The sequence below is a fragment of the Dreissena polymorpha genome, chromosome 8 (assembly GCF_020536995.1).
Source record: "Dreissena polymorpha isolate Duluth1 chromosome 8, UMN_Dpol_1.0, whole genome shotgun sequence".
Taxonomy (NCBI): domain Eukaryota; kingdom Metazoa; phylum Mollusca; class Bivalvia; order Myida; family Dreissenidae; genus Dreissena; species Dreissena polymorpha.
The window spans coordinates 88,049,122-88,121,210 of NC_068362.1; the positions used below are offsets into that span (position 1 = coordinate 88,049,122).

At 34.1% G+C, this 72,089-nt stretch overlaps 4 protein-coding genes across 9 annotated transcripts; all 4 read right to left on the bottom strand.

Annotated features, from left to right (window-relative positions):
* Positions 1-10,858: 10,858 nt before the first annotated feature.
* Positions 10,859-19,929, bottom strand: LOC127843276 (uncharacterized). 4 transcript variants are annotated; one of them, XM_052373185.1, is made up of 3 exons: positions 11,920-19,929; positions 11,096-11,162; positions 10,859-10,899 (listed from the first exon to the last, which is right to left on the bottom strand). In XM_052373185.1, exon 1 carries the CDS (start codon positions 17,982-17,984, stop codon positions 12,255-12,257), a length of 5,730 nt encoding a protein of 1,909 aa, XP_052229145.1. In that variant the 5' UTR covers positions 17,985-19,929; the 3' UTR covers positions 10,859-10,899; positions 11,096-11,162; positions 11,920-12,254. The 4 variants fall into 4 exon arrangements, with proteins under 4 accessions (XP_052229145.1, XP_052229144.1, XP_052229143.1 ...); XM_052373184.1 differs by having other exon boundaries at positions 11,363-19,929; XM_052373183.1 differs by having other exon boundaries at positions 10,859-11,162; positions 11,363-19,929.
* Positions 19,930-26,561: 6,632 nt separating this feature from the next.
* LOC127843279 (mucin-like protein) lies at positions 26,562-32,001 on the bottom strand. Of its 3 annotated transcripts, XM_052373207.1 has the most exons (9): positions 31,840-31,991; positions 31,445-31,486; positions 30,529-30,608; positions 30,153-30,326; positions 29,717-29,839; positions 28,954-29,124; positions 28,594-28,764; positions 28,290-28,457; positions 26,562-28,049 (listed from the first exon to the last, which is right to left on the bottom strand). In XM_052373207.1, the coding sequence occupies exons 5-9, from the start codon at positions 29,796-29,798 to the stop codon at positions 27,613-27,615; spliced, it is 1,029 nt and encodes a 342-aa protein (XP_052229167.1). In that variant the 5' UTR covers positions 29,799-29,839; positions 30,153-30,326; positions 30,529-30,608; positions 31,445-31,486; positions 31,840-31,991; the 3' UTR covers positions 26,562-27,612. The 3 variants fall into 3 exon arrangements, with proteins under 3 accessions (XP_052229167.1, XP_052229168.1, XP_052229166.1); XM_052373208.1 differs by lacking the exon at positions 31,445-31,486 and having other exon boundaries at positions 30,168-30,326; positions 31,840-32,001; XM_052373206.1 differs by lacking the exon at positions 31,445-31,486 and having other exon boundaries at positions 31,840-32,001.
* Positions 32,002-39,298: 7,297 nt separating this feature from the next.
* LOC127843280 (polycystic kidney disease protein 1-like 2) lies at positions 39,299-52,058 on the bottom strand. The gene is made up of 15 exons (XM_052373210.1): positions 51,825-52,058; positions 50,557-51,007; positions 49,975-50,066; positions 49,308-49,541; positions 48,489-48,652; positions 47,747-47,906; positions 47,467-47,578; positions 47,079-47,288; positions 46,273-46,403; positions 45,225-45,338; positions 44,530-44,692; positions 44,139-44,253; positions 43,228-43,393; positions 41,610-42,660; positions 39,299-41,007 (listed from the first exon to the last, which is right to left on the bottom strand). Exons 8-14 carry the CDS (start codon positions 47,259-47,261, stop codon positions 42,561-42,563), a joined length of 972 nt encoding a protein of 323 aa, XP_052229170.1. The 5' UTR covers positions 47,262-47,288; positions 47,467-47,578; positions 47,747-47,906; positions 48,489-48,652; positions 49,308-49,541; positions 49,975-50,066; positions 50,557-51,007; positions 51,825-52,058; the 3' UTR covers positions 39,299-41,007; positions 41,610-42,560.
* Positions 52,059-58,486: 6,428 nt separating this feature from the next.
* LOC127840712 (uncharacterized) lies at positions 58,487-62,302 on the bottom strand. Its single transcript, XM_052369127.1, has 5 exons — positions 62,101-62,302; positions 61,650-61,784; positions 60,989-61,107; positions 59,710-59,886; positions 58,487-59,375 (listed from the first exon to the last, which is right to left on the bottom strand). The coding sequence occupies exons 1-5, from the start codon at positions 62,300-62,302 to the stop codon at positions 59,103-59,105; spliced, it is 906 nt and encodes a 301-aa protein (XP_052225087.1). The 3' UTR covers positions 58,487-59,102.
* Between the last annotated feature and the right edge of the window lie 9,787 nt (positions 62,303-72,089).

Genomic DNA, 72,089 nt, shown 5'->3' on the forward strand with positions numbered 1-72,089 from the left:
ACAACTGGGTCATGCGAGTTGTGTATCGTGTTATTTCTTAAAAGTTGACCCAGCATTTGTAAAAAATATTGCAAGATATATACATTTCCAGAAAGGAAATTCATTTCTGCGTTGAATAAGACCGAGATCGTAAAAATCGCTGCACAATTGATGAAGATATGGCTGTTCAAAGCGATACACCCCGTTTTGGGGTGATTTTGAGTTGCATACCTTGTTATATATATATTTGATAGTGAATTTTTTTAGAAAAGTTAATTTTTTGTTATAGTATGATTATTTATCATTCAAAATGATGTTTTTACTAATTAATATCATAGCAACACGCTAACCACCTGTGCAAGTATGTAATAGCACTAAGTACCTGTTGTGATCATTTTTAGTGAGATAGTGTAATTCTAAACAGTAGTGTAATTCTAAACAGTAGCAAATAGCTTGTTAAGTAAATGCATAATGCATTTAATGTGATTTCTATTCTATTGTGTAATTAATAAATTGGTTGTTACTTGTTAATCCATGATAAATGTTTTATGGCTAGTACAAAACCAGCATTGTTAATTTTGTAAAAGGTAATAAAATAACATCACTTTGTAATTTCATATACGTAAATATTCTTGTACTGTAGGTTGATGACAGTGTTTTAGTATTTCTTATTTTGTTACTATTATTTTATGTGCAAATAAATGATGTGAAGTGTTTTGTATCTCCACACAATACCACATACCTTTTTATATATGTACTGTGTTATGTGTTATTTGAATGTTTAAATAAAAAAATATGGATGATATAACATAATGCATTTTAATATTTGCATTCAAATTGTAACTATAGAACTAAGTGTATGCAGTTTAGACTGTGATTTAAGAATTGCTATAAATTGGCTATCCTTTTAGTGGCGACAAAATTTAAACTATTCAACAATAGTTTGCGAAAGAAAATGAGAAACCTACAAGATACCTGTATTTATTAAATATTTTAATTGCAAAACAAGTATGCTGTTATGCTATTACAATCCTGTCAAATTTGTCAATCAAAATTGATTTGACACATCACATGATTTTGATTATGTTAAATCATTGTACTGTATGCTAAATGAAACTGCTTAAGCAAGCTGTTAAGTTGAACTGAGACATTTGATGAAACAAACTGTTTCCTGGGTAGGACCAGTACTTAGTGTCTATATGACATACCATGACGTCGAAAGTCTACAAGACCTACTAGGTAGAACGAGTAATGTACTTCGACGTACAATTTTCACCGACCCTTGAAGGTTAGCCAATCAGAAGACACCTTACATCTGTTGCTTTTAGAGATATTTGACATTGAACATTATTATTATTTATATCAAATTATGCGACTATCGACCGCTAACTCATAGATATTGTGCGTATTTATTGACCTGGCGTGGCGGAATTATTAACCCCTGACTTATGCAATTTATGGTTATCACAAAATATGACCAACGGGGAGGTTATTTTACATTATTTATCCCGTTAATTTATGGTAACTATTTGGTTACCTTTGGGAATTTCCTACACAGTAATGCGCTGGATGGTCGTGATACTCCGCCCCGCATGATCAATAAATACTCACAATATGCTGAATAATTTTAATTTAAAAAAAGGTAACAATTAAATTTCCTTCAAATTTGTATATAATCTATTTCAATGCATTAAATACTTGAAACTTCTATGTTTTTATTTGCCATTCTGATATTTTTATTCATTTTGTCCTCAATTAAAAAAGGGATTTTAAACATTTATTATGAATAAATCTGAAGGAAAAGCGGCACAAAAGACAAGTTTTTTGATTGGCTGTTCAGAAAATGTGTACTTCGAAGTACAAACATGTATGTCGAAGTACAAATTGTACTTTGACGTACAAATATATACTTCGAAGTGTATTTTATATGTGTATGTCGACGTACAATTATTGAACTTCGACGTACATTTCTCGTTTTACCTTGTAGGTCTTCTTGACTTTCAACCCAAATGGTACGCCATAGTATATCTTTAGGGTTATCTTAAGAATATACCCACTTAAGGGATCAATACAGAGACCTCCCAGTGACTAAGCCAGATAGCAGACACCCCATCCACTATACCACAGCCACCGAACCAGCTTTAAATTCCTGTGGCTAGAATTTTTTTATGTAAGATGCTCGATCTGTAAGCTAGGAACATGTAACTCGTTTTTAGATTGAGTTTTTTGGATGCATTACTTAATTATTGCAACAGTTATAATATTTTGAACACAATCATGTCCATATATTTATAAAAAATACACGGTTATCAAAAAAACTTAAAAAGCTTTTGCCCGTAAATTAGGTAGCACCTATAATCATATTATTGTTATTTGTTATGAATCAATTTCATTAATAACATAGATACAAAACACATAATTATACACAAATATCAATACATACACTTTGTTTTGATTTTGCCAAAATAAATATTGAATGGTATGTTTGCATAGTTAGTTGAAATAGCTTTCCGAAAACATCACAGAATGAAGCTGGGTCCGTCTCTGTCACTGTGGTTTTGATAATTAACTTGCCGCATAACACCTTCCGTGTGGTTTTTTTGGTGTTCATCTAATTGTAACACAGCTTCGCGCCTTAAAGCGTTTCTAATCCTTCGACTAATCCTTGTCAAGTCTGAAAAACAACAGAAGTATAACCCATTTTAAAGCAAGTGCTTTTACTTTCTTTGTCATTCATTTATAAAAAAGGACCGAATTTAATAATCAGGCAGAAATATCAATCATGATATTTATTCAAAGACAATTAGTCAAAGAAAAGAGAAAATATTATAGTTCAACATAACGTGTTTGTTAAAAAAGACCATTGGTTGGATAACAATTACGCAGTGTATTTTATTTAAAATTTATGTTCAATTAAACATAAATTGTTTAAACATTACACAAGTACTTAAGTATTCCATCATGTAACATTTGGTTAATTTGATATGTTTGCAGTACAGACTGAAGTACATGTTTTAGATTCTTACAAAAATGTGTTCAGATTAAATGCAGAACTGACGGGAAAATTCTTGCATACCACACATAGCATTTCAAAAATGTGTCTGACCCATAGCATTATTGCATTTTTATACACAGACTCCGAATCACATGTATATGCGCAAACATACAATCTATGTAGCTTCTCTATGAAGAATTACAATGTCCGCCCTATTTTTTAAACCTTCAACAATATTATAATGAACGTTTTTGTTGATTGAATAACAAATATACCACACATAGTATTTCACTTTGTGTGTTTTCAAACACGCGGTTGCACTTTTTGGAAAAAATACTTAATTTATTTTGCGCAAACTTAACACAGTTGTGTATTTTGATAATGACCGGGCTCTCGTTTTTTTTAATGGTTTTGAATTAATGAAGAAATTATCAGAAACGTACCTGAAGCGATAGTTTGTTGAATCCGATTGTCCCACACATAGCCGAAAAAGTCACGTGGTACAGGCACCTTGTCTACACAGGTTGTTGTTTTGAAAAGTATGGTATCTGCGCGCGCAACCGAACCTGATATCCGGAATATCCGAAACCGGAACTGGAAATTTTCGGAGTAAATAACCAGCGTCTCCTGATTGATCATACTGATAAATTAGAAAAAATGATAAAATTTACGGCTTTTAAATATTTTAAAACTCTTCTCTCTATTTATTGTAACTATATTTCGAATAAAGCATCAGCATTCTTCGAGTAAAACATTTGTCTTCATTCAGGGACTTCCCCGTTCGATGACGTCATCACAAAATTTATCCAAGTAACGAATGCCGTCACCGTTTTGTGTGTACATAGCAAGTGTCAACACCGACCGCTACTCGCTTTTCTATTAAAAATGATGACAAAACAAGAAAGTGCTATTATTTATTGGACGATTGCCATTGAGGAACAAACACACGATTGGTTCGGCATGTACTCAGGTACCAAACTTTTTCAAACAACAACCTGCACGGTCAAATACTCGATTTCATAATCATTTCATATAGTGTTTTTCTTTCACTGTCTAAGTCATGCATAACATTTAAATTTAAAGGTGGTAAATCACATTTGAGTATCATTTCAACATGACCAAACTTTGTTATCTCATATTCTAGATATCTATTTTATTCTATTGAAAACAATACAAGAATTTAGCTTAATTTGTATGCCTCACAAAATGGCATGATTCAAACAAATATTGCTACCTTTGACAATATCTCATAGTGAGGGAGAAAGTGCTCTTATTTACATCTGAGCTCACCTTTCTGGTAATGAACATTCTAAATTAATTAATTGATAATTACTACAAATAGTACAATGTTTATAGATACTATAAAATGTGATTGATTCAAGCAATCAAAAGATGTGATCAAATGTGATTAACCATATTTAAAACATAAATTCAAATAAGATATAAATAACTTTGAGGTGGGTGACGTGACAGTCGCTACCTTTAGTACGGTGGCTGACTTGACATTCTCTACATTGAGTACGGTGGGTGACGTGGTAGTCGCTACCTTGAGTACAGTGGGTGACGTGACAGTCGCTAACCAAAATGACTTTTAAACAGTAGTTAGAAATATACAAATTTATTTAATCCTAGTATTTTGGTGCTTAAAAAATATATACTTTCAAGTGTAAAATTATCAAAGTGTTATATCAATAGTATTAAATAACATGTTTTGGTGGCTGACATAATTATCGCTGACCTACCTTGCATTTATTCCTCAATGATGGTAATTTGAAATTACTTTGACATTAAAGGCTCAAAAAGGAAAATAAAACAAATATGCTGCCTGGCTCTGTGAAATCTAAGTACAGTATGCAACATTGAGAAATCATTGCTGATGCCAGTGAGAATTATAATTGAGAAGGTAGCAACAGTTGGCTGTTCTAAATTTTAAAATTGTAGGTTCTAGTTCATTGTTTAGTGTTTTAAGGAGGTAATGCCAAGGACATACATAGTAGATAATATATTTATCCTTGGTATATACAGATCTTTGTTTGCTGCACAATTTGTTTATAGTTTCATGTGTTACGCAACTTTCACCTTCGATATATCTTCTCTTCAGGTATACATAATTATCGAAGTACAGGTCACTTTATGGTTTAGATTATTACTTATTAAAATATTAGGGTTATTTAGTTACAAGGACTGTTCTGTTGCTCTTATCCGCAGTTGGTATTCGAACCATATATATTTTACCAGATTTGTTCAAAATAAGGTGATTTTATCTCAACTATACACAGTCGGCAAATTAATTAGCGCCATTTTTACAAACAGAAGCCTGTGTGGGCTTTTCAAACATTAAAGGGGCTTGTTCACACTTAAATTGCATTTTTTTGAAGTTTTTCATTTAATGCTTTAAATTCATAAATTTAAACATCGCAAGTAACGTGCTCCAGTATAAAACAAAAATAAAGTTAAAATAAGAAAGAAAAAAGTAAGCCGCACCAAGGCTCGAACCACTGACCCTTGGATCGGTTTTTCCCCGACTAAATATATATTTTAAATATATATTTAAATATAAACACGCAGTGTGACAACAACAACAAATATGGCGGAATCTGTATTGTCAAACACGGAAGAAGAAGGTAAAAATATGTTTTTTTATTGTTAAACTCAATAGTGCGTATGATTTTTTTTTTATAAAAGTAGATTAAAATAGTATAACTGATCAAATCATTCGTTTTCGTTACATAAGTATATGCATATACATCACAGAACGCGTAAATACTGATTCTCTCGTTTACACTTAAGTTACAGACAGAGACTAAAATTAAAAGCCAAGTTGAAAACAGAATTAACTTTAGTATTCGCGCATATAAATAATATTTATCATTAGCCTTGGAGTACTGAGATCATTTAAACATTACAGTATCTTTTTCTTTCCTCAGAACTGACATTGACAACATTATTTGTTGGCAGGCAATTCAAGATGCTGATTGCTGTGCATTCATTGACATATTCATTATTGTGTGTTATATGACAATGACATTTATTATTAACTAAAATGCATTTGAATGGTACTGGTAGTTTATTAATTTAAACCCAAAACTCATAGTTAACCCTTTAAGCGCTGGAACCGAATTTTGAAGGCCTTTGCAAACAGTTTGGTTCCAGATGAGACGCCACAGAACGTGGCGTCTCATCAGGATCCAAACTGTTTGCTATTCTGATAGTATTCTGTGAAAAAAATCGAAGAAATGGCTAATTTTAGAAATTCAGCGGATGACATTTAGCAGATTACAAATTTCCCAGCATGCAAAGGGTTAAAGCGGGTATATACGATTTTTTATATGTGTTTAATTGTAATATATTGATAAAATATGTTACAAAAACACAAAATAGGCCAGAAAAATTATACATTAAAGCCGAATTTCATAAAATGCAGCAAAGACAAATTAGCGCCCGAGCCGATAGTGACGTACATATTTTCCTACAATAACCGAAGCATTCGTCTTTGTATTAGGATCGGAGATAGTGTTCGTGTGTCGTATGAATAGATATCGTTGCAGAATTTCAAATAAACCGTTAAACTAAGTTTAGATGCACATCGTACATGTATGGTATACATGCTGGCGAATTCGGCTGTACAGCCGTTTTCAATTTCAGAATTAAATATCTGGCTTATTTCGCATTTTTCGACACATGTTCTTCTTAACTTTTATTTTAATTTATATTGAAATATATATATAATAAGTTTTTTTTACACAGTTTATATAAATTCATAAATATTTAACTAAATCGTATATACTCGCTTTAATGTATTTATATCAGTTTCTTCTGCACAGCTATTTTATAAATAAACTGAATAACGAAAATATTTTTGAAAATAGTAACACAGTTTAGTAATTCATGGCATCAAATGCATGTAGCTGGCGCCAGACAACTCGCCCCAATACCAACTTGCCCCAAAACAAACTCGCATCAAACATATGGTCACTCACTCTAACCAAGAGACAACTCGCCCCAATTTATTTTCGTGCATCTTATTGTTTCTGTATTTAAAGTATTTTGTCTTTATATTCTTTGTTAATTTAGCAAAGTATGTATATATTTTGATAAATGTGTATTTCAACAGTACATTGTATTTTGAATAAATCAAATACAGGTCATCTGAAATGCATGTATCATTATATTTGTAAAAGCCAAGAATATTCTGGATATTCCTCTTTTTTCAAGTGTTTTGAATATCCTCAAGATTTGATTTCCTGAATGTCGAAGAAAACTTATTAGATAATAAACCACATATTTACAACTCACTTTTTTAATAGAGACCATAAATAGTTTTAAAAAGTGGTTTAAATTGTGTATTTACTTTTTCAATAGGATACAACCATAATTAAACCAAGAAGTCTATGAAGAAGGGATCACTGGATTTTGTCACTTTGGTACAAGAAACAGAAAAGGTATACTTATTTAGCTGCATTTTTTTTTCTGTTGATTTCATTTGAGAATATTGAAATAATTTGTAGATAATGTTTTCAGATATTCAGGCAAGTTGAGATTTCATTGATTTTTTTTTTAAATGTCATTTCACAATATTCTTGAATGGAAATAGATAAAAAACACAGTTCAACGCACTAATTGTTGATAAATAAAACAAAGTCTTTGTATGTAAAACTGTGTTGCTACATGAGCAAAGAATTTAAAAAATAATCCTACACTACACTAGGTGAATATTGAAATTTTACAAAACAAACTGACAGGAATGTTTAAAAATGGTGTCATGAAAAATAAAAAATTCTATATGTACATGTAGCTACATCTTGTGTCAAAATTTTTAGCTTTATGTTCAAAACATTTATTGTTAAATGCAGAAATTACTTTTCAAGGATATCATAGACCACCTTACTTATACGGAAGCATAGGAGCTGTTGAAGGAAATTGCTTCCAGACAGTCAGCAGTTATCACTGACAGCCTGTCCTGGCCCAGCTTGCACCATCCTCAAGCTAACCATGATGGTGTGTTTGCAAGAATTGTCCATTTGGTAGACCATGATGAAGACCAACTTTGTTGTGGCATGGCCTGACAATACTGTACAAGCCAGAGACCAGTATGTTTACTGTTGTTGAATATGACCCATTTTTCATGTTTATTTTTCTGTGGGCCTGTTTAACAGAATTAATAATGCACTTTATCTATTTCAAATATGTTATTTTTCTGTGGACTGTTTAACGGAATTATCAATGCATTTTATCTATATCAAATATTTTATTTGTCTGTGGGCCTGTTTAACGGAATTAGTAATGCATTTTATCTTTATCAAATATTGTTGCTTGTAATATGAATATAGAACACGTAAAACTACTCATGTAATTGTCTCAGCTTAAAATCAAAAGTGTAGAAAATTTAACTCATTTACTGTCGAAACAGTGGCCATTATGTTCCTGCATCTTAAAAGTTGGACAATAACAAAAGTCGGTCCGTCCACCAGGTGAATGTCAGACGATAACTCAAGAACGCTTGGGCCTAGGATCATGAAACTTCATAGGGACATTGATAATGACTCGCAGATGACCCCTATTGATTTTGAGGTCACTAGGTCAAAGGTCAAGGTCACGGTGACCAGAAATAGTAAAATGATTTTTGAATGATAACTCAAGAACGCATACGCCTAGGATCATGAAACTTCATGGGTAGATTGATCATGACTTGCAGATGACCCCTATTGATTTTGAGGTCACTAGGTCAAAGGTCAAGGTCACGGTGACCCGAAATAGTAAAATGGTTTCCGGATGATAACTCAAGAACGCATACGCCTAGGATCATGAAACTTCATGGGTAGATTGATCATGACTCGCAGATGACCCCTATTGATTTTGAGGTCACAAGTTCAAAGGTCAAGGTCAGGGTGACCCGAAATAGTAAAATGATTTTCGGATGATAACTCATGAATGCTTTTGCCTAGGATCATGACACTTCAAAGGTACATTGATCGTGACCCGCAGATGACCCCTATTGATTTTCAGGTCACTAGGTCAAAGGTCAAGGTCACAGTGACAAAAATCGTATTCACACAATGGCTGCCACTACTACGGACAGCCCATATGGGGGGCATGCATGTTTTACAAACAGCCCTTGTTTATTTATGGATAAACAGCACTTTAACATCTTTATGACAGTTTATGTAAGGCTATTACAATAAATGGTTGTTTATAGACTGATCAACAATGGAAAACAATACATAATCTATACATAGCATTGTGCTTTGATGTCATTGTTAATGGAACATAAACAAATGTGGTGTGCAGCACGCACTCAACATTGACTATGGTAGCTTATACCTAAAAGAGTCAATAATTCCTTTTCATAGTCTTTACTTGTGACAAAAAAATCTGGAACTTTGCCCATTGTTTATGTAGTTATTTGCCAGACAAGGTTTTTACTTATTCTTCTTTTTTCAGAGTGATCTATGATTGAATACTTTGGATCCTATATTTTTATAACAAAACAATTAACAAAATTCACAATACCTTACACACTTAAAACTCAAATACATATTCTCATGGCATTTTAGGGCACTTGTATGCTATGTTCATCAGTATTTTATCAATGATATTTCTGCCCTATGTTTATAAGCAGTTCACTTATTAAAATCACATGTTATCACCATGATGATGACAGGACAGTCGACCATAATGTCACAAATTTGGTCACGCCTTCATATTACACAAATAAATTCAAGCATCATTTCAAATACTTAAGTCATCTACTGACTGAAAAAACAGCCAGGGTCACACATGCACTTTCATACTCAATGGTATACATCCAATAAAACCATGCTGCCAAATTCACACAACATGTTCCTACCCATAGTCAGTTATTGATTTCAGCTTTGTCCATTTTTTAATTCATAATAATGGTATGTTGAAGTTAGTTAAAACAACATAGTTACATACACCATGTACCAATTTGTATGAGTAAATCTTCATATTGTTTCCAGGTTGCTTGCCCTTGACCTATTGGATTTTGCAGCTCCTCATTAGCCGCAGGTGGATATATAAGGGGCAATTGTAGAGGCATTCAGCTTTGGGGCAATTGTAGAGGCAATCAGCATTTGATAAGCTGAATCAAAAAGGAACTTTGATCGAAGGGTTTTTTCCTTGATGAAATCTGTGTACTCAGTGCATGTACGTGTATCCCTTCTTTTCATTGATTGGCACCACCGTCCAATTGTTGGCTGCCTTCAATTTACTCTGAAATAACATATAAGCATATTTGTAATTTTGAAATGTACACTAAAACTTATCATAAAAACTATGTATGAAATTTGTTTGCTATTTTAAACATTATTTTATTCATATCATGCCAATCAGGTAACATACCAATACTTTTCTGGGCTACTTGATTCACCAGTATTAACTTATGAACCTACCAATACTTTTCTTGACTTCTTGATTCACCAGTATGAGCTTATTATATGATGAAGTTATCATACTTGAGTCACTAACTGACAATTACTGTACATCTAGAGATTGGAGGAGAATGGCATTGAAATAATTTCATGACCAAGCACCATGCAAGTTATCTGAACGGTTCAGAAAACAAACCAGCTATCGGATATCCTCTGGTTTTCATAACATAAAAAGTTTTTGGGAAAAAAAATGATAAAGCAATTATATTACCAAGGAACTTTAGGAAGCACATAGAATCTTATTGAATATAAATATATTATTTTATCAATTAAAATATGCTAAGACAGGGTTGTTTGCATACTCTTAGTAAGATGTTATCTCTCCAATTCCTGACACATGACCAGGTGTGGTACTGTAATATATAACATATGTATATGTATATGTAACATAATATAAACGGGCAGTACCCGGCTCAAAATAACCACCCGAATATATGTTGTATTCGTCTTTATTATTATACGAATTCCATGTCACTGAAACATATATAAACATGGTATCAGACACTATATTATTATATGCAAAGTAACAAATATATAAAACATATCATGTGTGGCCTTTAACAAGTTACAATGAAATATATATAAAAGATCTGGTAACATGATAAATGGTACATATACAGCATAAACATACAATTACATGAGATCTCAACTCTTTCTCGTTCTCGCTTACCATTTGTGGAATGTGTACGGAACTCTCTCTCAATCTTATACAATTCTCTGCGGGTGCTGTGCTACTGCTGCAAATAAGATTATACATGTGAAGAGTATGGGAAACTGTGAATTATAGGAATCGTTAGCACGTTTAGGATGGCAATGCTGCTTTTCTGAATTTAACCTAATTACTTATCAAATATGAGTTATATCAACTCACAACATAAATACAACTCAATGCAAATACAAGAAAGAGTAAATGCAAACAGGTAGAAATAGAACTAACCTTATATTGAAGTAATGGCAACTCTGTACTATAAATGTACATCTTAAAAGTAGATGTGTACAGCTCTGTGTTCAAGTTAGAAGTGACCAGAAGACAAAGGAAAGGGCGGGAAAATAACTGGTCAAGCCTGACTGAACAATTATATAAACTGGACATGTGTAACTCACATGCTTGACTGACTTTAACTCTAAGACTGGCCACAGGAGCACAGCTTAATAAGTAACCCAGGTAAACACAATGCGTTATATGGAAATAATAACATTTAAAACAGAACACATGAACAGAATCCGTGAAATGAATATTTCAACCCTGTTACAGACTTCCCTGGCCCGAAAAATGATGTCCTCATCATAACAAACCAAGAAGAAAACAAAATTGTCATGTCACAGTAAAAACAGAATCGTCCGTCAACAAATAACCTTTCTATACAAAATAGATACAATACCTATCTATCTCACTATACTGTTTATAATAACAGCATTGTACAAGCAAGAACAACATACTTTATCGAAACTACATCCACTAGTTATACTACTGAATAACTGATACATACTTACCTTACATAAATGTATAAATATGATTCTGACTCTTTTCCTCCTGCTCTTCAGAACTGTGTCCTCACATTAAAATAATACATTAAAAAAATCAATTGATACTATATGCAATATCAGCAATTCACATTGTTAATAAGAAAGTTACAAAAATAACATCACGTCACTCGCATGAAAACTCACTGAAATTTATTTCAGAGATAACTCTTTCTGATAATTATTAATCAGAATAATACTGCCCGAACCTTGCAAAAAAAAAAAAAACATCTGATATAAAATACACACAAAATACATACACAATATTGTTTAAAATATGTTAAAACAAATTTTTAATGAAAATTTCATTGAAAAATACTAGAAACCATACGTCCAGCTGTCTTACTGTCTAATTGATTTAAAACACCTGAGGCAATCAATTTATTTAATGCCTCAAACCTGGCATCTTGTGGTCTTGGTACCACACAAGCATTCATCTGGTAATCCTTATACCGATCTGGAGGTCGTCTCTCTCTGACAGATTGTCTTGGTTTTGGTGTTGGAGCTCTAGTATCCGATGTAGACGTCTCTGTCCTTATCGGTTGTGCTTCATCCATTTCTATAGGGACTTCAATTTCTTCATCTTGATCTTGTATAGGGTATTCAGTAATGTCTGGTTCTTCAGTGATGTCAGCTTCTTGCGACAAATCTACTTGATGAGGTACGTTTTCAGGCATCTCTTCTTCGTTGTTCTCTTCTTCATTCCCTGCTGTAGATTCAGGAACATCTTCAACAACGTCATCTACTCTATCCTCTGCTTGTATTAATTCTTCCCTATCTTCGTTTCGTTGTTCTCCGGGAACTTCACTAGAAATATCATCTCTGTCTTCTATCCTCGATTCTTCTGTAGACATATCTATGTTTTCCGTCCTTGATTCTTCTCTAGACATATCTATGTCGTCAGCTAGGATATGGGCGTCCCCACCTCTTGAAAAATATACAAGATCTCCTGCATCAGACTCATCCTCATCATCGTCTTCCATCTTTTCTACTTCTTTGGATGCATCCTTGGTCTTCTTGTCTGATAATTCTTCTACTTCTTCTTCTGCTACGTCTACAGGTATGCTGTTACCTGAAGTAGTCTCCTGATTATCCCGGAACTCTTCTGCTTCATCCTGATTAACCAACAGGCGCAGATGATTCCTGTGCAGAGTTTTCTCCTTACCTGATTCTGACCTGACACGATAGACTGGTATATGGTCATTTACTTGTTCTAGGACAGTAAAAACTTCCTCTTCAAACTTATCTACCAGTTTGTGTTTTCCTTCAGTATGGGATAGGATTTTTACAAGAACCTTATCCCCTACTTGAACTCTTGCTGCTCGAGCTTTCATGTCATAATACTTCTTTTGCTTACCTTTGGCATTTTCTACATACTGTTCAACTATTTCTCTTGTCCTCTTCATTCTCATCTTTAAATGTTCAATGTAATCTTTGGTTTCTTTGGTCTTGAATTCTGATGTTACTTGTTCAAACTTGGTGTCCATGGGTAATTTTGCTTTACGTCCGAACATTAATTCGAAAGGTGATACTCTTGTCGATTCGTGTGGAGTACAATTGTAGCAAAATACCAGATGCTTAATGTAATCAGTCCAATGTTTCTTCTGATCATTCTCTAATGTTCCAAGCATGCCTAGTAATGTTCTATTAAATCTTTCTGGAGTTCCGTTTCCTTGAGGATGGTAAATAGAAGTATGAGTTTTCTTTGTATTGGTTAATTTGCAGAGCTCTTTGATTATCTGTGATTCGAAATTGGCTACTTGGTCAGAGTGTAAAGTTGTTGGAATACCATACTGAACAACAAAATTGTTATAAAAGGCTTCGGCGGTTGTTTTCGCTGTCTGGTTCTTTGTCGGAATGGCCATGGCAAATTTGGTATAATGATCCGTTATCACTAGGATGTTACTATGTCCTTTAGATGGTTCAACTGACAGAAAGTCAAAGCACACTAATTCTAATGGATAAGTTGTATTCACATTAATCATTGGTGCCCTTGTATTCACTGTTGTCTTTCTCCTTAAACATCGATTACATCCTGTGACATGTTTCTCCACATCTGTTGTAATTCCTGGCCAAAAATAGCGTTCTCTCAGTAATCTTAGTGTCCTATCTCTTCCAGGGTGACCACAGTCGTCATGAAATCCTTCTAGTATTTCTCTCTTATAGCAGTTTGGTATAACGAGTTGTTCAATAATCTCTTCATTCTCATGTAAATTCCTGTACAGAATGCCTCTCTTTATGATAAAGTTTTCAAAGTTCTTTTTCATTATGATATCTCCAGGTAGAGTATTAAATTGGGGTAGGGTCTTGTCTATAGTTGCTATTCTCCACTTTTCAATTAATTGATCTTGTCTCTGTGCTTTCCTAATTTCTCTTAATTCAAGCTGTGCTATAGGTTGCATTGGTGTTTCTGTAGCTTCTATGATGTTGAGTGACAATGCTGGTAGTGTGTCAATGAGTGCTGGTGTTATGTACTTGCAAATTGTTTTCACTGTGCTGTTGTCTATTTTGATGTTTTCATGTTGTTGTTGGTCTATGATTTTGTGGTGAGGATATCTGCTGAGTGCATCTGCATCTGTGTTGTTTCTGCCTGCCCTGTATATGATGTCAAAGTTGTAATTGCCCAAATCTGATGCCCATCTTTGCCCTGTTGCGTCTAATTTCGCTGTAGTGAGAATGTAAGTGAGTGGATTGTTATCTGTGAGTAATGTAAAGTGAGTGTTGGTTAAGTAATCTGAAAACTTTTCGGTGACTGCCCATTTTAATGCCAAAAATTCTAATTTGAAAGCTGCGTAGTTTGATTCTGATTTACTGAGTGACCTGCTTGCATATGCTATGACGTGTTTGGTGTTGTCGTGATGTTGTTGATATAGCACAGCTCCTAAACCCTTACCTGATGCATCCGTGTGTACTTCAAACGGTAAGTTGAAATCTGGATATGCCAGAACTGGAGGTGTAGACAGAATTTCTTTCAGATTAGTAAATATATCTTCTTCAGTGTCTGTCCATTTCCATTCCTTCAGTGGTTTCTTCTGTCCCTTCTTTGCTTTGGTTGGTGGTAACAGATCATTCAACGGTCTCGTAATTTTGCTAAAGTCTTGAATAAATCTTCTGTAATATCCAGCAAATGACAAAAAACTTCTCAATTCTTCTGGTGTGCTTGGTGATGGCCAGTTTCTGATCTTGTCTATCTTACTTGGGTCAGTTTCAATTCCTTTACTACTCACAATGTGTCCTAGGAAAGCTATCTTTTCTCTGAAGAATTCACATTTTTCAGGAGCTAGTTTCAAACCAAATTCCCTTAATCTGTCAAAAATGGTGTTTATGTTATGTAGGTGTTCCTCAAAAGTTTTACTAAAGATGATAAGGTCGTCCAAATAAATAACGCAGATCTTCATATTCAAATCTCCTAGCATTTCCTCTGAATTTCTTTGAAATGTTGCTGGAGCATTTGTCAATCCGAATGGCATTTTTCGGAAGTGGTAAAACCCTAGTGCTCCTACTGTAAAGGCTGTTCTTTCCTTATGCTCCTCCTCAATTTCAATTTGATGATAACCTGATTTCATATCCAACGTAGAAAAATACATCGCCCCCTGTAAACAATCAAAAACGTCTTCTATTCTGGGAAGGGCATAGGAGTCTTTAATAGTCTTGGCATTAAGATTTCTAAAGTCTATACACATTCTGAGTGTTCCATTCTTCTTCCTAACAAGAACTACTGGTGATGCCCATGGAGATTTGGATGGTGTTATTATACCGCATGAAAGTAACTGTTCCAGATGTGCTCTAACCTCTTCAACCATGTTAGGTGGTATCCTGCGATGTCTCATTTTAAATGGCGTTTCGTCATGTAGATTTATTCTATGTTTGGTTTTCGTACACGTTCCTATATCTGTGTCAGAAGTTGAAAATAAATCCTTGTGTTTTTGAAGAAGTGTTTTTAATTGTTCTCTTTGTTCAGGTGTTAAAATGTTGTCTTTGTCGATGTCCAAGCTTTCTATCAATGCCTCTTGTCTTCTCTTCAAATCTTCCTCTTCCTTCAGGTGTCTCCTTGTTGTATCATCTTCAATGTCAACTGGCTGTAGCTCTGCAATGATGGCTCTGGGTGCTATTGTAACTGTATTATAGGTGACGTTAGATAACTCCACTACATACTCATTCTTCTTAAAGTCATAATTCACGAGAGCTGGTCCGATGTCAATGAAGTCAGGAAGTGATGAATCTCCTGTCTCTGATATCAATGCATTACATTCACTGTATGGTAGTTTTCTATAAGCTGTCACTGGTATAGGTTTGGTTTGATTTGGTCCTATGGTAATCTTCTGTTCAGTAGCACATCTCAGTATAGCCAGACAATTCTTGTTTCTTCTAAGTGCTTTCTCTCTTATTACTAAACATCTAAAGCTTAAAAACCATGGAGTATGTAAATTAGCCTTCTGTAAAAATTGTTCACCAAAATTATCTTTGCAGTCTTGTAGTAATGTTTTCAATATGTTTGTTCCTAGAATTATTGGAGTTCTTGCAGAGTATTTCGTATCTGGTGATATCAAAAAGAGACATTGCTTTGATGTTGCTTTCTCCAATCCATTTTCAATACTAATGGTAGCTTCTATACATCCTAAGTATGGGAGTTGTTGACCATCAGCGCATTCTATGTTGATCATTTCTGTCAGTGGCTCTAATTCAGTATCAGCTAAGTGTTCTTTATAGAATGTTTCAGATATAATACTTACGCATGATCCAGTGTCCAAAAGAGCTGTGGTTGTATTGTTATTAATATTCAGGTTGACTTCATTCACATCTCCAACTAGTTGAGGGTCTTTCTTAGTCTCTGGTGTGCTCCTCTCCGACCCGGCGACTGGAGCACAAACTAGTTTTGGGCACTCCCTAGCAATGTGTCCACGTTGATTGCAGTGGTAACAGGTGGGCATAAACGTGGTTGATGACAGTGGCCTTGATGGTTCCCTTCTTGTTGTTCCTCTGAAACCCCTCTGATCTGGCCGGAAATGTCTATCATAACCGTGTTGTCCACGCCGAGCACCTCTGCTGATAAATGGTGTGTACTGGTTCTCTGACTGACCTGTTACTTTCTCTCTTTCTAATCTATCGATTCTTTCATTCAACCTTTTGAGTTGTGACAGGACCTCAGTCAATTCTGGTGCTGTTGTATTTACCGCAGGGTTGGCTGGCTTTGTTGTCTCTCTTTTCTCCTCTCTATCTTCAGACTCCATCTTTCTTAGATAGATTTTAAAGGCGTCATAATCATGTTCTGTTTCAAACTTGTAAGCTGCCTGCTGCCTGAGTTCCTTCTTCAATCCTTGGTATAAGACCCCTTTAATTATATTGTCATCCTTCTTAATACCCCCCAAAGAAACTGCCTTGTCGTACAAGTCTTCAAGCTTAGAAGAAAATGATGCAATGGACTCTGCAGGTTGCTGGGAACAATTGTAAAACTTTCTTAGAATAGTTTCCTTCGTTTCAACATTTCCATATGTACTCTCCAGCTTCCACATAACTTCACTCACTGTAACCTTTGTTCCTAGTCGTCTTAATATGTCAGCCACATCTTCTTTGGCAGCCTTTCTTATTCCAAATAATATTTGCTCTTCTCTGAATATCCTATCAGCCATCAAAGACTGAACTTCAAACTTGAAACTCTCCCAACTGGCTTCTCCTTTTCCACTAACCCCTCCAAAGGTTGATATCCTGGGGTAGCTACTACTATTGAAGGTTCTGTCATCCCCATATCTTCTTTCCTCAAAGGTTCTTCTGTCCTCAAAGTGTCTTCTGTCTTCAAAGTGTCTTCTGTCCTCAACATATCTTAAAGTATCAGCTGACCTATACCTATCTTCAGCCTTTTCCCGACATCTATATGTGGACATAAATTTGATTAAGTCTTCTGTATTTTCAATTTCAGGCTTAACATCAAGCTTCTTAAATGCTTCAAGCAATTTCCTATCTTCCTCTGTAATATCCTGACCTCCTTCTTCTTGAACAGTCTCCATAATCTTCCCTTCACTTGATGCCATGTTCATTTAACTTCAAATTCAACTTTCAATTATCAGTGATTTAATGCAACCTATCAATTAATCAATTAATTAATTCTGTCAAATAATCAATTCATGTCAACTTCAAAGTCAATAGTTTCCGAAGAAATAATGATAACCCTTCCAAGTATATTGTGTTTCAAAGAAACACTAATCTCTTCCAACATACATAGTATAATATAGCTTAGACCAAATAAAGTTCAAAGTCAGTTAAATGCTACCCAAAATTCAAAGTTGCTGCCAATAAAACAACAAACAAACACCTCACTGATGTCAGTATTGCATCAACTCAACCTTAAGTTCAACCAAATAAATCCTCAAAGACTAATTAAGTTGCAATTCAAAGTGAACTTCTATAAAATCAATTCAAAGTATAAGTACAAACAAATGAATCCACTTTAAATCAAATTCAATAAGTGAAAACACCAGTTAAATCACTTTTGCACTGTCTGAAAGTCAATCAATAATCACCAAGTATAATGAATAATAAATAAATCACTTGTGCGCAAACGGATCCTGGACTAAGAATATTATCACAAAGTATAAAAAAATAAAGTTAAGATACAAGTAAATTAATTGACCCACAATGAACCAATCAATCAAGTATCACAACTAAAACAAAACATCAAATTCAAACTTCAAAGTATGAACAGTGATGCACTTTCACACAATTTCAGCAACGTTCAAACTAATTCGGTCACAAAAGCACAAACCCAAAATTGAATGAACTGAAAAATAGACTCCAAAGTACAAGAACAAGCTAACACACTATTGCGTCAACTTAAGTCACAACTAAACATGCACAACTTCAATCACCTATATCAAACAGAACTTCAACACACTATGTGTAAATGGAATGCAATGTAAATGAAAATAATTAATTATCCAAAATGTCCAAGAATAATTCCAAATAAGATATGAAATGAAATTAACTAAGTATTTCCATCCGTAAACTGCAAGGAAGAACCTAAAAATCAAAGTCCAACTTAGAATAATACAATATAAATAAAACCAAATATTTCAAATCAAACCTAAGTATCAATAATAAATGAAAATATTTCACAAAAAAATAAAGAAGTTTAAATAAGTGTTCAAAATAATTTCAAATTAAATTCAAATGAATAAATTGCACCAAGTATTTTAATTCAAATCACTCAACCTACACTGTGTTATAAGTATTAACTTCAGAAATATTAAACGCCAAAATAAAAATGCAATGCCCTGAGACAAATCAAATTAACTAAAATAACAACCAAAGAAGCCGACCACAAATGTGTAAACAGATTTACCTGATATCAGCTCACACGGGAGACATCTGTCCAAAACAGACCTTACCTACATGTACATGTACTACTACACTGTGTTGAGAATTACTACTCTACTACAACTTCCATATAAGGTAAAATAGTAGTCACATGGTCTGTCAGTGAAAAAAATTCAGTCATGTGTCAACCAATGAAAACCAAGGAAGCGATGATATCCAAACTCAGTATGCAAATTAGGGAATTCTATATCCAATCAAAACCAAATCATGTATAATCAAGGTGAACAAGTGTAACCTGATGTACTGTTAGCAATGCATAAACTCAGGAATGCAGCAAATCAAAACAAACACTCACACAGTAATAAAATGGAATACAATGGACTAAATAGAATTAAGGCCAAAATGTAAAAGGGCTGGATAAAGGTATGGACACTGGGAAAGGGATTATATGAGAATTTATAGAATAAAGAGGTTAAAGGGATAGCAATGAGTTGGTTACAAAATTAATGAATTTATAATCACTTTATGAATAAATTCAAAATAGCAGCATTTCAATGTTTTTAGTAACTGTTGATAAAGGATGAAGAATAGATCTTATAAAGATGTAACCGTCACCAAGTAATTAGAGCAATCAATTATATTAGGTAAACAAATAATATATTCTCTCTCTCACTCACATACATATACTCACGGTTACGAAGAAAGGTGAAGAATACACATATGCTGAATATAGGCCACAAATGATTAAAAGTCTGAATATGATACACGATAACTATTTAAAGATGTCCACTTCACAATTGTCCACACGGTAGGTACACGATATTGCACTATAAATCCTCGGAAATGTTCTAAATACACGGTTAAACGACTCCCACTTCCGCTACGTCCTCAACGACCCGTCCAATAAGACTCTTCCTACGTACGCTCAGTCCTCAACGACCCTTCCACGACTTCTCCGCTTTCCACGGGCCGCCATCTTCCTCTCGGGTCCGCAAAACACGTTGGGCGCCAAATATAAACGGGCAGTACCCGGCTCAAAATAACCACCCGAATATATGTTGTATTCGTCTTTATTATTATACGAATTCCATGTCACTGAAACATATATAAACATGGTATCAGACACTATATTATTATATGCAAAGTAACAAATATATAAAACATATCATGTGTGGCCTTTAACAAGTTACAATGAAATATATATAAAAGATCTGGTAACATGATAAATGGTACATATACAGCATAAACATACAATTACATGAGATCTCAACTCTTTCTCGTTCTCGCTTACCATTTGTGGAATGTGTACGGAACTCTCTCTCAATCTTATACAATTCTCTGCGGGTGCTGTGCTACTGCTGCAAATAAGATTATACATGTGAAGAGTATGGGAAACTGTGAATTATAGGAATCGTTAGCACGTTTAGGATGGCAATGCTGCTTTTCTGAATTTAACCTAATTACTTATCAAATATGAGTTATATCAACTCACAACATAAATACAACTCAATGCAAATACAAGAAAGAGTAAATGCAAACAGGTAGAAATAGAACTAACCTTATATTGAAGTAATGGCAACTCTGTACTATAAATGTACATCTTAAAAGTAGATGTGTACAGCTCTGTGTTCAAGTTAGAAGTGACCAGAAGACAAAGGAAAGGGCGGGAAAATAACTGGTCAAGCCTGACTGAACAATTATATAAACTGGACATGTGTAACTCACATGCTTGACTGACTTTAACTCTAAGACTGGCCACAGGAGCACAGCTTAATAAGTAACCCAGGTAAACACAATGCGTTATATGGAAATAATAACATTTAAAACAGAACACATGAACAGAATCCGTGAAATGAATATTTCAACCCTGTTACAGTACTTCCTTGTGACACAAATGACAGGCCAGGACCTGGCGGGGGCTGATGACCGTCACGGCGTGCATAGGTGAAGAGTTTGTTGTTCTAACATTATGCTGAACGGTCAAACTTGCAATAGTTTGGCCGGCACGTCTTCCTAAATACCTTAAATTGAAGGTTTGTTTTAGACTATAAAATTGATCGAATATCAATTAAAAGAAACAACAAAAGTGATGTTAAAATCAGGGAATAAACTGTATAATCATATTATCATATCATGATAATTGATTACATAATATAACATATACATTTGCATACCAGTATATTTTATAATATAATATATACCGAATAAATTAATCATTCATAATTCATCATTTATCATTAATTTGATGCTTCATTTAACTCGTGTTGGAGTGTTCCTTATTAGTTATAACGAATTTATTAAATTGATACGAACATCTTGGCATAGGGGCATAAAGGCTTATTTTAAAAAGCGCAATGAACAAATTATGTTATCAGTGCGTATCTGGTTTCGTTGCAGAGTAAAATATCCATACAATAAAACTAAATACCTATCCAAAATTTTGCTAAAATTCCTTTGTTAAAAGGCAACACTTGCCAAAAACTAAACGTAGCTTCTAAAATATGACTTACAATTCGTGTGTTTAAGCCATTACCCTGTCTTCGTCTTTTCCAACGATACTCCTATGGTTCTGCAAACACTCAGTCTTGTTGCCAAGATTGAATAAATTCGAGAGATGTCGCTGGCTCCGGCTTTTGTTTCTCTTTTTTTTGTATTTTCGATCACAGAAATGAGATGCATTGTTTGTAAACCAAAAGCGGATAAGCGCAGCGCGCATGCGCAGGCTGCATTCTGGTATACTAGTTGGGATCCCATTCACAATTTCTGACTAAAAATAACTCATTTCGCGTCTGAGACGCTTTATAATTTTCAGGTTTTCAAATCGTCAAAAATATCATTTAATGGAAATTTTAGAGCATGGAAACAATTTGGTATTTTTTAAAGCAAATATCATAACTACAATGAAACTTTGCAAATCCGAAACAATTTTTTTCAATTTTGTCAATTTATAAAAGTGTGAACAAGTCCCTTTAATTCATGTGAGCTTTTGAACTGACACTATACTGTTCTAAATCATAACAGAATATCAATTAAATGTAATTTGTAAAATTTTCCTAAGCAAGGTAATCATGCTATTATACAGAATTGCAGTTTACCTATATATTTTTCAAAAGGTCACATAGCTTAATTGGAAGAGCAACCCAGGACAATATCATATGATCAATATCATCAGATGGCTCATGGGTGGATTCGGGTTCGAATTCCGATCTGACCGTCGTAGGTAAACCTATGGTTGCAAGGTTGGCAACTAATAGTGTGACAATCTGTTTTGGGCGGGGTTTTGGGCTAAAAGTTCTGTTCATCAGGTCGCATGAAACCCTTTAATATGGTCCGTTTGCTGTTTAATTGCTGATTAACATAATAATTAAAAGTTTATTTCCTTATTTTAATACCAGTGCCTATATTATTACCAGTCTTTACGAACCCAATGTTCTTCTGTTAGGAAGTGCCTATATAAATATAATAATTTTATTTAAAATGATATTATGGGCATCTAACAGTATAAAGGTGTCTATCGCAACCGTTGTTTATTTTTGCTGTTTTCACTTCATATACATAGAGAATACTAGGTTAGGGTTGAATACAGAGAAGTTAATTTTGCGAGGCTTAGAAAGCCGGGAACGCGAGCCTTGGCGAGCGCTTTCGGTGTTCGAGCCGAGCAACATAAACTTCTCTGTATTCAACGCTAATCCTAGTATTCTATTTATCTCATTTGATTTTTTTTCATTGCGTGACATTTAACATAAAAAGATCTAATAACCTTAACAATAATTTTAATTTAGTCCTAAAAGCGCTTAAAATCTATGAAATGTAACCATGCGTAGTGATATAAATGTATTTGTTCTGGTTCGCAAAATAGTCTTTAAAAAATTCACACACAAACTGTAAAACAAGTAAAAATATCACCATATGCCTCGATTCAATTTTACGCAGTATGCGAATTGTAACGCATTACGACCGCGAAAAGAAGATTTTACTTTGCTATAATTCATTTTATTTTCGAAAGAAAATGATCAAAATTCAATATGGCGGCGATTGCTCCTGACAAAATGATGTCGATGTCAACATACATGTACACCATCGACGACCTTGACAATTTCGACGAGTAAACAGACAATTGCAGCGACTGACACTTTATTTGACTTAATATACAGGACAATACGTTTTCCGACTTCGGACGACGAATTTAAGGACGCGTAGAACTGTCACGTAATCGTTCATAGTTCATGGACGACACATAGTTATAACAATGTTCAGAACCCTTAAATTACTGATGTGTAGCCTATCATTCAATATCTCGTCATGCGCGTATTGCCAAGATGACAAGATTTGCATTAACTACCATTTTCTCGTGTCGCGCATGGGACAAGTCCGTCCCTCTCTATTATTGTTAGTTTCTCTGCATAATGTAGGATAAAATATTCAACAACACATATATCAGTTTCTAGTCCAATTTAATGTCTAACATGACTAATATTTTCAGCTATACAAATACAGTCTGATGGCTACATGACTGTATCTTTCTCGATTCGTTCACCACCAGTTCTAAATGCTAACTGACTCTTTCCCTCTAACATTTGCCCCGTGAAACTCAGTTATGAATCCCATTGGTCAGTGTTCTGTGCGTGCTTATTGCTGATTGGCTAGATCACTAAAGATACTGAATCAATGAAGCCCTGGGAACGGGATAAACAAACCACCCAGATATTTACAAGCTTTATCAAACCTTTTGATGAGAGATTTAACTGTATAAACACTTTTGCCTGACTAATACAAACATACCCGGCCTTGTGTCAACTATACTATTCTTTAGTCTCTCCCTCATCGATAAGCTTATTTGAACATGTATGCACTTTGTGACTGTCATGTTTACTGGTCCTTTTGATAAAATTTTCAATATTTCTTACATGAGGTAAACCCACATATTCCACCTACAATTTTTAACCATAATGTGACAGAACGTGTTTTTTTATATCCCTATCCCTACCGTAACCCAAATTCGACGACAACTAAATTCGACGATGTTCTATTTTTATCGATTAAATGGATGATTATTGTCTTGGAATCATTTCAAAGTAATACAGCCGAGTTTAAAATTATTATTTTGTGCTATTAAAAATTTCATTATTTCTTTAATTATTTGCTAAATATTGCTTCATGTAACCGTTACATCGTCGAATTTGGGTCACACCGGGATAATGTGATGGGTATGCCTTGTGTGATACGATGCATCAATGACAATGGCGCCCATGTTAAAATCATTTCCCCGAGAACAGGGAACGACAAAAGTACAAATAAAAACCAAATCACGTTCGAACTAGTATCTTACCTTTTATTATCTTTTAAAATCCATCTAATAATCCATTTAACTCAATAATTGACGCTTTTGCATCTAGGGTCTTTAATAATTATTTTAGCATAGTTAAATAAACACTCTTATGCCATCCTATCACTATATTCAAATGAGTTTACGAACTCAATAAACTTTCTTCTTCGTCACACGCTACGTTAAAAGTATATGCATGAATGATAAACAATTCACATAAGTCTCTATACGAAATAAGGAAAATGTGATATATTTACAATTCAAATATGTCGACAATCCCCAGTACATGTATATGTGAAATAAGTCGCGTTTATAAAAAATCGTCCAAATTTTTTTTTGGAAAATGACGCAATAAGTGTGTCATTTTATGACGCCATCAATCAGCTGATTCATTAGAGCTATAGGGATAGCGAAAAATTATGTCATATGACTAGATTTAAAGGTTGAAGGTCGTATAATTTTGAAGCTTAAGTTTTCTCGACTTTATTTCTTATGAAAAATCATTCAGTGGTAAAGTAAAAAGTAGTCAGTGCACGCGACAGGTATATCCCACAAGGTTGAATAAAGGCTAGTATATTCCACAAGGTATTATACCGTCAATGTCGCGTTGTAAATGGGATAAACTTATATTTGTTAATGCAGCATCAACATAATAAAACAATATCCCGGAAAGAGAAAAATAATCCATTTGAATATCAACCGTACTTTCGTTTTACCAACTGACGACAGAAATGATTCGATGTACGATGTGAGTCTATATGTAGTTTTCTTGCAGTTTCGTTCATACGACACAAAAACACAATGGTGTTTGACGGATCATTTCGGCTAAGAGGATTGGGTGAGTCATGTTAAATATCGGAACAATATATACATTTTTTATAAACAACTGGTAGCAAGATGAGTTGTAGCTAATTGGTCAGTTATCACATTTTGACTTATTCTTTTGACCTGTTAATTCATTTCAGCTCAAGTCAACAATGAAAAATGCCCATAATATCAATCTAAATATCATGTTTATTAAATTTTTTTGTTATTTTTTCTATTAAACAATATTAAACATCAGAGATATTGGTCCTTCTATATCTATATGACCGGTTTCTGTGTGTAAAATGCGATAGAGGAACCTAATAGTATATGGACCGGTCACTATTTTTGTGTATGAACCGTTCGGGGTTACACAAGACTAAATGTGCATTGTTTTCCTTTTTTTTAACGAAATGACGTCATTATTCACGCGAAATTGTTCAGTTTATCACTTTTAAACCATAAACAATCGTACAACACTGTACAATGGTAAAAGGGAAACTCTTCGGTGTAATATAAGAAATAGTAAACTCCACTTCGCTCCCCATGGCATTATAGTGGCCAGCCAGGCAGCCACAAACTATATATGGACCTCTGCCTACGGCTTCGGTCCATACATAAGGACCTCAGTGGAGTTTACTATTTCTTAATTAATCGAGCTCGCTTTGAGGCATTGCCTTATTTCATATTAAAATATGGTATGATATAACAACGAGAGTCAGATCTTTTTTACCACATGCTTATAAATGCGCAGATTAAATAAATATTTACGCAAACATAATGATAAATCCCGAATGTTGTTTACATTTCGTGCCGTCATTAGGCGTTGCAACGTCATTTCAGCAAAATAACAAAATGCGATTGGTCAATTAACGAAAACTAAGCCAATGAAAAGGCTTAAAAAGTACTTTACACATGTGTAATATAAAAAAATATGTAAGGTTTATATTACATGGGAAACAGGGTATGGAATATGATTAAATCAGATATATTTAATTAACTTAGTTAAACTAATTTAATTCATGTACAAATGTATTTAGTTGTGCTCAGTTGAAAATAAGTTAACATACGACAACAATGTCTCATCATAAACAAAATATGTTTTGTAACACCGCTGTTGCGCAAAACCTCTTTGTTTTAAATTTGAAACATTTTGAGAAAACAGATACAATTTAGTTTTATTATTTATTACAAGTATTGGTATGGGTAAGTAAGCAAACACAAATCAGTAGCAAGGCTTAAGTTACAAATGGTCGTGTTTCCTTTGTGGGCATTCCAAACTAAACAACCTAAAACGCACACCTGTTATTCGAAACTAGAACATACATTTTTGTTGACGTAAAAATACAATAAAGTTTACGCATTACATTTTGTCTAAAAATGCAATCAAGTTTTTCTTTAGCAGTCTTATTTTTTCGCCAAGTTACGGATATCTGCTAACATTTTCCATTGTCAGTCGCTGGAATCAGATAAGTTGTGCAAGTGTTTAAATCCGGTGTGTGCGTCAATTAACTTAACTTATTACATACAAATCTGATGTGTGCGTCAATAAACTTGTTGAATAGTTCTTTGTTCATTAAAAAAAAACGAGGTTAAAGCTCTCGCCCAATCAAAAAAAAATGTGATCTCATTGGTTTGATTATTTCTGCTTATGTGAACGCGTCACAAAGACTCTAAACACGCACAAACATATTTGTATGTAGATGTTTTTAAATAGATATAGATATATTATATGTTTGGATGCTATGATTACTACTAGTTTTGAAAGATTTGGCATTTTAATATTGGTCTTTGTTTTCCTTAGCTTTTATAGTTATTTGATTTGAAGGCTGTGTGTGTTTTAGCAAAATTTTCATTTAGATATTAACATTTATAAGAACAAGCGATTCAATAAATAAAATGTTTGTATGCTTTAGACAAGGTCTGTGAAAACATCATTTGGAAATAGTTAAAATAAAAGTCGTTATTAAGCTTCGCTTTAATATGAAAACATAGTTTTATGGAATCTGTCATTCTATATAGATTCTTTATATACGCTGAAAATACCATTACATGGACGCTATAGTTGACATGTTGTATAAACAATAATATTGTTGAAAGGCTTTTATAACATAATATTGTTTAAATTCTGTTACATCATTTTTTTTTATTATTTTTTTTTTTTTTGGGGGGGGGGGGGCGAATGTTACGTTAAAACTAAAGAACGTATTCCTTATTCAAAGTTAAGGCATTAATATTCCAGAAAATGTTGAGCCAATCTCTAGTTCCGGATTTCGTACTTCAGTATTGTGTCCTGCACGATGCGGTGGACAAATACATTCTCTGAAATGGACTATATCGTGAGCATCTAATTGTACGCGCACACCGGAAGACGCATGCGTATGATATGTATTATTGAGAAAAACTGTTATTATGTTGTTGTTATTTTTGTTAAGATCGCATGTCATTATGTAACAAGATCCTGTCAAGTCAAAGTTCCACTGAAACCAATAATTGCCATATTTGTTGGATGTAAATGTTCCCGTTTGAAGTTGAAATTGACTATTTGGTTGTGAAATAAATGCACCAAAATTAAGCTGACAACTTTTATTATAATCTGTGTAATTTATGATGCAGGTTTCCATCATCGGCATTCCCACAATAAACAGTGTTTCGGAACCTGTAAAACAATATAATAGACAATCGTATTAAAAATGTAGCATTTATACAGATAATCGTAAAAGTTGGTGTCATTTAGTATGTACAACACTCTTGTTCGTACGGATTTAACAAGGATGATATAAAAACCTGTACATTAAACCTCAAATCCAAAACCGAACCCGAACGAAAGGCATTTAAAAATTCAAGCACAATCTCATTTAATGTTCGAAGTAAATATGGTAGGATTTAAATTACGCACCTATGCATAGTTTGTAACTACACGTGACGATGTCGACGTTTTTACCGTCACAATATCTACCAAGTAGAGACGGTATAGGATTGCTACACTCTCGGTTTCTTTCTTGAATTCCAGTGCCACACGTGGCGGAGCACTGACTCCAATTATGCCAGGAAGACCAGCTCCCATCTGGAATGTAGTATGCTCTTTGTAAGAGTTATGAAACACTGCCAGTGACCTCGCACAAATTATTAGTTCATAAATTATCAACATTACAGATTGCTTTTCGGGCATGTTGTAACACAAAAATGCATATCAATAATACCAGCACAACCGGGTTCATAGCATATTTGGTCATCCCGAGAGTCTCCAAAGCAATGGTCTCCCCCAAGACGTGGGTATGGGTTGGAACACGACCTGTCACGCCTCTTCATACCAACATCGCACGTGACTGAGCACGATCCCCATGGTGACCATTGGGTCCACCCACCGTGGACTGAAGATGTTATACATATTCGACAGGCTTTAAACACAGCGGTAAGATGAATTGTATAGTAAGGTTTGCAGGACTTCCACATTTGCTAATTATTAAGACTTAACAAGTATCCTTTCCACACATGCTTTTGATACATCACTTTTAACTAAGTTAAGTCATCACATTAAACATAAACATACGTTCACATACTTGGACAAGCGTCTAGAGTACATGTTTTACTCTGAGTCCCATCCCCAAGACATTGAAGACCGCCATTTTGAGGGGCAGGATCGGTGCACGTTCGATGCCGTGTTTGCGTTCCATTTGCGCACGTTACGTCACATCCGCTCCAAGATAACCACCAGTTCCAATTGCCGTCAACTAAGACAGAACATTGATTTTATTTAGTTGCGACGTTTAAAGAAGTTGCCTTATTGCAAAATGTTCTTTGACATAATTAACTAAAACAACAACATACACATAGTTTCAAAAGTAGACTTACTAGCAAGATGCGTGTACAAATTAATAATAGATTAAGAATTAACGGGATCGAATAATTCTATTTCAGACATGCTATTGAATGAAGTTGGTAGAACATTCTAGCTATGATATACTTCAAATTTTAGTTTCAAATGCGTTATCATTCTTTTTAGTAAGTTTGTCATGTCTAATTTTTACAAAATAAAACTAATATTTATACATTCACACACGGGCACGTATGCACGCACGAAAATCTTTATGGACCACTTCAAATTGGCTTTAATGCAAATTATATATATACTTGACCTTTTTTCCGTAATTTTGTCCATTAACCACAACGTGAAAAAGTCCCTTTAATGATGATGTAGTTTCGCGTTACGACTGTTAACAAATCTTTTTATCGCATATAGTAAAATAAAGGTAAAAGTTATCTGTTATTTTTAAGAAATCAATATACATGTATCCAATTTTAAAGATAAAACTATTTACTGACCGAGATTGCAGAGTTTGCAAAATTTTTGGCAAACCAACTTGGCCTTGTGGATATCTCCACAAACGTTGAATATGGAATTCATCTTAGCGCAATCAACGGATGGATCATCGACGCACGTGGTTGCTGCAAAACAAACAATGAAAAAATGATTCACTATCAAACTTAAAATTATCACAACTATATATACACACACTTTTTATATATTCATGTGTTTGATAAGGATTACGTAATATGTGAATAATTTTCACTTAATATTCTATTTGGTTTGTAAAGATACAACACAATTAAAATTCGTAGTACTTTATGTGTCTCAAAATAATATTTGAAGAAACACGAGCGCTTGTTTAACAACAAATATATTTTCTATGAAATAAAGTATGAAATGTAATTTGATTTTGAAGACAATTATGAAATCCTTTTAAGGAAAGATACGAACATATTGGGTGATTACACAGTGCCTTGTTGCACAGTGACGTGGAACAGCATTCGTGCGATAAATTATAGCTGCTTTTTTATTGCATTCCAAAAATGTATTTACGTCGTTATCTTTGCATGCTAATGTGTACTTGCGCTCAGTATTTGCCTGGAAAACTGCCTGCATGTAGCATGACTGAAATGTATGGTTAAGACTAAATTTAACGTCAGTAAACAAAACAACAAAACATTAGAATAAAATGATGTAATATGATATGTTGTCTAGCAATATCATGTTCTAAATTAGTCATGTTCAGATTACTTTCAATTATGTGAGATAAAAGGAAATACATGTATATAACCAATTAAGTGCATTTAAAAAAATAAATAAACTGTACCTCAGTGGTTGAGCAAATACGTGTTTGGTTGCAGATGGCGACATCGGTTACATTTCGACAGTCGTAGCATTCGAGGGTCGCTGAATGAAACGAACATGGATTGATAATAGTTTATTACCAATTGTAACAATTCACAACACTAATATTTAATCAAAGACACACACACAAATTGAAATTTCTTCTAACGTATTCTCATTAGGTGTATAGTTAATTATTTTGTACATCGCAGTCATTTTTGATTGGCACATTATAATTATAAGGACAAACACACTTACCATATTTCAAATGATTTTTGATGAACTTTTTGGTCAATATAAGTAATTTTAATATAAATCATAACAATTTAAAAATGAATATGTAATAATACAGTAACAATAATAATAAAAAACATATTTATCCATGTACTTTTTTTACGGTTATTTTGAAGTTATCGTATGAATTGCACAAAGTATATTACACTCTCATCTTCGCAAGCATTTTATCTGTACATGTGACATTCGAACTATTCCTAGTGACTGAAATGTTGCGCTCGGACCGATAAAAATCTTGAAAAATTCCATTTATGTTGAAAGAAAATAGTTGCCGGGCAAAAGCCTTTTCATTTATTTATTAACGTTTTCATATGGACAGTTTTTCTTCCCAAACAACAACCGCCACGAAGTAAGAGACGAACCTTTAATACGCTCTGGATTTTAAACGGACGAATACGATAGGATTATATGAGTATTGTAAATGTATGAACGAGTTTGCATACAAATCACGATCGTACTTCGCAAAAATAATACGTTCATACATTAGCTATCACATTCGTATGTCTATGACTCTATAATTTAGTTATTGGCAATTTGTGTAATGAATAATGTTACGCAATAAATTACATTTTAATGTCTCGATCAATACATCATAATAAACCTACCTGCCGATTTGCAAATCCCAAAAAGTACCAACAACCAAATGTCTGAAAAAAATCAAACATTTGCCATGCATATGAAAGATGTCATTAAACTGAATATTACATACACATTTCAGCATATAAATATTACAATGTAGTATAAGCTAGCCCCCGTAAGAAATGTTATAGCGTGCCATGCCTGTCTAAATAGACTAGTAGAAGGGTAGAATAACAGGCGAAACTTTGTAGAATACGAAGAAAACAAAACGCCATGTATTCGTTAAAACACAGTGACTTTCTCAGGAAAACACAAACATATGAACACATCACATAAGAGATCGTATTGTTTAAAAGCATGTCATTTATTCAAAATAAATAAGTAATAAAATTTGCACAATCGTTGCAATGATAAAACTTACATTTCGTCATGAGGGAAACGATGTTTTCCGAGCTCTCACGCTTATTTTGCACAACTTTATTGAAACCTTGCACAACATGTACCTGTTAAAGTGTGACAATTCAGTATATCTCAATGAGATTCATCTTGACCTCGAGCACGTTTTTAATGGCTGAGTATTATCAGAAAAGACGTTATAACTATCACGATCTTCCCAATCTATGAAGAATGGCCTTATCTTTGTTCCACTGTCCTGATTTTGATTAGTAAATGCATTGGTATGGAGACAATCAATTCTTCTATTTTTTACCTAAGAATTTATGAAATTGTTAAAATCTCCCTTAAAAAGGATAAGAAAAAAAACACTAATTGATTCGCTGAAAAGCATCACTTGTATGGAGATAAATGGATAGCTCAAAATTTACAGTTATCAAAGTCATCTAGATAAGAACAATATAAAGCAAAGGGAATTAACCTATTTTATGATTTCTCTTTGGGTCAGTTCGATTCTTGACAGTACATTGCACGTTGTCACAGTCTACGCTCCTGTTTAATTTTAATATGCAAAACGTGTAGAGCAACAAAAGCATTGTCTTATGGAAAACTTGGTACACACATGTTGTCTGTTGCAACATGGCAACAACAAACTCAGTGTTCTTTAGCAGTTTGTCTTCAGCGAGTAACTGTTGGATGTATAATTTGTAAAAACACAAGTAAAATTGTTTTTAATACGATGAAGCGAAGGATATTCAAATGACATTGTTTGCATTTTCGTATAACGATAGTTTTGAGGGTTGTTTAAGGTAAATTCTCTTATCTAGAACAATAAGCAAGCAGTTAAATATAATATATTTGTTAACCAATACGTTACATGTCAGCGGACAGCTCAACAATACAAATATCCCAGCGTATATTCGAACCCACAACTATCCGGTCAAATTGAGGACTCCTCGAAAAGACGATAATAGACGCCGTCTGACCGTTCACTCTCGCCTTTACAGCAACGCAGTCATAAACACTATTTCGACGCTCTCACACGGGTGACTGTCAGCAGCGTGATTTATCGGCGTTAAAATCAAGCCGCCATCTTTCGAATGCGTACTGCTGTACCGCGATCATTATCACGTTTCCAAGTCCAGACTACATTTATACGTAGGCAGTAATTAAACATTTTAGGCTTAACATCTCAACTACTTATACATTTACGAATAGTTATTAGTGTTTTAATGTTTGAAAGCTAGGATGCGCTACAAACGGCATTCATTTAAAAAGATGCAATTGACTGGTTCGTTTTGGTTTTGTAGTTATGACATCGTAATTTCTCATGCTATGATTATTAAGCGATACACACGGGGTTTCCATAACGACCATAACTGCCTCCAGATTAATTTCAAACGACTTGTTCAAACGTTTACAAATATAATCAGCGTGATGTTTTGTCTAACATTTAATGTTTGTAAATTAAACAAGCAACATTAAGTTTTGTAGTTTATTATAAAATATTGGTACAATTAAGTCACCAATAACCAATGAAATGCAAAACGAAAGTTACAAAGGGTAATGCTTCCTTTGCCGACCTTCCAGACAAAACACCCTATAACTGACACATGTTATTCGAAACCAGAAGAAACAATAATGTTGACGTGAAAATACCACATGGTTAACGCATGCCATTTTGTCAGAAATATGCATTCGAGCTGTTCTTTAACAGTCTGATTAACTCGCCCAGTCACGAACGTCAGCTGGCATTTTTCTGTAGCAGTCGCTGGGTAGACTTTGCAAGTGTTTAATCCGATTTTTGCGTCAATTAAATTAGCCCTTCAAAGAACCGTATTGACTTATTACATTATTCCTTGTTAATTAAACCAATGTACAAGCTCTCGCGAAATCGATCAAAATAAATCTTACGTCATCGATCCATGAAAAATTACTGCTAATTGCAATCGCGTCATAACGACACTTAAGCAAGCATGCACATATTTTTTTCGTAAACAAAGGTTGCTTGTTAGATATTGCATCATTGAAACTGTGGTGGCTATGATAAGAACATGTTTGGTAACTAAGCCCTGGTATTTTAATGATGACCTACGGTTTCTTTGTTCTTTAATACGTTCTCAAATCATTTGAAGATTTTAATAAATTAACGTGCAAAACATAAAAGACGATGCCAAGACGAAGCTTTCTAAAAGTAATTGATGCAAAGCCTCAAATGGGTGCCATCTAGACTCAGTTTCCATTGATTATATACACGATAATAAACCTATCAATCGGTAGTCACATACTATTTCAAATCAGATATTTTGTTGTATGAAGCCAATTAAAAATATATTATTTCGATTTCATACACAATGAAAAAAAAACAATACACTTTAACTAGTGGGTCTAGAATAGCAAAAAGGTGTTAACTGATATTCTTATTTGTTAAGTTATTGTCATTGAAAACAAACATACTGGAAAACACGTGGAACGACATGTTGGAAACAACAAAATTAATAAAGCAAATTAATTATATCTCTTAAAAAAGCAGTACACGTATGTTGACATAAAACTCATTATTTATCAGCTGTAATTCTTTCTATTTAAATATTGTTTGATTTTTTTCATTATAAAGCATCAGGATGTACACTAATGGTTATCAACCGAAATCCTATACAGGCTATACTAATTTTGCACTTCAAGTTAAACCTTATATTGATTCTTTAATGAGCAGATTCGTCTGATATGTTTAAGTCAGCCATTTCATACTTAACTGCATATTGTTTGAAACTACCATCTTTTTCGAAAACATAATGTCAAGGCAACTAATTTCAACATTGGTTCTTGAATCTTTGACAGGGGCGTTCCTGAGGCTATTTCAGCAATACGCACGAACGATTAGCGTAGGGTAGGTGCGGGAGGGGGGGGGGGGGTGGGCTCCTGCTGCGGGGGGGGGGGGAATTGTGGGGACAACACAGTCGTAAAACGAGTCAAGTCTACACATTGAGTACCACCCCTCATCAGTGAAAAAAAGACTTTACTTCGTATGTTTGGAGTTGAGACTGTGTTGTGTTTTGTACCCACTGTTATTTTCTAAAAGTGGACGTCTTGTTTGCTTCTTTTAATAATAATAACACCCCCCCCCCCCCTTAGCCCTCACTTTTTATTGCATTTTTCGCATTTTAAGAGTTTTCATTTTTTTTTAAGTTCGAAACTGAATTATACGCACGAGCGTACTACCGTATGCCTAGGTACGCCCCTGTTTGTTTCCTAAGAATGCTAAACAAACTAAAGACCACAGGAACACAACAGGTTTGTTTTATTTGTCACTGAGTTTCTTCAAGACATGATCCAGACCGAATGAAACGTCTAAACGTCACATCCTGCAAGGTATTGCCTCCATTTCATGTCAAACACATCTGAAACGCCTTTCATGCAAATGTACACGGGTATTTTTGCAAGTGTCTTTAGTAGCTTGTTCAGTTATGTAAGGAAGTTATGACCACAAGTTCAAAGTAATGTCAGACTTTTTTGAGTACCCTCTCTAGGTTGGCAGTCTTCATATAAAAAAGATGATGTAAAAAGACATAGTATAAGCTAATGGTGATTTTAATGCGAGGGTGGGACTAGTAATCACACCGTCTACTATAGGTTTTGGTTGGTCACAACTTGGCTGACCGGAAAGGCTGTTTACAAAAAACACACTGATGCGTAATTCAACGAAGCAAGTCTGATCATGTTTTAATTTATATTTTATTCTGCTATTAAACAAGTCAACACATAATTCTTATTCATAATATTCATTTATTATTTTATGCTTTCCGGTGGTTTATAGAGAAATATCAGTGAGTCAAAACTGATAATTTCACTGTTTCAAACAGTGAAAATTATCAGTGAAAATTAGCGATTAGCTTTAATGTGAAATGACGTCATTGTTTTGTCGAAATGACGGCATTATCCCTGCGAAATTCTTTAGTTAAACTCTTTAACAATGTATATAAACTGTGAAAAAAAGCATAAAATAAAAAGAACATTTGGTGGATTCGGTGGATTATCGATTTTAATTCACTCGTGATCATAGAAAATCTATATTTTCACTCGTGACTGCGCCACTCGTGAAAATAGTATTTTCTATGATCACTCCAACAAATACCCTCTATGTTATTATTAAGTTCGTAAAATATTCAAGTCCAATAATCAAATATACGGGCGGGCGGGCGCCCTGACCCTGACAGACCATTGTGCTTGCGATTCACAAGTAAATGAATTCGATGTATACCGCTCTGAATGCAGCCAAACTTCAGTTTATTTAACATATTCGTATTTTATACTAAAATTTGCCAAAATTATATGGGTTTTTTCTCTTAAAAAACAGACTATTTCGACAAATATTAGTATAAAAGACGGCTATGTTTATTAAACTGAAGTTTGGCTACATTCAAAGAGCGGTAGACATCGGATTCATTTACTTGTGAATCGCGGGCACGGTCTGTCAGGGTCAGATCGCCCGCCCGTATATCTGATTATTGGACTTGATTATTTTACAATCTTGAAAATTAAAAAATGCATTTTATTCATAAGAATAGTGCGTGGACTTGTATAATAGCAGAATAAAATATCAATGAAAACTGTATCGGACATCTGTAGGCGTCTTTGTTTCATCGAATTACGCATCAGCGTGTTTTTTGTAAACTGCCTTTCCGGTCAGCCAAGTTGCCACCAACCAAAACCTCTAGTCGACGGTGTGATTACTAGTCCTACCCTTGCATTAAAATCACCATTAGCTAATCTTTGCCTTTGTTTTGAATAATACATATAACGTTTTCTAATCGGACAAACAAAATGCATATTTTTTAACCATATCGTGAAAAGGTGAATATGGGTAAATAGAAAATAAATCTTCTTCATTCTGGAAAACGTCGGATCAAATTTAATTCATAGTACATAATCAAGGAGAACTTTTAACGAGCATAGCGCCCTTAACAATATTGTTTTTGATTTAAACTAAAATTTTCTCCACTGTTACGTTTATTTTGATATTTTCTGTATGATTGAAAGTAATGTATAACCCTGTATTTCTATTGGACTGTTGTATCAGTCCAAGTTTTCATTTAGGAATATAATGTCAAGCTGGTTGAAATAATTACTACTAAAGTCTATATTGGCCCTTTACTGCTGTGTAAGCCCTTTGATGTCCCAATGCAATGCATCGTATGCCACTCTCGCTTACATCGGAACTCGAAAGAAATGTTTAGTTTACGATAAAGACAATTAGAAGCAATAAATGAACAACGGGATGTTTTCGGGATTTCCTAAATTTGAAGAATAAAACATACTCTTAGACCTACAAATGCTTAATAATAAAACACAACAAAAAATATTCAGAATACATGCTAAATATGCTCAAAAGAAAGCACAAGAGAGCAAAAAATAAGAATGAAATAAAACAAGTAAGTGGATGGACTTAAGGAGGTTGGATGGGAAGAAAAATAAAAAATAAGAATTAAAATATAACGAGCATACACTAGAAACACGACCCTCAATAAAGAAAGTTACTCCGGAAAAGATCCTGATTTTAAATCATGCAACGCAATTGAAGAGAATGTTACACTTAACTATGCAATGAAGCACGTATAAAACAAAAAAATATGTATCTGTAGTATAAAATACGGTTTGTTTTACATTCGCGTGTTTCCGTAAATCGGCTATGTATTTATGATGTTATTAATGCACACCCGATTGGAGTTAAACATGTCTGTCACCAACAAAATGGCATACGGTGTATATAGATATTCACACTTGTTGCTTCTTGAATGAAGTTATAAAGATGGATTAACACAGTCCCAAATATTGCTATAACTATGTGAATCGTGTTCAAAAGTAATTTACCCGTTTCAAACAAGTTTTCCGTTATGTACTTCAATACACTCAATCGAATTGCTATTTTGTTTTGTCACCTTCATGTAGTTATCGAGTGAGTGTGCACGTGGTTGTTCATCGATTAAGCCATCTTTGAATTAATTGTATGTTCATTCTATTCATACGTAATAGTATTATGTGTTTTGTTCTGTTTGTAAAGAAATAGTATTGTCTTTACAAAGGATTATTCGTCAACTGACTATATTTGTCAGCATCTACCAGTAAATGGATAGATTTTTACTTTTCATGGACTTTTTTGCCACACCTCTTCAAAATATATTCAGATATTTATTTTCTTGTTTTATACTTATGGATAAAGTGACCTTTTCAATGACTTTTGCATGTTTTAAAGTATATCATTAAATGCGTTCAACTGAAAAATGTAAACACCGGAACTATATTAAAGAAATATCACATGTATTCCACACCTGGGATAGAACCGCTGACTTTTGGCATAAAAGTCTATTTCTTAAACCACTCGGCCATCCATGCTGACATAGTACTGCATGTTTTTTATACCTTATATAAAGCAACCCGCGTAATGTCACAAAATCACAATAACCCTAACAACTCAACTTTCCAAATTATACAATCGTATACACTCTAATCAGGGACGACACTTTCCGCCTAAATTGGATTAAGGCTAAAAAGATACTTTATTTAAACGAAAAATGACATAAAAGCGGAAAGTGTCGTCCCTGATTAGCCTGTGCGCATTGCACAGGCTAATCTGGGACGACACTTTACGCACATGCATTATGCCCAGTTTTCTCAGAACACGACTCATATATACATGTTTCAGAAAACTAATGCATACATTGCGTAAATAATTTCCGTATGTTCAGCCTCTGTGTACCATAGAGTTGTCCGTTTTGCGAGGTAGTTGTTGTTTGGTATGTTCAATGTTCATTGATTATTATTCTTGGTCCTATAGTGTATGTCTGTGCGTTTGGATTTCAATTGGTTTTGGTGTTTCAGTTTCCCGTGCAGAGAGTGTAAAAGATATACTCATTCTTTGTTCCGGGATAATCCTGATTGTTGTTGTTGTGTTTTTATAGGCGGAAGGGGGGGGGGGGGTCAACATTAGTGAATATATTTTGGTCAGTTGGATGGTTGTATGGGAATGACAATTGGTTTTTATAGATTTCGGTGAAACTATTGTAATAACTTCTATTGTATTCAAAGCTGTCACGGCCTTAACATATTGATGCATATATCCTGGCATTCGCTGTTTACGTAAGCGATGATCTTATTTCAGTAACAAAGTGTTTAAATGGAAACAACTTACCTTTGAATATTACAAATAACTTATACTGAGGTATACGTGCGTATTAGCCTAATTTCGAATGTTATTTAAAATGTTTTGTGAAATACGTGGTAAGCTTGTTTTATGTTATCTGATTGAATACACTTAGTAATTTAAACACTTTGATGTTGAAAGAAAGACAAGTCATCACATTTGAGAATATATTTATTACATTGGTGTTTAAAAATCTATTTTACTGTGGAATTCCAAAAAAGAATAACAAAACATATTACTTATATCTTATGAACATGGTATCATATTCTTTTCTCATGGTTACACACATGTTTAATGGATTTTCTAGTCGCTTACACAGATAATGCATTTTGGTCAAGTCCTATACGCTAAGTAAAATGATTAATTTTATTTGTTGAATACTTCTTTACATAAAACGTTGTTGTTGCCATAAAATCACGGAGGTATAAAACAATAAGAGTAAATGAATCTTACAATTTTGACAGAATATTTCAAGAAATTGCGTTTTTTATTTTGTATAAAAATACAAAGATGCCGTATATGGCTTAATTAATTTAATCGTTCTTAAATTGTTATAATTTTTTAGAAACAGGTCATTTCAGTTGAAAAACATCAATATTACCCCCCGTATCAAAAGTATAACTCCAAGGGAACTTACAGTACTAGTGTTTTACGTCCAGAAAATTCAAAGTTCATCTATTTGAAAAACTTTACATCGGCTTAGTTTAGAATAGGTTCAGTACAATATTGTCGATCTCTAGGATTTTACAACATCAAAAGAAAACACATTACACACGAGTACTATATAATAATAGCATATAAGGTTAAGGTTAATAATCATGGGATAATAACTCAAAGCTGATCTGCAAACGTCAACAGAAGAAACATACTATAGACTGATTGAGAAATATTTTTCAAACCAACTGCATTTATCATTCTAAACAAAAACATTAGTGCCATCAAATTAATTTAAAACGAAATAAATCGTCAATTTACCATTGACTTGCATCGTGCATAATAAATGTTAAACATTGTTATATAGTTTAACCCTACCACTCTTGTTTGTCCATTAAAACAGTTAATACTATAAGGAATGACTAAAATCGTGCAGAACTAATGTAAACATATACAAAAACATTTTAGACATATAGAAGGATCATAATTTGACCTTAACCAAGTCAGCGGCAAGCAAAAAATATTGTTCGAGACAAAACGCTGTTGTTTTTTAAATATAAGAATGAAATTAATACACAGATTTCAAGTAGTATACACAATATTTTGTACGCTGCAAAAATATCGTGTTACCCTGAATCTGTACATATAATAATGAAGATTAAAATCATTCACAAACAAGATGTGTTTGTGAAACACTATGTCCCCCCCCCCATATATTTGACCTTTGACCTTAAAGGATGACCTTGACCTTGACCTTTCACCACTCAAAATGTGCAGCTCCATGAGACACACATGAATGCCTAATATCAAGTTGCTATCTTCAATATTGCAAAAGTTAAGGCCAGTGTTAAAGTTTGACGCAGACAACCCAACAAACCAACAAACAAACCAACAAACAGACATGGCAAAAACAATATGATCCTCTGCATCACCACAATGTCACGTGTAATATGCTCCCGGGAGAACATGTTTACATACAAATGTTATTCTTGGCAGTGTTGGATGATGAGACATATGCCACGGACCTAATCATCCGATAAGTTGGTTTCATCAAAACGTCAATAATATCGAAGGAATATTTAACATCGATGCAGAGTTTTTTATATTTTTTTCAGTTGAGCAGTATCCAAACAATTGTATCAATAATTCGTTGCATATTTATGTATAACATAACACGTTTGATATCAGATCAAAGCTCAAACATTTACACCGAATGGTGTCGTCGGCGTTTTCTTAGATGCATGCGATTTTTGTCCTCCGGTTTTTGTACTTGATAGGTAAACGTAGGCGTTCACATGTTCGCCATATCGTACAACTTGTAGAGCTTCGGCCTGTTGTACTCTGTAAAATGCAACAACGCATTTATTTTTACAACCATAATATGTACTGATTTAACATTGGCTTGTAATTTTAATTTGTGCACTGAATGAGTTTAACACGTTAACTGTGTGTGTTTGTATTTTCGCACTGAATACAGATTAATATTCGTTTCAAACATCTCAAATGCAATAAACATTGCTGAAGACAATATTTGTGTACATAAATAACTTGAAATGTATTCCTTTACTAAAGGCTCTCAAAACAACGATTTAAAACTTTGCGCTATCGTACAATAGTGTCAAAACTATAAAGGTTCCAATATTAGATTTTGCAACATATAATGTTAAGATTCAAAGGTCCACCAAATAACGCAGTGACGGCAAAGCATTCAATTACATCTCAATAAAATATGGTAGTTAATTTAGTGTATACGTTTGAATGCAGCATAATTATCGTCACCGCAACCTGGCATATTTTAAAAATAGGGAAGGCACAAACAATTAGGGAAGGGCATGTCTTGGAAAATAATTTTCTATATTTATTTGTAGGTTTCGCCCAGCTTTATACTTTGCATATAATTAAACCATATTGTTATGGCAAATACAGTTCATGGAAAAGCTTACCTTTTCTTACCAGTGGTACGTTGACATCCTTTCCTTTGTTTCCACTTTTATTGAACATCTTTGTAAACTTAGTCATAATGTATTCAATAATGTCTGTGTGTGTTTCCTCTTTCTTGTTGCCGACAACGTTGTCTATACTTGCACAAAGTATTGACAAAAATATTGACAATACAAAAAACACTACTGCAATTATGTAAAAGGTGAAAAATATTTTAGCCAAGATCGGGTTATTTTCGTCTATTTCCGTAAACGTACTCTTACCAATAATTGGAAGGCACAAAGTGGTCAAACATTTGTAGATAGTCATGTACGACAGAAGATATGGTCCGAATAAAAACCACCCGAAGAAAGCAAATCCAAGAAGTATGTACACAAATGTAGTTCCATACCAGAACAATTCTTTTCCGCACTGCTCAAATACTTTCACAATGTTACGAACCTTCTTTGAAGTAGCAAATACTTCAAGTATTCTAATAGTTGACATAAAGACTATTATTGCTAACACGACACCTAGAATTTCGTCCCAAAGCACTATATGGCTAAAGTTCACAAACCGTTTCATATCGCTTCGGTATTTGCTGATGGTCATATCTGTAAAGCTCGATCTTATGAAATACATCACACATGCTGATACACCCAATAGAAAAAGTACACACTCGTAGGATTGCCAAAATAGGCCAAAGTATTTCAGCCTTTGCTGATATATTCGCACGCATATTTTGAAAACCAAAACCAGAAGGTAGATAACGAATATGACTTCACATACAAGGGAAAACATGCCGTTCGGTCCAACGTGGTTATACAATTTGATCGGATAGATCCAGTAAGTTTTAAATGCTCCACCTGTTTGCGGAAACTCAACCATGAAGACGTTCTAGATAAACATGTTTGTTTCTGGACTAAACAATGTAAATTCAAACAACTCTCGTTTGTCGATCGACCCATAGGTTTTTAAGTAATTCTTCGACGATGTCCAGACTCACATTCTTGTATCCTCCTCCCCCGTATGTCGTGTAGAAACCAGTCAGCGGTAGACCCCATATATCGAGCGCTGTTGAACATTAATTTAACCCATTTATGCCTAGAGGACTCTCCAATCCTTTTAAATTTATTTCCAAAATTAGGGATGTCTAGAATATTTATTTCTATATTAAGAATATTCCTTACAGAAATTCCTTTAAGCAAACAGCGCAGACCCTGATGAGACGCCGCATCATACGGCGTCTCATATGGGTCTTCGCTGTTTGCCACGGTCTTTTTTTCTAGACGCTAGGCATAAATAGGTTAACGCAATATAAATACCGATAATAAAACTACAAAGATATTCTGATATGATATATCTCGAACAATACAGAACATAGTTTTAGCGGAATTGTCAGTTTAAGTAATATATGTATGTGTCCAGGATTTTTCTCTTCACGTGTACAGTTCAAAGATCAAATGATCAGAAACTTTACAAATGTCATAATATTTAAGGTGTGTTTTTTTATCGTTTTACATATACTCGAGTATACTTAATTAAATTTGAATCATGTGCTTTGAAATGCATGTATTTGAAACAATAATGAACGAGATATGTTTCTCTTATATTAATATTATAACAATAAATAACAATTACATATCATCCCGGTTAGCAAACGCTATAACGCAGACAATAAACATGAGAAGTGTAGTCAAGATGAAGTCCAGGATGCATTTGATCAAGTTCAGTTCCAGCCGCCTTTGCTTTGCCGCCTTTTTCATCTCTTTTGGCATCATGGCCATCGACACGTTCCAAGAAGTGGCTGACAAGGAAATGTATGATTATGTATTTATTATGAATGGGGATGCGAACATTATTGAGCATCGTCCACTGTAGAATTCAAAACAAGAATATCAATAAAACTTTTTTATTTTCCCCGATAATACGCTTTGTCACGGTATGTTATTATGTGGGAACGCATAATTGTTCAATGACCAATACATTCCTGAAATCTTACTAAAGTGGTACGAGCGGGCAGTACGCGCATGTTCACTTTTTAGGTAAACTGTACAAGTAGTCCAGTAAGGTTGTTTGCTATACATCCAGAATTACTAGCACATTGCGGTTAAAACAATTCATGGCAGTTAACCCATTTATGCCTAGTGGACTCTCCCATCCTTCTAAATTGGATCAATTTTTTTTCCAAAATTAGGGATGTCTAGTATATTTATTTCTATATTTAGAATATTTCTTACAGAAATTCCTTTAAGCAAACAGCGCAGAGCCTGATGAGATGCCGTATCATGCGGCGTCTCATCTGGGTCTACGCTGTTTGCCAAGGCCTTTTTTCTAGACGCTAGGGTTAAATAAAACGGAAGGTGGACTATATTGTTTTTTCAAAAGATGACCCTTACTGGTTCTTCTATATATGAACGATACTGCAGTAACATAACTGCCAAAAACACCGTAAACTGTTCGTTAACCCACATAATAATCGTTTAAGGCAAACTAATATGCCAATGATTCTAAATTGTGATGAATTAAGAAAGATCAACACAGTTAATTACCTTTGTTATCGCCTGTAAGCTTTTTATAATTCTTAACTACGGTGTCCATAGCAACCTTTGCGTCCCCTTTAGACTTTCGAAAAAGGCAGGCGAGTACAAAGGCAAAGCACATCACCTGCAAGTATATACTCCTTTACGTGCACAAACACAGCTGTTCAAAACAATATAAACGTGTTGGCTTTAATCGAATAATCAATAATTTGAAACCATTTAACATTCGGCGTATTTTCGTGTTTAAATATCAATAAAAAATGTCAACTGCGTAAACATTTAACCATCATGGTTCAGCCATAGTAATTATACTAAAACCAAGTTGAAAAAACAACAACAAATCAACAGCAACACATTTAAACTTTGTAATATGTATGTATATAATATACGTGCTAGGTACCATGATTGGGTCAACAAATAGCATGGATTCAAAGATTGACAGAAGGAAGGAAGTGAGCCATTCCTCTGATTTTTGCTTCCCCCATTGCATGCTGTAGAGAAGAACGAAAAAGGAGGGAACCAATGTGCCTGCAACAACCAGGAACCACCCGAATATGATAAACCTGGAACAAAGACTTCGTGATATTTATTTGCACGTTTTTGTTAAGGAATGAGTCATGTAAATAACTTATTTCATGATTCAAAAGCTTAACCCTTTACGCTCAGAAGCAAAGCGAAATTGCCTTTGTGCAAACAGCATAAAACTAAAACAGCCTGCAAGTAACTAGCTGTCTGTTCAGGTTTTATGCTGTTTGCTGCTCATCAGCATCTAAGGGTTGGATATGAAGCCTTAACAACTTGAATCTAGTAAGAAAGGTCTTTAATTAAATTTAACTTTCTTAGAGGGCCACAAATGCGTCATAATACGTTTTTAACTGGCAATGGGTTAACTGTATCTTTCAACGGGTAACTTAAGTAAGGCAACTATATATATATTACGTATGATGTTAAGGATTATGTATAATTATGTAATAGTTATGACAGGTATTATTGACGCATAATATGCACGCAATAATACGCTACATTGTTGGTGCTTAGCGATACCTCCACTTTGCCATCTGTTTCAAAATGAACATATGAGGAGAATACACATACCACCAAGGAAGTCGGGCACCTGTAAACTCGGGCACTTCCGGTGTCAATATTATAGATCGCAACTGCTTTGTAAAGTCCGGAGATGTGTCCCTTTTCTTTGATGAACACGGAAATCTAAAATGAAATACACTTCAACATCGTTATTTCGAACACCGATAATCCGAAGTCACCGTTATTTCGAAGTATTTTTCGGGTCCCGATATTGGTTCTCCTTTGTTTAATGTAAAATTTCATTGTTAATCCGAACTTCGTTAAACCGAAGAAATCGTTAATGCGAAGTGATTCAGTCGGTCCCAACACTATAATTCGCACCTTATTAACAATCTTTAATCCGAAGTCAAAACTGCAAAATACTGAGCGTAATTTCACACCTTTGTCGTGGCTCGTCAAAAGCCGATAATTACACCTTTGTCGTCTGCGCGAACGCCGGTGTTCAGAGAGACATCGCGTATTAGTTAAAATAAAATGTTAATTAATTTCCGAAAATGTATTAATAGGTATGTATGTCTGATAATTTGTGCTATTCATTATATTTTATATGTTCTGTAATAAGACAAAAATAAAAACAAGAAAAATAATCGTTTTATTCCTCCGTTTGTTACAAGTGGAAATCTATTGCTATCTGACTAGTTTACGCTTTTCAGTAAGCGTGTAACCGAATCATGTGAATTCCACAACGTTTCAATTTTTTACAGAATCAAAGAAGTCTTCTGTCAAATGTTTATTTCGAATTATCGTTAATCTGAAGTTTTTTTAACGGTCCCGACGACTTCGAAATAACGGTGTTGAAGTGTAGACTTCATACATATACATATATACATTTTAAATGTTAATTCCTCTTCTTTTATGTACATGTATTTAATTAAAACCTTAAAACACGCATACGTACACCAAAAAGCAGATTTTCACTTTTTACACAGTCTAACCGACAACGGGGACGCATGCTGTTTTTTTACGCAACGGAATACAATGTCACGAACGCAAATGTTTTACATAATAGAATAAATATATATATATTTCTATAAACACATTTAGTAGCGCCTCGTACCTGCAGCACACACCAGGACAAGTACAGCATTTACAAAGCATGTCCTGGCGCCGCTTTGTTTGCTTGAATATGGATATCAGTAGCATCACTGGCGGTGTTGTAATAAGAGCGCATATTATGGACACATATATCTGAAATTTACCAGAAATATGACATAAATGGATCGCACTCGAAGTAGTTGCCATTATAATTTAACCATTTCAACTGTAGATAGGGGTAAAAACTTTCTCTTACTAAGACCTCCCCCTCCACCTGCATTGAATTTCCAAGTGTGTTCATCAATTAATTTATACAGCACGAACTGATCTGATAGCTTCTATTCTTCAAACACAATTACACTAAAAATGAACAATGGTCAACGATTCGTGTACGTGACCGGGTAACAGTCGAAAATCAACGGGCGGTCTTCAATTTTCAATAGAATACTCCAACCAACGATGCATTTAAGGAAACGGGCTCGAAGCTCTTTCTATCTTATATATCTGCAAACAAGTTTTGTTTGAGCAATCGGGCACTCATTTATGTATAACGGACATGCAAACTGTTTGGTTATGCAAAACATATACACTATTGTTCCATCTTCAACACGAAATAGAAAACATGTCATGAATTGGCTGAGCGCTAACAAAATCATGTTCTTTATGACATGTGTTAAAGTTTTTAAAATTGAAGCGGTATCATTTATACATATTCAATATATTATAGTTTACCTAAATTTGAAATTGACTTCACTAGTAAAAGAGTAAGAAAATAAAATTATATTCAAACCGTATGTACCCGTTTGAAGCTTAACTAAAATTTCTCACTTGTTGTGCTGTGAAGCGGAACGGTCCCGCTTGTATTAAAGGCGGGGTTTCGTAGTCGGCTTCCGTTTTATAGAACATGGCGTTAGCAATCATAGTGAGACAGATGTAGACAAGGGCGCACGACAAACGCTCGACACGAGTGAAGGGGCTGATTTGTGACCGGTAGAAAATGGAGACCCACATATGACTCTCTGACAATTGGTCTCGGGTCTAGAAGTTTAAATAAACCAAATAATGTTAAAAGTGTGCCATGTCAGGAAATCTAGTATACATTTTCATTGTTTTTATATAAATATAAAAATGTATGTAAATTAAGTGAGCGAATTCATATGTAAAACACGTTCATAAAGAAATGCATCTATTAGCAAACTACATTAATACTTTGTACCTGATAGAAGAACCTGCTTTCGAATTCGATTGGCTCATTTTAACTGTTTGCATTCATATTTGCAAAGACTTCCGTTTCAACGGAGAGCCACTTCTCAGCGACGAATGTGTCTCTGAAATTACGTATTTTTCTTTAGCTTCTTTATCACATCTATATATCATACTAACATAATTGTTTAAATAATATTGCGAACTTAAAAACCGCTGTGATAATTTATGTTAATATTAATGTATATAAGAAAAACACAATGGTTAATTTTTACCGATTCCAACAAACGTACATTTTTTTGTCTGGGTGTCAAACACAGACACCTGATTCAGGTACCAGGAAGCGCTGTCACCCTCTCCTGTGTTATCATGCCAAATGCACATGTGCTGCAGCGGTCCCAAAGGCTTGTGCGTCGCCATCAAGAAGGTCATGACACTTCCAGTGCTGAATTCCTACAAATGTGTGTCCATTTTTAAATGCATTTTTGGATAAATTTGCGTATGAAAAATACTATCATACCCCCATTTCTATATGTTTTCCATCTGATAAATCGAGAAGTTTGCACGATTTGTTGATTATCGTAATACTCGATAGCAAATAAGGCAAATAACATTATAGTTTATAAACAAAAATCTGTTAGAGTAAATTTGAAAATAAACGAGCGAAAAAAATGTTAATAGTTTATTGCACATACACAGTTACCTCATATAAGTATTTCAAACAAACATACAATTTTGATAACGCGCTATTTGCATTTAGGAAAAACAAAAAAAAAACTAAGAAAGAAATTTACAAAAAACTCGAGACTGGATAACTGTTAAGGATCTACATAGAGCCAATCAGATCCAACTGAACGTGTTTATAAACAACTCGAGACTGGATAACTATAAAGGATCTATATGGAGCCAATCAGATCCAACTGAACGTGTATGCCTGTTTATATACTTGTAAAAAGAATGTTTGCTATTGCTATATATTAATGATATATGCTAATGTAACATATGAATGCATTCATTATATAAACATGATCTCACCTTCCTAACTCCATCAAACAGCTCCCGAGGTCCCGTGTCGCCATTTTGTCCCGTCAAAACAAACGCTATGCGTGACCTAGTACCAGCCCCTTGCCCGTTAGAACCCGTATCAGATAATAGGATGAGTCCGAGGGCCAGTTGTCTCGCAGTGCAGTTATGCCCCACTAAACATATTTTCCAAAAAATATCTAAATATTGTCGACTTGCTATCAATATAAGTTCATGTCTGTTTTAAACACACAAATTGCCGTCCCGATGTTAAAGTTGCGTGTTTGTTCGAAAATATTAATTTTGTGATCATTTTATTTCGATAAAACTATGTCATAGAATTTCTTAGAAGTACATGTGCATTTCAAAGTTAACACAATTCGATCAAGTACACGCATATTGGTCCGCCACCGCATCGATGTCTTTTATAACATGTGTTCTGGGTGAAACATGTATGATATCTGTCCGACTTAAGGCAGACACATTAGCTGATGAACACATCTATTATAATTATGTTATTTTAATGTATGCTAAATGGTGTCGGAACTAATCTTATAGAAATAAAACTTTTCAAAATGTATTCTTATATATTGATATTGTGTATTGATTTGAATGTCATCAATTTGAAGGGGCATATTATCCATATATTGGACGGGTGTTGGAAACACGAATGAGTTTAGGTGATTAGTTGTATTTTCATAATTTCAATGCGCCTCAATTAATTGTTTTTCTGTATAACTGGTCTAAATAAAACCACCGAGTAATATGTTTGCTTGAATTGTTTCTTAACTGCAAGGTTATTCAATATATTCAAACAGAAAAAATAAATACCTTCAGCCTATCCCGTCTATCCATTCTTGCAAAGACAACAACGCCAATGATGTAAAGAAGCAACAGACAAGCAAACGTCCCCATTACCGCTGCCTGATTTAGTGGTGAGAACTTCAGAAACACGGTGGCAAAGTCAATTGAATTTGGAGCAACGAAAAACGAATTGGCGAACACCAGGTCTGTGATATTAGTACATTGACAGTCTATTTTGTTCTCTCTTGGTCTCCACGTCATCTATTAGGGTTTAACACACATATAACGATACTTGTATGGTATACATGTATACCACATTTTAAGGAGTCACCTGCATGTATAACTATACAAAGAACAGGTTCCCATTTTGATGGCGGAATGTACGGTACATGCAAATAATTTTGACGACTTTATTTCTTAGTTTTGACAAATTAGATAATACTGTAATACTGTATTCATGGCACAATTTTAGTATTAAAAAATAGTTGACACAATATAGTTTGAATATTATGACAGCCAATGCAAGGAGAAAACAAAAACAATATATGCTTTACTAAACAGGTATTTTTATTGCGTGGCACGAAAAAAGGAACAGCTCTAAAAGCAATATAAACAATATATTTTGATTATACCAATGTGTACGTTTATAAATTATGTATTTTTAAAGCATCAACGTCTTCAAAAAGGTTGTTACCTCGCATTTGTCGGTTTCCCATTTAGTTGCGGCCTCGTTCCAAGTTAAACAACCACCAGTGATCAGAGTAAGGTTGTATTGGATTTCTTTCACTGAAATTTGGTATGTTTGTAACCATTTTAAAACAGAACGCATTGTTCAGAATGTAGATATCGAACAACTATTATAAGAACTAAGAAACTTTTTAAGGTGTGTTGAATAGTATATTTTATTGTTTGCAATAAACGCTGCGATTAATTAAGGACATTATTTGACACAAACATTAAATTAAAATATCGATATAAATTGAAAGACATAGTTCTTTATTTAAATGGATTTATACACATTATGTTCACGATATACAATATAGAAATAGAAACTAAATGGACACGCGGGAAGTTTGTGTTACCATGTTTCGTGTTACATGTGTTTTATTCGAGTGTCTATACTATAATTAATCGCATATTTTGCGTTGTCCTTGTCCACGTTTATTGTAGCAATTATATATTCAATAAAATACTACGGCTAATGATTCGCGTATGAAATGCTGTTAATACACTTTTTAAAGGAAAAGAAGATGATGATAAATACGTATACGTTTACCGAATCCAGGGACTTGGACTGCGAAATAGGTGAGCCCTGTATGACCCAACATTGCACGTGCATTAATGCAATACTGCCAATCATCGTCCTCTTCAAGCAAGAAATCAAAATCAAAGTCCAAAACGCTCGGAGCTTGGTGGAATCTAAAGTACACCCGATACGACTTTATTTTGTTATCACCTAACGGCATCACTTTCAGGCAAACTTTGTCAGTGGATTTGCCGTATACAAATCAGTGAAAGAAAAATTCCGATGCGTCTTCTGCTATCACTGTTTTGTTTGGCGTAATCGTGGTTGGGATGGGCGTTTCGGCGTTTTGTGAAAACGTCACTCTCTCCGGTTTGATTCGACGTGACTTCGTTTTTGTGTCTATTCTCAAAACGTTAGACGTCACGAAGCTTGACGTGCCGTCGTTATCATACATGTACACATTTTCTGTGAACTCTATTGCCTGCAATCAGATTATTAAACGAATACATGAATATTAAATTAAATTTAACAAGTCGTGAATCATTGTTTTTGTTTTTCATATAGTTTGACTACAACTAAAGTTAACTGGATCCAAAAAAAGACCTTTGTAAAAGACAAAATAGCTGTCATATATTGGTAAATATTGTTGGGTGCCAATTAGAAATTCAGGGAATTTCATCAACCAGGCTTGAGTACTTTTAGAAATATTATTCGCGAAAAAAAATATTTTAAATCGTGTTGCAGACCTAACAATCTATTGAAACTAGACACATTTCAGATATGAAAACTGCAAAAAAATCTCCGTTCGACGATGAGTCCTAATTTTTAAACATGCTTAAAACACCTTTATCAATAATAAGGCACGGCATATTTTGTCACGTTTGTTCAAAGCTAATGTCAAATAATTTAATAAAATTAAGAAAACGAGCGCGCCCATTCGTTGAATTAATTGTTACGCATTGAAGGTGAATAATGCTCAAAAAAGTAAAATAATATACGATATGTTTTATAGAAAATTATTTGACATAGTTGTGTACAATATTGATGTATATTTGTTTACACTTTCAGAGCTGACATACTCACCCTATACTTGCCAATCTGCTCAATCAATATGGAGTATTAGCTTTGTAGTCCCCCCTAAACATAATTGTATTGCACGAAACGATTTTAAGTAGATTAACGTTATTGTTGCGCTTGAACATTACACGAAGTCGCGGTTTTATAACCTTCCACTCCACGAGTGGTTTCTTTGTTAATTAATTTACATTCACATATACAACTATGTCCGATACACTTACAGATAGCGACACGTCTTCTTCATCCCCTTGTCCGTCTGGTCCAACTGCTTCTACAAGCCCGTCAAGCTTAAATTCCGAAGTATTCGTTGTCGTCGTCGAGTTGGCAAGGACCTCAGCGGTGTTTTTACGTATCAACTGCTCTGTTTTAGTGCTGTTAGAATTGTCACAGACCAGACAAACCCTTAGTTCGTCCTGAATTTGCTGTACCAGACGTTCGGCCATTTTAGCTGCATCCTTTGTCTGATGAAAAGAAACAATAAACTCATCGCAAACCATTCTTCTAAAGCCGAATTGATATGTATGCCTACGACAATAACTTAATAATAATAATAATGATTATTATTGAGGTTCTGTGTTATTCAACTTGTCTGAATGTAATGTCAATCAAAAACTTACCCGCAAATGCAAAAAAAATACACTTAAGGGATCGCCTCTTAATTATATACATTAAAACACATACATAAAACACAGATATGGATGATGCGATACCACTTGCAGACATACCTTTCGATACATACACGTTTTGTCCGGACTAACTTCTCATTACCAACAACAACAAAGCGCCGAAAATAAGCAAAGCAGAATAAGTAGAGAATTAATTTCCCTTTGAGAAAAAATCAAACTCTACGTGTCGAGCTGAATGTAAAATTGTCGGTACTATCGGTCAAGACACAACCTTGGTGTACGTATTATGTTTTTTTTATTAGCTAGCTCGTATGATAACTTCCTCTGCATCCTCTCGTACAAGTAGGCCCTCTCGTTATCAAACATCGCAGAAGCTGTCAGATTGATATCTTGTCCTATTACGGCCAGCATGTCCGAAATCTGAACAGAATTGAATTATACAATCTACCGGTGTACGGTAATTACGGAAAATAATATAACATAATACTCCAGCTGCAGCGTTTCGCATGTTCCCGTAATCTTGACCACGTGACCTATTTTTGATAGAATGAGTGAGTTATTTTCGTAAATAACAGTGCTAAGTTTGCATTAACTCTCACTTATCCATGGTAGTATAAGGTTGTAATAAAACTCGTACATTTCCATGATTGTACTCAATTTAAAAAAAAATCGTGGATGGCCATGGTCGAACTAAGTTTTTATTAAATCGTGTATACCCATGATCGTATTAAGTTTTCAGTAACTCGTGGATTTCAATGTTCGATAGTTTTCCTTAGCTATTGGACAAAATGACACCAGTATGTGTTGCTGTTTTAGTCATAGTTTGCTTATCAAAAAGGTTGCGATTGTGTTGGCGTTCTTATTTTTACAGTTGTGTTTGTTTGCGTTGTTTCATTTGTTTTGCATTTATACTGGTAATACAAATACCGTTGCATAATAATTATTTAAATACTTGGTTTGTTATGTATGTTATGTATCCCATTATTTATTATGTACCCAATTGTTTGGTATGTATCCCATTGTTTGGTATGTATCCGATTGTTTGTTATGTATCTCATTGTTTGTCATGTACAACATTTTGTTATGTATCCCATTGTTTGTTATGTATCCCATTGTTTGCTATGTATCCCATTGTTTGTTATGTATACCATTGTTTGTTATGAATCCCATTGTTTGTTATGTATACCATTGTTTGTTATGTATACCATTGTGTGTTATGTATCCCATTGTTTGTTATGTATCCCATTGTGTGTTATGTATCCCATTGTTTGTTATGTATCCCATTGTTTGTTATGTATCCCATGGTTTGTTATGTATCCCATTGATTGTTATGTACCCCATTGTTTTTTATGTATCCCATTGTTTGTTATGTTTCCCATTGTTTGTTATGCATCCCATTGTTTGTTATGTATATCCCATTGTTTGTTATGTATCCCATTTTTTTATGTATCCCATTGTTCGTTATGTATCCCTTTGTTCGTTATGTATCCCATTGTTCGTTATGTATCCCATTGTTTGTTATGTACCTATTGTTTGTAATCTATCCCATTGTTTGTTATGCATCCCATTGTATGTTATGTGTCCCATTATTTGTGATGTATCCCATCGTTTGTTATGTATCCCATTGATTGTTATGTATCCCATTGATTGTTATGTATCCCATTGATTGTTATTAATCCCGTTGTTTGTTATGTATCCCATTGCTTGTTATGTATCCTATTGTTTGCTATGTATCCCCTTGTTTGTTATGTATCCCATTGTTTGTTATGTATCCCATTTGTTGTTTTGTATCCCATTGTTTGTTATGTATCCCATTGATCCGTTCACACGGTACATAGTACGCACGGTGTATGATCGAAACACGATTGAACTATAAAATAGTATTATCCTAAATATAAAGATTCAATAATAAAATGCATCGTTATATTTTCTCACTACGGCTCGAAATGCTATATATGAGTTTCCTTTATAAATGGAATCCGTGGCTAGAAATAATCTGCATATACATAATTCAACTGTAATCATAGGACTTCGTGTCTTATGATAATACATATATGAATATATAAGACTCGTTCTCGAAAACTGGGCTTAACGCACGTGAACTCTGCGCAGGCAAATCAGGGACGATTCTTTGGAATTTTGCATTAAACTTTTGGCTCGTCTAGCAAAAGTTCAGTCAAGGTGGAAAGTGTCGTGCCTGATTAGCTTGTGCAAACTGCACTGGCTAATCTGTGACGACATTTTACGGTCACACATTAAGTCCAGTGTCCCTACAACAAGGCTCATATAACTCACGACGTACCTGTGCCCGCACGGCGTCCAGATTGTCTACAGGCCTGCGTTGTTTCAAATTGTCTGGAACTGCTGAGTTCACCACTTCTTGCATCATGTAATACACCTCTAAAATTGTGGAACAAATAATTAATGTTTAATTTCAAAATACATGTTGTGTCTTGTATTCGTTGGAGAACTATTGATTCTAGTAAAGACGAACGGCAAATACTTTCTCTTGGGATATATATGATGCCTGAAGTTTCATTACTCATTTGTTTTAAAATTGTGCCATTAAGTACCGTTCAACAGCTTCTATGAAACATACAGGTTTATAGATCTTGGTTGCAATTGATTACATTGGAAGATCTAAGTCAAGTACCTACCATTCTACTTTCTAGAAACGCAGCGGTCCTTTTAGTTAAATTCATGAAACTGAAACTTGATAATTTGATGAAACGCCTATTTATATAGTTATATTCAATGGCGTTGTACAAAACATATATATGTACATAACATTGATTAAAAAAAGAGTGATTGATACTATTATGAACCATTAATTAAGGATTAATAAGGATTAATAATCTAAAATTGTGTGATATAAATAAAAATGCTGTAAGAAACTTAAGCAAAAAACAATGCCGGCTACAATATTGAAACACAGTAAAAGTAAAATGTTATGTAATAAATTGATATAACTAGGGTTAAGACAATAATTCTAATGATATTATGAGCAATTTTTTGGGGATCAAAAAGACACTGTTTTTTTATTATCTGAAAGGATACGTGAAAGGCTATTTCTGCACTCTGGATGTCGGATTCCGCAGCTACCGGTCACCTGTCACCCTAACGGACACTTCTTTTGGGATTTTTACCTTATTTGAACTATTGAACTATTGTGACTACATGTCACAAATAGACTGACCAAGTGTGACCACAAGACACAACTTGAAAGTTAGAATTACAGTGTGACTATAAGACACAACTAGAGGGGCTAAGCGTGACTAAAAGAAACTTGCTTATACTACCACCATGTGAGTTGAAGACTTGAGAAATCAAACCCCGTCAGGACAACCGTCTCACTCGTAAATTATCATAAATTATAATAAATCTATAACGCTGAGTCTCGATTATTTTTAAAATCACAGGTATTCAAATTAAAATAGGTTGTAAAAGTCTCTGAAGAGTAATGTTTTCAAATTCCTTTTTGAAAATGTCTATTGAGACAGAAGTCCGGATGTTTGAGGGTAGGTCATTTCACAATTTTGGAACAACAACTCCGAAACTCCTGTCCATGAAATTCATTGGTGTTAATGATTACTTCTTATGCACTACACCACATACATCGTTATATATCTGCAACGTATGCCTCCACTGTCTCAATCTTAATTCAATCAGAAGAACTTAAAGAGATAGAGACCTTAACACACACCCCGACACCTTTCACACTCGCCTACGGTTTTTCAAGCACCAATCTGGGCATGATATGACGCAATTTGATGTTCTACATTTAACATAATTGTATTATTTTCATAATAAAATTGTATATTTACGAACTGTTTAAATCGTAATGCGGTGATACACGGCCATTTCAGGTGTCCAAGCCGTCACTAAATGCAACCGATTCTAGAAACCAATCCATTCAATTAAGCTTTTGAACTATTATTCTATATTATTTCAAAATAAAATAACACTTTATTTTAGCAATTACACGTTGATTTGTAATGACCTCAAATGCATGTTGAAAGATAAAAGTATTTAACTTTAAATTGTTGAGTCTAATTTTTTCTAGTTTTCGAATAAAAAAAATGAAGCATTTCAAAACTATGAAAAATGTCAGCCCAACTTCCTGTATCCAAGTCCAAGTCCAAAATTGTATTGCATAAACATTATACAATGTTAACGCACAATAAATAATAGTGACATGGAGAAGAACAAAGTCAACAGAACATACAACAAATTATTGAGCATCACAATGCTAACTGTAATGTCGAAAGTGAAGCATTATACATAAAGTATTCGTAAATGAAAGTGAGGTAGATTCATACTAGTGAAAAAAGTATATAAAAGGTGTCTTTATAATTAATTAGTGTTTATTCCTAATTTCTCGGCATTATATATAAATTTGGCAATATTATATAAGCTGGTACTACATATTGATTTTAGAAGCAATGCGGATATATTTAGGGTAATTATTTAGGTAACCTATGCGAAGGAGAGCCTTAATTCAAATGCAATTAATTAGCGTGTGAAAGAATTGCGTGACGGTTGTAAAACACGTATTGTGATACCTCCAGCGGTTGTTTCAATGATTGCTGATATGTCGACTTCCGAATCCTGTGGAAACCCAAGCGATGAAACGCCTACTGTTGTACTGAGAAAGATCATCTCGACCTTAATGAAAAGATATTAGCCTCGCTCTGTGAAAAGGGGACTTAATGCATGTGCGTACAGTGTCGCCCAAGATTAGCCTGTGCAGTCCGCACAGGCTAATCAGGGAAGACTCTTTCCGTCTAAATTGGATTTTTGCTAAGAAGAGACTTCATTTAAACGAAAAATGTCATACAGGCGGAAAGTGTCCTCCCTGATAAGCCTGTGCGGACTGCATAGGCTTACTTGGGATGACAATTTACGCACAAGCATAATGCCCAGTTTTCTCAGAACGCGTCTCATATGAGCCTCGCTCTGTGAAAAGGGGGTTAATGTAAGTTCGTAAAATTTTGTCTCAGATAAGCCTTATCAGGGACGACACGTCCCATTTAAAAAAAAAATGCAGACTCTTTTTGACAAAAATACATTTCAGGCGGATAGTGTCGTACCTAACTGCACATTAAAATCTGGGACGACACTTTACACAGATGCATTTAAACCCGTTTTCTCAAACCGCGACTAAATAGTTATTGAGTAACACACTTAACAGATGGCGTAAAGGGTGCAAATGTTTATTCGTTGAAAATGAAAGAAAGCTTGGTTAACAAACATACGTCATGAATGGCATAATAGAAAACATCATGTCATGTTGTGCGTATGCATTTTGTTATTATTCTAGATACAAAGTGACTGTTTGAGACGGAAAATATATAAGCGTGGAGAATAAATCAAGTGCATTTTGTCTCAAAAACCACAATATTTACAAATTATTTTAGTATTTGAATAGAAAATAAAACAAATTGCTTTAGAATGGACCTCGATTTTACATCGATATAAGTTCAAAACGTGTACATGCTGGAACAACAACAACGTTGAGTAAGAGTATCCACGAGGAAACATATTTCGTAGTGAGGGGATAAATGTAATTGCTAGATTAAATAGCGGATATATATATATATATATATATATATATATATATATATATATATATATATATATATATATATATATATTAATTGTCGGTTGTTCTCAATTTTAATGAACAATGGTTGGTTGTTTATATACAACACTTAAAATGACTTATCTTGTCAGTATATGTATTGAATGCTTACCTTTGAATCATCATCAATGAACTGCGGCTTTGCTGCAAGGTTCGTGAAGCCATTTGTGACAATTGATGAGAGGTACTTATCACCCTTGCGGTATCCGAGCATATCAGTTTCCACAACTCTTTTTATGTTAGCAGCCATGTTCGCCATGACCTTATTAACACAATAGTGATATTTATAAGCGAATGTTAAGTCTTTGTAACGGGAATACTAATAGCAGTTTATTAGTTTATCTAATTCTCATCCACAATTCATCATAACAATTATTACAATCAAGGATGCATAGCATGTGAGAATGTGACTATTCTAAGCGAATTATAAGAGACAATATATCACAATCTCATAAAAACTGACATCAAATACAACATAACATAATATATAACACTTATCGAACTAAAATAATTCTATTTAAAGTTTAATCATAAGTATGTTCAACGTAAAACTATACTAATGTTTTTACATATGAAAAACTCGATTAATTTCTGATAATTCATCTAAAATGGTATTAAGCATGGCATTAATCTTGATAGTGTTTTATCCTGTTCTCTATTTACTTTAATTATTGACAATGCATTATATCGAACGTAACCACCCTGTTTTCAGCATGGCATGGACATGGTGTGAACAATATTATTTTTTGTAAGCATCAGCATGTTGACTTCATGTATGTACAAGGTATGAAAACTATCATTGTGCAAGCTTTTTAATTAGAACTTGGGTACAATTTTATCTTTAACTTAATGTTTTGGAACAATTTTACTTTTATAATTTGGAACAAATAACAGTGATGAAGGCGTATTTTTTTTTTACTTCTACGATTTATTTTGGCATAAATCAAAAGATTAGTTTTTTTTTAGTTATAATATATAAATTACATGTATACTGAACTCGCTACAGTAACTCATAAGATGTTTTGGCTATTTATATAAAAAATGTTACATTTGCCGAACATTATATGTCTAATTACTAAGTATATGCAGGGCTTTTAAAGCACCACTATCTCTAGAGAATACATTTGACCGTTACATATCGATATCAATAAGACAATTATTACTCAACACATATTAACAAAAAGCATTTAAGACACATATCAGAGGGATTTCTCATCATTTGAAGCGGTCAGTCAGAGATTGGCAAATGCAAGAGTATTGATAGTATAACCATGGAAATGAAAGATTAAATGAGAGAAATGCTTATCGTAATGTCCCAACACGTGTCGTATTTGGACATGAACCTTCTGTATTGCTACAGTTGCTGGATCAACGGTTTCGTTGTTTGCTTTAGCGGCGGCGTCTTGCAACGATGTAATTGTTTGGTCGTTTCCATTTGGATTCAGATCGAGAAGAGAACCCCCGGTATTAAGAACTCTTGGCACTGGTGGCTTCCAGACAGGCAGCTTAACATATTTTTACATTTTGGTATTTCGGTTGTCATAACCTCACATTCATTTTAAATGAGCAAAGTAGGACAAGTGAAACAAATATGTTTACGTGCATTTGTTTACAATATATTTTACTAGTTTGATTAACGAATACAAGCTGTGTTATTATCAACATAATTTTAGTTAGTAAAACTTTAGAATTAGTTGTTGTTTATGTTACAGTCATTCAAAATACAATCATAAAGTGAATGTATTTGATATTTGAAGTTTTAGATAAAAGTTCAATTTAGCATGTCATATAATTAGCTACAAATAAGAAGTCGTAGTAACACACTTATTTATTACATACATCCACAAGGTGGAAGTTGCTGCAAATTGCGGATATGAGGGAGATAGTCATGTCACTTTTCCCCATGTCTAATAATTGCTTTGCTGCAAAAGAGTAATCCACTGTTGAATATGTTTCAATGATCGCTGCCCCTGCCAGTGTGGGGGTGACGTCCCGATAGCTGAATGTAGGAGACACCTGTACAAAATATCAACTATATAATTTAACAAAATGCAGAACTATTCCTAGCAGCTTATTTTAATGCGCACTTTGTTTGATAAGGATAGGACAGCCATATTTATTTTCATTTTAATAAATTGGTGCAGCTGTGATGCCCGTAAATTGCTTGATCTAAAATTTATGTTTTGCATATACCGTTGCAATGCGGTATCCCCAGTTTTTCAATTGAATGCGTGGTGTCCAAGCAGTGTTTATAAGTGTCTAATTGTATGGCATTTTAGTATATTGCTTTAAAAAAGTCATTCGCATAATACTGCTCTTGCTGATACAACTGCGCTGTGATGTGTTTGATATAAGTACGGTCAATGCATTTCGTTGGGGTGTTCCATGCACATAAAAATCATTTTCAGCTTATTGTACATGAAACTTCATTATTCTTATATATTCGGCAATTCTCAAAACAGTACAATTACTCAGAGATAATTTAATTTAAATATTAATACTTTTCGATGAATCCGTTTTCAATGTTAACTAGAGCATGCAGATTGTATATCATTCACTTAATATTGAAATAATAATATTACAATTTACACGAAAATGTGTATGAACGCAACATCGCAAAGGGTTACTAGTCTTCCAATACTGTATGATTCTAAATAGCTATAGCATTTTATTGTAAACGAGAAAGATCCATAATATAATCGGGACAGGAATTATTTTCCACCAGTATTGTGCTTGCAATACAATTAAATACATGTTTACGAGGTGAAATTTTACAAATGAAAGAATGATATATTACATCTGAGTGATTTTTAGTATATTTGGATTAATAAAATATTCAACATATTTGGTTATTTCAATGTTATCGGATTTTGTTTATTAAGTTATATATATATATATATATATATATATATATATATATATATATATATATATATATATATATATATATATATATATATATATATATATATATATATATATCTTCATGATCATATTTAAATTTTAGAAAATGCTTTTCATAATCAACTTTAATTGTTTAACTTACAAAGTTAACATGGTATCGAGCTGATTTGAGCGATCTTTTATTGGATGCAATTGGTATTTATTTTAAACTTACCACTAGGGAAAGAGTCACTGGTAGAAAGTTGTTCAGTTCGTCAGTGACTTCAACAGTCAACGTGGAAGCGAAATTTCCGACCTCCCCCACCTTCAAAATTAAGTGCGATCTACGTGCCCCTGAAAGTGTGAACGGTGATTGTACTAATATGCATTTAATTTTAATGAGTAATCTTTAGAAGAAGATAATATAACACACTGAACAAAGATGACACAGTATGACTTAATCTTTTTGTTTATAGTTCATATTTTCACTGTTATCAGTTAAGTAATATATAGTGTCATTTGAAAGTGTTTATCGTCATAAAATGTTTTACTTGCAACATGTGAACTCAAATCCCTCGACAATAATACATAAATAGGTATGATGTGTGTGCTATATTTGTTTTTGTTGTTTTTTTTTGCTAGGTTTAAGTATACACTGCATTAAGCTCTATCCAATTTTTCATCGCAAGCACTCTTCAAGAAAAACATCTCTGTATATCAGAATTAACTACATGTATGGTCAATATTGAGTGAACAATGATTTGATGAATGTGCATATTTCGAAGACTTATTTGTTGAAATAAAACTCGTGACATAACACTGTATCAGCCCTAATTAGTTATGATGTGTAAACGTGACTATTAATGCACTGCAACTAATTCTGTTAATAAACTTACTTGTTTTAAGGATCGGCTCATTTCGTACTAGCGCTCCTTTTGTGAACTGACGTACGAGAAACGTTATATGAGGATTCAGAACGTTACCAGTCCAACCGTTACACGTGAGAGTTACCCAGTCTCTTGCTGAGACCGCTGTAATAATATAACGTGCTTGTCATTTCATCATGGTCATTGTAGTTACAGCTCAATGTCAGAAGGTGAAGTTTGTTTATTTGGGTTTCCAATACTAGTCAAAAGATTTTTTGATCGTTTCACCGTATGCTGTAGCAGAATATATGCGTTGCATAACCATTTGAAAGTTAGTGTTGCGCATTGAAAATACATTTGAAAGAACAGTTATGGTAATGGTCAACATCAACACACTTTTTTACAAGGATCTTGCCCACAACTTTGTTGTACATTTGTATGATTAGTACTTATAGTTGCGTTGATTGATTGGGTGGTCTACCTGTCAATTTATCCAAACTGCAATTGCCGCCTTTTGGCAAGATATTGATCCTTCTATAGAAGGCAGCCGTCGTGGACACTCCCTTCCTTGTAACAGTAAGAAGTATCTCGTAAACCTTCCCTTGTGACAAATTGTCGCCGATTAAGAGAGCACGAGAATTTTTTCCTATAAGAAAATAAGTACTGATTAGGAAAATGATCATATGTTGTTTGGGATGTTTTATTTAGAAAACCTTAAATACCATGACATGCGCATCAAGAAAATTGTGTTTTAAATAAATTCAGAAACAATATCTCTCTTTATTATAATAATCTTCAGTGTACATATATGGTCCGTCGGTGAGAAGTGCATTAACGGACGTAAATATTGAAACATACATATTGTTTTCAACTTATTGACATGGGTTTTGTTTGGACCGAATAAACCTTCAACATTTGACCAATCTGCAAACTATATACACTACACAACATGTTAAAATGAGTGAATTTGTGTTGTTAGATTGATTGCTCATTATAGCAAGTGTCCCTTACCTGTTTTTGATGTAAAAGTAACGGGTATAAAAACTTTTAAGAATTCATTCCATATGCGCAGTGTCCATTGGTATTTCAAGGTCCGCAGGTCAACGGTGGAATCCAGATCAGCATCTACTTCTATTTTGTCTTTACTGAACAGTCTGTCGCGCCCAGTAAAGCAATTGTAAACGCATCTGAAAATGGTTTCCGATTGTGAAAAAAAAAGAATCGTGTTTAATTTAATTCAAATCTCTTTCCAAAAATAAATCCATTAATATTATCAGTTTTATATCATTTATAATCATTACATATCTATTCGATGAATAATGAATGCATACTTGCATTAAGTAAATAACATTTAAAAACCAACCAAAACAACAAAGTAAATATTAAGTGCACTTAATTATAAAATAGTAATGATTTGTTTAAACCGATTGCACGACATGTTCGCGGCTGTTGGTATATCTGTGTTTGTAGCAAACATAAATCATGGTAACGTAAATGCTTAATGGGACAATATATATAATTTTAAATATAATATTCAATTTAATTTAATCATAAAATTATAGCCTAATAATTACGCCAATGTTTTATACTGGCTTTTATGTACTTCATTATATTATACCTCAAATTTTCGCAATTATTTTGCTATTGTGTATATTAATTCAATTAGTAATTTAAGTGTGCTTATGTTTAATTGTTTGTTTGTTATATTATTACTTATAATTCAACTTGAATTTTAACGTGATGAGGTTAATGCTTTCGTATGTGTGTAACAATAGTGTAGTTTCATAGTATTTGTGTCTTGTTTTGCATAGAATATCGGTTACTCAGTTTTTCTCCTCGTGTGGCCTCTTTTTGTATATTTGTACACATAATGGTCACCAATGAAACCATCAGTAGGTTTGGTGGATCTTATCTTTGCGATTTGTTATTCAATTAAACTATTGTGTTCTGTCAAATAAAATCATTTCGCCAGTGTGTCCTCAGAAAAACAAGATAAATAGTTTGTTACAGAGAGAGATTCCTTCAGGATTACATGGCTAGAATAAATTAGAAATAATAGTCCTGTCTAATGAGTCTTCCAGTCCGGTCCGATATGAGTTTGTTTGGGGGGTATTTGGACGATTATTATAAGACAAGAAATTCGTAAGTGGTACTATTTCTGAAATATTGGGTTGTACAGGTTGCCAAAAGTGTTTCGTTTCAGCGTTGTTTATGTGGTTTAAATCTATAGCAGTTGTAATCTGCACAACACAACGTACATAACTTTACATTTGCTAAGGCACAAGCACCATAACGTGACAACTTAATAGCTCTGTTCAATTATATTTTGTTCTAAGAAAATATGAACACCGACTTAAATATGCACCGTTGTTGGAGTATATGCTTGCATGTTTTAATGATTGATTCTTATTTTTCGGGCGTTTATGCAGTATGAACGCTCAGGGCGAGTTTTGAAAATTCCGTGAAGCGCGCTAGCGCTTCTCGGTAAACTTTCAATACTCGCCCTGAGCGTTCATACTGCATAAACGCCCGAAAAATAAGAACAATCCTTATATTTATATTTGTCCTTTGATTTGAAACAATTAAAACATATTCGAGCATAAAAAACAACTCAGAATTGTATGCTTTAAGGGAGGCAACACATGTTGTAATCTTAGTTTCGGGAACAGCTAGGACCCGCCCCTTAAGGTTTTGTAATTCATTATTCCTGCGCGAAGAAAAGAAGTTCTGAAGTTTTACTTTTACACGTAGCACTTTATTTGGGAACTTAAAACATCGATTGTAGCTGAAACTGTGCTGTAGAATAGATTGATGCCATTATTTAAGCTTTGACAGGGGTCATAAAAACTAAATTTAGTATAAACGACAGTGACACGCTTAACTCAATGGCAACTTTAATCCAATGCTAATAACAATAAAGTAACAACGATATACACTTCAGTGTCTATTCTTAAGGGGTTATGCATGACAAACACACAATCCGAAATACGTTTTGGATTCGTTCGATGCTTTAAACAAATATTTAACTGTTAATAATCCACCACGTCCATATTGTTTTCGTAAAATGTTTCGTCACCGAAATGACGTCACACAAGATACGTCATAAATTGCGTATTCAAGTGATGAAAATAAAATACGGAAAGCTGGTTCTTTAATATATTTTTAAAGAAATATTTGACGACTAAGAAAATTGATGGGATAAATCGAGTCATCGATAAATGAAACATCAAAAGAAACAAACGTAAACAAACGGGTAATGTTTATTCATGTTTGTTACTATATTTACAAAAGTAGTGCGGTCACGGTATAACTACGCGTTAGCGTCTTGAAACCATTGGTCCGATTTTAGAAGCTCCGCCTTCGAAGGCGGTATTGCCGGCTTACGGGTTACGCAAAATGAACTCGTTCATTTTTCTACAGAAAATTAAGAGTGAATGTAAATATACAAGGAATATACCTCAAAGCCATCGGCACAGCGTTAGTGACGATCTTGATTACTTGAAAAGCAGACGATGTTCTTGGTCCCCTTGTCAGTTTGAACATTATCAATGCCATGTCTCCGTCACTGAACAAAGATGTGTCCAAACTCAACAAGTAGTCATTGCCATTCCGAATCTTGTGATAGGTCCCTTCTTCTGGTAACGCGTGAGTATTCGTTTGGAAAGTGCCAAACTTAGTTCCAGACTTATATCTCGCGAATGCCCATGTTGCTTCTAACGGTATCGCTTTTATTGACGACATGTTCTGTGCAGGATCATTCGAAACGGAAGCGTTAATGATTGCTAAACCGTTGTAGGGAATCGTTCGAAATTCCCCACCTGCGATGTAAGCAATAAGTTCCGGTAAAACTATTCGAATCACTATGCAATCCGAGACCCAGAAGGTTAGTCCCTTGCTGGGCATTTTCACTTCAAGACATACAATGTAATCGCCTGGTTCAAGAACTTCCTTTTCCAGCTTCAGAACGGAGGTATTCGGCTGTTTCAACGAATAAAGATTCATGTACACTGGAGTAGTTGCTGTTTGAACGCTCGTTACGCTCCAGTAAATTTCTGGGGTACAATTCGTTTCAGTGATTTCCATATAGCTGTTTAGCTGCAAATGATTGAAATACCGGATTGTCGTAATCTCACTTGATATTAAATAAATTGATAACTGCCATCGCCTTGATATGTCGGTGTATACAAATACATATATTTTCATATGCCTGGAATACGTGTCATAAAAGTATATAACTTAAAATCATCATATCCATATTTATATTTTTATTTAACACTTTAAACGTTAAGTAATTGATCTTGAAAGTAATGTCAATTTTCATTTACCGCAATTCACCAAACACTTATTACATGACTATATTTGAACGGTCGATGCAAGGCGATTGCGAATAAAGCACTTTGATGGATATTCTTACCTCTCACATACCTCATACTTCAGCATTAAACAGACATTTGAACGTATACATAATACGAAGATGCCGTCATTTGGTGCACACTATGTACCTGTAATAATCATGTTTATAAAAGTATGTATAAACTAATATGAGAAAGTCTAACAGTAAAATATTTGTTTAAAACGATAAACGTGAATTTCCTGAAACTTACAAACTTAACAATTGTACGAAACACAAAACATGAAGCAGCTTTACTTACAAGTAATTCTTCGTTTGTGAAGAAAGGCATCGGGGATATAAACGTTTTGTAACTTTCGTCAAGAAATTCGGGCGTCTTTACGCACGAAAACTGTTGATCTGGGCACCTGCCTGCACCCCCTTTCCAGTCACATGTTAACACAACGTCGTAGATTCCGGCCTGAAACATATTTGTGATATCGTATAGTTGTTACTGTTATTTTATGTTTGCTATTGCGTAGTTGTTGTAGCTGTAGCATTGATTCAAATAATAAGTATTCAAAAATGTGTTGTTGTTTTTAATTTTAATCTTGGTCCGAAATTCGAACGCATGATCATGTTACATGATCATGTTTGTGTTATAAACAATTTTAAAAGTGACATTAATAATAATAATAGTAGTAGTAGTAGTAGTAGTAGTAGTAGTAGTAGTAGTAGTAGTAGTAGTAGTAGTAGTAGTAGTAGTAGTAGTAGTAGAAGTAGTAGTTGTTGATGTTGTTGTTGTTGTAGAAATAGTAATAGTAGTAGTAGTAGTAGGTGTTGTAATTGTTGAAGTAGTAGAAGAAAATGAAGAAGTAGTAGTAGAAGAAGTATTAGTAGAAATGGTGGTAGTAGACGTAGTAGTAGTAGCAGTAGTAGTAGTAGTAGCAGTAGTAGTAGTAGTAGTAGTAGTAGTAGTAGTAGTAGTAGTAGTAGTAGTAGTAGTAGTAGAAGTAGCAGTAGTAATAGAAGTAGTAGTAATAGTAGTAGTAGTAGTAGCAGTAGTAGTAGTAGTAGTAGTAGTAGTAGTAGTAGTAGTAGTAGTAGTAGTAGTAGTAGTAGTAGTCGTAAGTAATAGTAGTAGTAGTAGTAGTCGTAGTAGTAGTAGTAGTAGTAGTAGTAGTAGTAGTAGTAGTAGTAGTAGTAGTAGTAGTAGTAGTAGTAGAGTAGTAGTAGTAGTAGTAGTAGTAGTAGTAGTTGTAGTAGTAGTAGAAGTAGCAGTAGTAATAGAAGTAGTAGTAATAGTAGTAGTAGTAGAAATAGTAGTAGTATTAGTATTAGTAGTAGTAGTATTAGTATTAGTAGTAGTAGTAGTAGTAGTAGTAGTAGTAGTAGTAGTAGTAGTAGTAGTAGTAGTAGTAGTAGTAGTAGTAGTAGTAGTAGTAGAAGTAGTAGTAGTAGTAGTAGTAGTAGTAGTAGTAGTAGTAGTAGTAGTAGTAGTAGTAGTAGTAGTAGTAGTAGTAGTAGTAGTAGTAGTCAAGAAACAAAAATACGTGATTGTTTTAAAAAGTATTTGCCAATAAGTATTTTTATTATATATGTAATTGTTGTGAAGAGTGTTACGGGTTTACACCAAGCTTATTGTGGTCGTTTTAATAGGCCCAGTACATTTTGAGAAGTAAGTCATTATGATAGATATAACAAAGTGATTGTTAGTTGTGATAATGAACTTTAGAAGATTTTCGTCTTACCATTGGGGTCTTACTCTATATACTATATTCACAAATTTATCTTGGACTGTTGGCAGCAAAATAACCACTTTTATATTGTTTAATCTGATCCATGTTGTGTATGAAAGCGGTTACCCTATGAAAGCCTCGAAACAAAACCTATCACTACGTTTATATCTTAAGACAAAGTATTCACGATAGATGTAATTATAGAGTAATTATGAACAACAAATAACTATTGGGATGCTAACATGATTTTAATTATATTAAATGTAAGAACTTTATTTAACTCTGTTAAACTCAGATTTGGATGAGCTAGCACAATGTTTACGTATTGTTTTATAAAGTTTATGGTGTTCTTAGCTTGCACGAATATAAGCATGAACCTCGCTAGAATCTGAATAGAAACATGTTGCTTTGTCATCTAATTGAACTTTTATAATTGACTCAAGAGTCTGAAATTTGCCATACCAAGTTAAATGTAGGAATTGGAATATAAATCGCCCGTAAACGGACATTAAATTGCGTTGATATTTGAACAATATTATATTTTTTAAAATACAGGGGCGAATTATACTTACTATAGTATACCTGTGGCCAATCGACGCCACGCCCCCAATTTCTTTGCTATCGGTTAATTCGTCAACCCATTCCACCGTGCACTGAACGCTGTCTTTTTGTGTTAATCCCTATCGTAATAAACAAAACTTAACCGACTAACAGTTGAACTTATAACTGTATACAGCATAGAACAATATGTTCTGCCATTCTTTCTTAGACAATTCTACGCAAAGAAAGGCTACCCTTAGCTAACATCGTTCAGAATACTCGGATGTAACATAGCCGGATCACAAACAAACAGTGTATTTGCCATGTAAGATCTTGTTTTTCATATTAAGTGAGCAACATTGAATAAGCTCGAAGTGGTGTAGTGGATATGGTGTCATCCTAGCGACCGGGAGGTCACGGATTCGATCCCGTCTGTGGGAGCGTTCTTTCGATCTCCCCCAAATACACCAAGTACTGGTTCTTCCCAGGCCCAAGACTCATTGAATAGTCAAATTGCGTCGATGCCAAGAGGAGCCCTGCAATAAATGGAAAGAAGAAGAAGAAGAAGAACGTAACTGAACTTATCATGATGACGTTTTTAAATTTAAGTTGTCTATTGCTATTACGTTGATGCTGGAGAGAAAAAAATGGGTACACACCTATTTTACTGAAACCGCAAAGTGTGATACTTACATTTATATTAGACTCTAGCCTCGCGTTCGCCTAATATAAATTGACTGAACCTATATCACACCGTAAGGGAGGAGAAAGTTAGGAGCCGTGTACATGATATGATCTACGTATCACTACATGCTATGCTATACTATGTTACAAATAGGTACTACATTACTAGGCACAGTGCAATATAATGATATACTTGAAAATACTCTTTTTTTTACTTGCTATGATTTGTTATGTTAAATAAACATATTTACTATTAATATAAATAAACTAACGTCACTTCATGAGTGTAAAAATACTATACTTTACAGTATTCTATGTTATGCCTCAAAGCTCGGACGTACTATACTAATTTTTGCTATGATATTATGTACATGCAACGCATAATTTGTTTATATAAAACACTAATAAGAGTAATGCATACCAGTACGTTCAATGATCTTAGTTAAACTGCTGAATTCCCCCCATTGTGAGGTATACTGAACAACGCATTTATACTTAATATAGAACTTCAAATATGCAGAACAAACTATGATACATACTGGAACTGACCATGACAACAGCATACATTACAAAACAGATCGCCAAAATACGTGCATGAACTTCCACGTGAAGCTTCCATGAATTCTGGCCAGTGGCTCTTAAACAATTGGATGGACGAGACAAAACAACGGACGGAAGGTCTGCACCAGATGAGGGGCATAACATGTGATCCTCTTTACTCTTTTCAAGCTCTTTAATAATGATACCTTCAAGGTAATCGTCAGTTCCACCAGCTTTAAGGACGTTGGGTTTGGATTTGTGAACTTCATCGAGAAGTATTTACAGTTGAACCCTGTAAAAACAAAATGCGCTACTCAAATCTGGATACATACCGCAAACTAATAACTTATGAAGCACTCAACTGTTTGGATGTTTGTATGTACATGTATGTTATTTACAGAATGGACAATTACATGTATGCACGCGTAGCACTCGTTCCATAACAATCAGGCATCAAGCACACGAGCGTCTTTGTGTGACAGAAACAAACCGATAAATGCTAAAAAATAAACAACAATCTGCTCATTTATTTTACATACGTGTGTACAGTCCAAACCGAGAACAGCGGTCATTTGCACATAAATTGATTTAAATGCATGCCTATTATTACACATATGAGTTTAGTAACGATGATATTTGTGCTTACTCGTGCATCTTGTTCATTCAGTATAAAATTGTTTTTTAGCTTAATAGAACAAAACGAGCAGTCGTACTGTCGACGATGGAGGAGGCAGTGGCTCCTAGGCCGAGGGCTCCAGGAATGACGGCAGCCTCGGTTGTGCTCTGAATACTGAGCTGGTATGCAGAGTTTGCGATATCTAGAAAATCATGTTGAGCTGGAAAGGCAAAGAGTAGTAGTTCTATTTCAAGAGCATTTTGGTTGGATAATTTTTTATGTAAAGCCATTCGCTTTCAACATAAGTAAATATAATGTTGTTCCTTTCAATATCAAAAACAGAGGATAGGTATGGCGGCCAATCGTGTTTTGATATACTCAACTCATTTCCCTATTTAATAAAAATGGGCCATGCTCTGTGCAAATGGATTTTAATAATGTGCGTAAAGTGTCGTCAGAGATAAGCCTGTGCAGTCCGCACAGGCTAATCAGGTCAGGGACGACCCTTCCCGCTTTTAATAACTAAACAGGTAGCAAAGATATCCGAATGGTGGAAGCCAGTGAGAAGTACTAGGTAGAATTGCAAGATTCGTATCTTTTTCGGATATTATTGATTAATTTCCATTTGTTTAATTGCTAATTGCATTAGTTTTAGTAAATATTGTATAATGATAAAAAAAAACATCAACAAGGATATTTGGCTTTACAATTAGTAAAAACGATGTGTTTTTCCTAAAGGTTAAAAAACGCACTACAAAACAAACCATACCAATGTGGCATTCGACACTTACAGTTACGGTGGTGTACTTTTAAACATGTCTTTACCTACTTTGTAGTAATAATGTGTTAAATCTAAATGTAAACTTACTTTCCGCCAATACCACGTATGGGTCCGCTACTGAAATCATAAGACACAGTTTGTAGGAACATTTCAAGTTTATGTTGTGCATAAACACGTGTTAAATTTCATTGTTACCAACTAAATTTATTTAAATAGTGCCTTTATGTATTTTATTGCGTCTGAATACAAGGTGCAGAATCAACGGGGTTTTCAGGGGTTTACACACGGGCTGGACAGAATGTAATCACACCGTAAAGAACTTTATATTTACAAATATCTCAAGTTATTGAAATACATTTGCAAAAATCTATAGTGCATAAAAGACAGTATTTCTTGCAGGTAGTGCCGATATCTTAAGGTATAAGAATGAATCCTTGAATACGTCTGAAATCGGTGACACAATTTCACGGTGCGTGACACAAAACCGTGTACAATAAACGCAGTAAAAATGGAATTATTGAACAAGATCGCATGCTTATTAAATGAAGTAATTCTGATGTATTTTACATTCCCATAATCTGTCTTATGTGCACTAGTTGAAATTTTTAAGAAAACTTGTTTAAAAAAGCACCACTTACCGTCGTGTAAAATCAATTAAAGTTAAAAGTCGGAACCCCAAAAAGACCACGTGATCCTGCACCCTGGTATAATTTTCTGGATGGGTTTATTTTGAATTCTTTAAACATTTTACAGTCTAATTTACCATTTAACTTCGCATGTAATGTCTTATTGCTATCAGCTAGATTATACACATAATGTACTACTAAATGTGAGTGGTATCCCCGTTAAGGCATTGTTTTTAGATTTATTGGATTAAGCATGTGTGACGTAACTCGGTTATTGACCGATTTTTGTAAAGAAATATCATGTGATTGTTTTCATTATGTTGCCTTTCAGATATGCAATCGATTCTCTTTGTAAAAAGTGTCATTTGTCAAGAACAAAATAACATTCAGATTTAAATATACAGTCATTTCCAGACAAGCTAAATAACCTGTTTGACTCTCAATTAACGAGAGCTCAATTTTCTCTTACGCTCGATTGGTCATTGTCGGCTCGGGTACTACTTACATGTACCTCGGGTACTCTTAAGTATACTTACATGTACCCCGGGTACGTTGAATATACAAAAACGTTCCCGGGAATTTAAACGCTAAATCGGTCGTTGTCGGCTATTTTT

Bases quoted from the DNA above. Each gene is read 5' to 3' on its own strand.
- LOC127840712 (XM_052369127.1), bottom strand. From the start codon at position 62,302: ATGATCATTTTCCTAATCAGTACTTATTTTCTTATAGGAAAAAATTCT. The intron at 61,785-62,100 runs GTAGACCACCCA...ATATTATTACAG, and splicing joins CAGTTTGGATAAATTGACAG to CGGTCTCAGCAAGAGACTGG. The intron at 59,376-59,709 runs GTATGTAATAAA...AAATATGTTAAG, and splicing joins GCAACTTCCACCTTGTGGAT to CTGCCTGTCTGGAAGCCACC.
- LOC127843279 (XM_052373208.1), bottom strand. From the start codon at position 29,798: ATGAATTCCATATTCAACGTTTGTGGAGATATCCACAAGGCCAAGTTG. The intron at 28,765-28,953 runs GTATGTGAACGT...TAACATCTTCAG, and splicing joins TACTCTAGACGCTTGTCCAA to TCCACGGTGGGTGGACCCAA. The intron at 28,458-28,593 runs GTATTATTGATA...ACTACATTCCAG, and splicing joins CTATGAACCCGGTTGTGCTG to ATGGGAGCTGGTCTTCCTGG.
- LOC127843280 (XM_052373210.1), bottom strand. From the start codon at position 47,261: ATGTGGGTCTCCATTTTCTACCGGTCACAAATCAGCCCCTTCACTCGT. The intron at 44,693-45,224 runs GTATGTGTATTC...TCTTTGTTCCAG, and splicing joins GGTGCCCGACTTCCTTGGTG to GTTTATCATATTCGGGTGGT. The intron at 44,254-44,529 runs GTACCTAGCACG...ATATACTTGCAG, and splicing joins TATTTGTTGACCCAATCATG to GTGATGTGCTTTGCCTTTGT.
- LOC127843276 (XM_052373185.1), bottom strand. From the start codon at position 17,984: ATGAACATGGCATCAAGTGAAGGGAAGATTATGGAGACTGTTCAAGAA.